This window comes from Gastrolobium bilobum, unplaced genomic scaffold (assembly GCF_033153095.1).
Source record: "Gastrolobium bilobum isolate Gb01-03AN ecotype WA unplaced genomic scaffold, APGP_CSIRO_Gbil_v1 utg32284, whole genome shotgun sequence".
Taxonomy (NCBI): Eukaryota; Viridiplantae; Streptophyta; class Magnoliopsida; order Fabales; family Fabaceae; genus Gastrolobium; species Gastrolobium bilobum.
In genome coordinates, this window is record NW_026895147.1 from 1 (window position 1) to 72,089 (window position 72,089).

The 72,089-nt window shown below is 37.8% G+C and overlaps 4 protein-coding genes across 8 annotated transcripts; all 4 read left to right on the forward strand.

The window, feature by feature from the left end:
* Nucleotides 1-7,639: 7,639 nt before the first annotated feature.
* LOC133295771 (zinc finger protein CONSTANS-LIKE 12-like) lies at nt 7,640-10,838 on the forward strand. The gene is made up of 8 exons (XM_061494627.1): nt 7,640-7,714; nt 7,860-8,467; nt 8,750-8,968; nt 9,085-9,434; nt 9,511-9,661; nt 9,900-9,995; nt 10,387-10,544; nt 10,656-10,838. The coding sequence occupies exons 2-5, from the start codon at nt 7,910-7,912 to the stop codon at nt 9,635-9,637; spliced, it is 1,254 nt and encodes a 417-aa protein (XP_061350611.1). The 5' UTR covers nt 7,640-7,714; nt 7,860-7,909; the 3' UTR covers nt 9,638-9,661; nt 9,900-9,995; nt 10,387-10,544; nt 10,656-10,838.
* A 1,384-nt stretch (nt 10,839-12,222) lies between these two features.
* Nucleotides 12,223-18,197, forward strand: LOC133295717 (uncharacterized). Of its 4 annotated transcripts, none has more exons than XM_061494590.1 (4): nt 12,223-13,195; nt 15,169-15,696; nt 15,822-16,017; nt 18,131-18,197. In XM_061494590.1, exons 1-3 carry the CDS (start codon nt 12,338-12,340, stop codon nt 15,930-15,932), a joined length of 1,497 nt encoding a protein of 498 aa, XP_061350574.1. In that variant the 5' UTR covers nt 12,223-12,337; the 3' UTR covers nt 15,933-16,017; nt 18,131-18,197. The 4 variants fall into 4 exon arrangements, with proteins under 4 accessions (XP_061350574.1, XP_061350559.1, XP_061350568.1 ...); XM_061494575.1 differs by lacking the exon at nt 18,131-18,197 and adding an exon at nt 16,469-16,971 and having other exon boundaries at nt 15,822-16,027; XM_061494584.1 differs by lacking the exon at nt 18,131-18,197 and adding an exon at nt 16,472-16,971 and having other exon boundaries at nt 15,822-16,027.
* LOC133295744 (uncharacterized) lies at nt 17,540-19,943 on the forward strand. 2 transcript variants are annotated; one of them, XM_061494601.1, is made up of 3 exons: nt 17,540-18,810; nt 19,005-19,535; nt 19,633-19,943. In XM_061494601.1, the coding sequence occupies exons 1-3, from the start codon at nt 18,028-18,030 to the stop codon at nt 19,741-19,743; spliced, it is 1,425 nt and encodes a 474-aa protein (XP_061350585.1). In that variant the 5' UTR covers nt 17,540-18,027; the 3' UTR covers nt 19,744-19,943. The 2 variants fall into 2 exon arrangements, with proteins under 2 accessions (XP_061350585.1, XP_061350588.1); XM_061494604.1 differs by having other exon boundaries at nt 19,639-19,943.
* A 398-nt stretch (nt 19,944-20,341) lies between these two features.
* LOC133295709 (cysteine-rich repeat secretory protein 38-like) lies at nt 20,342-21,130 on the forward strand. Its single transcript, XM_061494565.1, has one exon. It carries the CDS (start codon nt 20,342-20,344, stop codon nt 21,128-21,130), a length of 789 nt encoding a protein of 262 aa, XP_061350549.1.
* Nucleotides 21,131-72,089: the final 50,959 nt, after the last annotated feature.

Here is a 72,089-nt window from a genome sequence, read left to right on the forward strand (position 1 = left end):
TTTTCTTAGGATAGTTTAATTTTTAAAAAGTCAAGTAAATGGTGAATTAGTGACCATATGAAAAAAAATTTAAATCTGGGAATTGGCGCTGTCAGCGCCAATTTGGCGCTAGTAGCGCCACAAGACCAAAAGAGACAGTGAGTTCCACGCTCACAGCGTGGTAACCACGCCATCAGCGTGGAAATCACGAAGTACTCGCGCCAATAGCGTGAAACCCACGCTGTGAGCGCCAGTTCACTTCACCATGACATTTACTTTGGCATTTTATTTTGCTGTTTTGAGTACTTTGTTGGTTTATATGGTTGGATTATTTCTCCTTATGCAGTACATTTTCATGATTATTCTGTGTTTACTGTTTAACAAGTGTATGTGTGTTCCATCTGGCAGAATTAGCCCTTCGACTAGTATACTTTGTTGCTGAAGACATCAACATTCTAAATCTGGGAATTGTCGCATGCTGTATGCGAGACTTGCTAAATACTGCAGAACTACACCACGGAAAGGACGTCTAAACAAAAAATTTTCTGAAAAAAGGGAGATATTTTAACCTTCAATTTTTTTGCTGTTTTAGTTAGATTCAATTTTTAAAGAAAAAGAGAATTTTTTTAGAGAATTCCTAAACAAGCAGTCTCAGAGTGTTCTAAGCTTACGCAGTAAGTAATTAGATTGAGTTAGATGAAGCATGATATCTGTGAGAAATTAATTGTTTTAATATGCGAATGATGACTGCTCATTTTTATAACTGTTTTGGTGAAATTTTTTATAATGCTTGATGTGAAACTATGAATTGAGATTCTAGTTTGAATTATAACTGTGAGGATTTGAGCCTAAACAGAAAATTTTCTTTTTGAGAGGCCTCACTGTGGTAGTTTCTAGAACTTGAACTGTTTCTCTGGCTTGCATGCATGACTGAAATGATAAGGGCATTTTTTTTGATAACTTAGAGCCAAACAGCCTACCCATAAGAATTTCCATTGTTAAGCCCCTTTGAGCCTTAAATCAGTTCATTCAAACCTGATGAAAATTACTTAATCCTGTTCCTCTTGACACACCTTGAGAGATTGAATGCTGATTAAAGAAGAAAAGTCAAATTACTTCTCAGAAAGGAAAAGTTCAGTAGCTGAACAAGGAAAAGAAGAAGAAAAATTTTAATTATAGCTCAAAAGAGAAAAGAAAGAAAACATCTGCAAACAAGGAAAGAAAAAGGTAGTGAAAAAAGGGAAAGAATCCCAAGTTTGAAAAATAAGGCAAAGCCTCGAAGAGAAGGAAGTATTGTTAAAATCAGTATTTCAATCTCTCCAATCAGCTTCTGACCAAAAGATTCTCACCCCCAAAACCAGGCCAAGTTACAACCTATCAAAGACCTTTTGATCAGTCTATGCATGTCAAATGGATTCCTCATTCTTAGGAATTGAGAATAAGTTCAAGCCTATGGAATTCCTACTACACCGATGGATAAGTGTGAAACCCTTAAACATTGAGTGTGATGAGAGTACATTTAAACTATTGAGGAATATTCAAGCTGGAGTCTAAATTCTTGATATAACTGAAAAGCATTGTTGGAAATTTTAAACAGAGAGTTATACATGCATAGCAGTCTGAGTTCTTAAGTTGTTGTGTTTCATATTTTCACTGAATTATTCTTTGCTGATAACTTGAATCTATTACATTGTTGAGGACAGCAAAGTTCAAATCTGGGAATTGTTTGATATGCACTCAGCATATAAGGAAATCTAAGCCAGAAAAGAGAAAGAATGTGATTAAATCTTAAGCAAAAAAGGCAATAATCACTGTTGATCTGTCAAATTCTTAATCAGAGATTGCATACTGATTTTATGTTGATTTCGTAGGAAAAATAGACAAATTGGAGCTAAAAAGGAAAAAGCTAAACTGAAGGCCCACGCTCACAGCGTAGGTACGACGCTCAAAGCATGAAAGGAGCTTTTCAGCCAGAGGCATCCACGCTACTAGCGTGGGACTCACGCTAATGGCGCAAGAGGTCCAAAAACAGGCAGAAGCTACCACGCTACTAGCGTGGGATTGACGCTAGTAGCGCCAGACTTTTCACAAACCCACGCTTGAAGCGTGGCAACCACGCTAGTTGCGTGGAGCTCCAGGATTCTTCACAAAAACTCCCACGCTCACAGCGTGGGAACCACGCTAGTGGCGTGGGAGGTGCGTCAATCAACATTAAATCTGTTTTAAATCAGAGACAGATCACACTGAGATTACGACAAGGATTCAATCAAGATTCTCCACTAGGTCAAAGACTCTATAAATAGAGACTCAGACCTCAAGAGAAAAAGACACTTTTGCACAGAAGAAATTGCGAGCGACAGGAATCGGAGCAAGCTTTCAGTGACTGAAGATCAAGATTTCTTCTTCCATTCTTTCCGGTTATTTCTAGTTTTTATGAATTCTTTTGAATATTTTGTTTTGTCAGACATGAATATGTCTGGCTAGTCTTTTATATTGTGGTAAGGGTCACAACCCTTGATGTGAACCCCTTGTATTTTGATTAAGTTTATGGTAAATTATTCAATTGAATTTATTTTACTCTGTTCTTCATCCCATAATTCTTTTAGAATTCGCGACTCTATTAGGATTGCGAGGGTTAGGGTTCGCAATAGGGATATTGGGATTCTAATTCCTGACAAAGGGTAAAATAACAGTTCATGTATGCACTAGGGATAGGCTATATGAACTGCAAATGTGAAAATTCACTGGGCTTAAAGATTAACTTGAAAAAGGATTTCTAAGGGATTAGGATTCTAATAGGGTTAATAAGGTTAAGATCACTAAGGGATTAGGGCTTAACTAATTAATTATAGATGGTGAATTGTTTGATCAATTGGGTAATTAAACACAAATATTAATCATTATTACAAGGTGGGGATCGGAAAGGTGTTGGCATCCTTTACTGCAATAGTTTTCTTACAATATTTTCTCAAATCTCAACCCCTTTTGCTTTAAGTTTTCAACTTCTCTTGAAATTTTCATAAATTATTGAATAACTCATAATTGTTACAAACACCATTACTTTCAAATCAACTCTTGTTCTTCCATTCTTACAAGGAACAATTAATTGATATTCGACCCAATCCCTGTGGAGACGATACTTTTCTTATCACTTTATTACTTGGAACGATCAGTGCACTTGCCGATTTTTCGCAACACTTGGTCCCTTTCATGGGAACATACGGTCATGGAGAACAAAATGAAGACAAGGACAGAAGAAGATTTCGTGGGACACTACAAGAAACAAAGTGATCGATTTTGGCGATATAAAAATAACTATAGTCACTTTCAACTATCCTAGTTAATTCACTTAATTGTCAAACTATCAGCCAATGAAATTTATCCAACTCCAAGTGTCCTAGAAGCTTCAGCCAACTTGTAAGAAATCCATTGGTACCAGTATTTCTGGTTGGGTTTCACTTTAGAGAGAGATCTTCTTCCTCTAAGATTTTGGATTTCATGGAAAATGGGGATTTTGCTGGAGTTTAAAGCCATGAGAGCTTGAAGTAAGCTTTCCCCTCTGTTCTAGGTAAGTTTATGTTAAGAAATCCTAGTTTTCTTTGAGTTTTAAGGAAGATTGAATTTAGTTTTCCACTTTGAAAATTTGGATTGATTGAGCATGTTAAAGCTTGATTGAGGCTCAGCTCATGTTGAGAAAATTGTTTAGATAAGGATTTTAACGGTGAAAATGTATTCGAAAAAATTAAAGATACCGTATTTTTGAATAGTTTCGTATACATGAATAATGACGTATACATGAATAGTACTGTAGAGATGAACAGTACAGTATATATGAATTGATAATAGATAATGATGTAAATGTGTTCCTTGGTTATAGTGAGAGACCAAGTGGATTTGTGGAGCAAGAGCATGGAGATTGAGCAAGGCTCTTGATTACTTGAGATTGAGGTAAGTATCAAACAATGGTTTGATGTGAAACTTATATGAAATTGATATATGTTTAATTGTGATAACTTCACCATGGATAGGTGTGTTGGTCATTTGTTGAGTATTTTGTTGGCTTGTGGACCTTTGCTTGGAAGAGGCTAGAAAAAGAGCTATTCCAGGTAAGCTTTTGGTCTTTGGGGTTAATCCCCCGTTTGTTCCACCAAACTCCAAGGGAGGGTGGTAGTTTGATATGGTATGTGAAAATGATGTTATATGTTGCATGTATATGTATGTATGTTTGTGTGCCACACAAGACGATGTTTCCTTGTGTGAGGCATAAGACGATGTTTCCTTATGCATAGTATGAGACAATGTTTCCTCATACGGTATGTTGCAAGACGGTGTTTCCTTGCACAATGCATACTTGTTATATTCTCTGGCCAGTAGGATTACATTATTGCACACTGCATTGTCATATATATTCTGATGCATGCATGGATTTTTATACTGTGTTTATACCAGAAGTGAGCTTAAGGGTGGAGGAGCCCTCCAAGGGTCCCTAGCTTACTGAGGTAATTATATTATCTCACCCCGCGTTATGAGGATTATCATTTCAGGTACAGGAGCTGATGGTGCTAAGGCATCGCGTGGCGAGAGGCCAGAGGAGAGATACTATCTGACATGATAGTATGATTTGATTGATATGGTGATGAGTATTTGGCATGAATTTATTTTGGATATGTATCTATATGCCATGTCATTATTTTGAGAGCATAGGAGATGTCTCTGTCATGTTGATAGTTTATTTATTTTGTTAGTTATGTCTGTATATGTCTAGGTTACTTATTTGATTACATCTCTTTTGGTTGGTTGATGTAATCATGTAAGTAACTCTATGGATATTATTTTGAGACTTGTTATGTATGGGATAGCCTATGCCATGGATGACTGGGTAATATGTTGTATGCTTGGATTATATTAAACTGTCAATCAGGTTGAAGTTATTTTGGTGGGAATTATCCCTAGTGGTCCAAAATACAGAGAAAATATTGTCCGTTTTATTTTGGCCACGGAAGTGAAAATGTTTGCAATACATAAGGAAAAAGAGAAAATTTATTCAGTTAGCTTCCGCATTAATTAAGTTGAGCATGTTGCGCTTACTATCATATAAATGTTAATTAACCGGCTACAGACGGGCCATTACATGAAATGACTCATAAAATAAAATCTATCATCTTAAGGTTTTGAGTTGAGTTGAGATGTGATGCTGAATCCACTTACTATGGTTTGTCGCTTAATCTATTGATACATAAATGATAGTTTTCCCCATTTTTTAGGTTCTCTGGATATATAACAACATTATCAGAGCCGATGGCTGATTGGCATGTGCCAGCTAAGTAACTGGTTAGGCTGAGTATTTGGATACAATGATTGGTGTTTGAGTTTATCATTCTGATCTCATATTCTAGAACCAAGACTTGTCCACTATTGATATATGGATTCTAGTCTCCTTTATTTTGGGTTCCCCTGGCTGGATAACAGTGTTATCAAAATTAATGGTTGATTGAATATGTCAACCAAGTAATTGGTTTGTCTGAATATTTGGATATGATGGGTGGTATTTGAGTTTGTGTCATCTTGGACCCATTCTGAAATCTAGATTTGCCCATTCTTAATTAGTAACCCATGAATACTCGAAGAAGCCCTCATTTGAGGGCAATTGACAGTTATATGACCCTTACTTCAGGGGAAGATTGTTGGAAATTCAACTGTTAATAATAAAGTCCCATATTAAAAAGAAATATATTAAATAAAAATCATATAAATGAAAATACTATAAACCCAATGCCTTATTTTTAAAGGTGCAATTAATATTATTTTAAAAATATATTTAGCTAATTGTAACTCTCATGTACAATGGGTAAATGTTGTACAATATGCCTTTAGATTAAATTTTAAATATTATTTAATGAATTACAAAATAAAATTTCTTCTTTTCAAGCATGGGTGATGAGCGGTTGTGGAGTTGAGCTAGGTTTGTATTCCTTTGAGGGTAAAGTATCTCACTATACAAGCGCTCAAGGAGGCAATTATATGAAACAAAACTCTAGAGGAGTTACCGTACTTGTTATCTCAAGTATGACTAAGAGCCTATTTGACGCCTCTCTTTTTTTAACTTAAAAGCTACTTTCAAACTAAAGTTAAAAAAAAGAAGCTAAAAGCGGTTTAGTAATTATATAAAGTTGTTCTGATGGTTTTGAATGATAGAAGATAAAATAATTTCTCATTAGGATGCATTATTAGGGAAGGATAGAATTTATAAATATAAATTTAGAATAAATGTAAAATTATAAAATAAATATGATGAGTCAAAAAAGTTGATATATATTTAAAAAAAGAGCTCCTTTTAGGATCTTTTAGTTTTTTTCTTCATTATTAAAAAAATTCTTTTTATAATAAATGTTTTTATAAAAATATATTTGGCTAAATTTATGCTTTTAAGGATAAGAGAAGCCAAAAAGAAGACATACCAAATAGCTCACAAAAAACAAAAAAAAGACATACCAAATAGACAATAAAAGAGATAATGTGTAAGGATTATGAATGTAAGATGTTTGTTTTGAAAGAGAAAAAGCCTAATTGTACCAAATGGTGGTAGTTCAGTTGGCGCATAGAAGCTAAGTAGGTGGAAGTGAGAGCATGTGTTCGAATCTTCCCAGTATCACTTTTGGGAGGGGTTTAAAGCCTTAATTCTGGACCCGCTCCGAATCGGATTAGTTCCGAAGCAATGAACCGATTGGAATATTTTCAAAAAAGAAAAAGCCTAATTGTTTTATTCACTACCTCACTCATGTATACGAGGAATTGCATCACTATCGTGTATCAAGAATGAGTTGTGTAAGGGAATAAGAGATCTAAGAAAATAATTCCTTAATTAGCTCTTATGAGCTTTTTTTTTTTCAGAAGTTACTTTTAAGAAAAAAAAGTATTTCTCGAAAAAAATCTGTTTGAATGCATGCTTTTAAAAAAAGCAGAAGTCATAAAAAAAGTCAAAAATTTACTTTTTTCGAAAGCTAAAAATTTTAGCTTCTAAAAAAAGCATAAGTTAAAATCTAAATAATTATAACTTTTATAAAAAGTACTTTTAAAATAAAGAAGTCATAAAAAGAATTTTTTTTATAAGTCAGTGCAAACGGACACTAAGTGAATCCGTATACAATTAGGTTATGAAGGCCGTTGCAGAACTAATCATGAGTTTAGTTTTGCTTTACATGGGTCGTCAGCTAGGCTTTTTTTTTTTTCCAAGACTAAGTAGATAATTAAAGTTATTTCAACTCATATGACATATTTCAACTCATAGCATAATTAAATTTATATTACAGTGAGTTCAAGTTTGACAACTCAGCATTATCTGTGACCCTTGTTTTCGGCTAAAAGAAAGTAACACGTTGGTATGGTACTGAACCACAATGAGAGAAGTGTTGGCTCAAAATCCCACGTGTGTTCTCCATTCAGAATGAACACGCATAAAAATCTGCTTCCACTTAATTTAGCAGATACAGTTTCCGAGTTGAAAGGCTGAACTCTTCCACCATCATACTCTCCACGTCACCACACCCATCTATTTCCTTAGCTCAATTTTCGCCACGTGTCTGACACCTGTCTAACCTAAGATCATGTATAAATAACAACAAATGTAACTGTCTAAGTTCTCTCTCATTCTCAACCATTCCCCAACAGAACCTTTCATTTGTGTTCCCTGATCTTTCATTTTTTTTGCTCCATCCATTACTGGGAGAGGATTATGGTAAATTTTTATAACAAATTATTCTAATGTTTGGATTAAATTTTGATTTAATTTATGCTTTTTATTTAAAAGGGGTGTTTTGTTTTGTTATTTTCTTCTAATGGTGATTTGATTTCTTCTTTGTTTGCTTGAAATGGTGAAAAAGGTTTGGAGCTACGTTGACAAAGCTGAATTTTTGAGTGATATTAGAGGATCATGGAACCTCTATGTGAGTTTTGTGGGGTTGTAAGAGCTGTGGTTTATTGCAAGGCAGATTCTGCACGTTTGTGCTTGGATTGTGATGCGTGTGTGCATGCTGCAAATGCTTTGTCTCGCAGGCATTCACGTTCTCTGCTGTGTGATAAATGCAATTCTCTGCCAGCAATTGTCCACTGCATGGATGATAAATTGTCTCTGTGTCAAGGTTGTGATTGGGACCAAAATGGTTGTTCAATGCAGGGACATAGGCGTCAGGCTTTGAATTGTTACACGGGTTGTCCCTCTTTTACTGAGTTTCCTAGGTTCATGTCCTTTGTGCTTGATGCACCTACTTCCTTAGGTGGTTCAGATCATGGTTGGGGATCACTTATTAATACTACATTGCCTGAAAATGACTGCTGCACTAGCAAGTGTTTGGAGCAACAAGATAACGATGGTTCCCTTGGTTTGGTGAGTGGCAAGTTGAATGAAATAGAATCATCTGTTGAATATGAACCTTGGATGGATCAATCTTCCATTATTCCACCAAATCCAAATTACCAGAACTTGCCAAAGGTATAACGTTCTACTGGTTTTCTTTTTGGTCATTAGTAACATATGTGTATTAGTTTTAATTATAACTCCCTCAGTTGATTGACATGTAAATAGTGTATTTCATTATTTCACAGGGTAACGTACTATAATAATGACAGAAGTGGTTAGAACTTGCACTGTCAGAAGTAGTAACGTACTTTGTATGTTTGACCAGTCCTCCTAGCAATACTCTGTAGTTATCCTTCTTAACCGAAATTTGATCCAAGTTTTTTCTTATAATTATCTTTTTTTTCAAATCTTTAGCTGCAGGAATGTCCGAATTTCAATGATCTAGTAATCCATGATGGCGATGTTTTCAACATGGATAATGTTGAATTTAACTTTGAAAATAGTGCTGAAATATTTGACTCTTCTCAAATTGCCACAAGATACTCCCTTGATAATGGAGGAATGGACTGTCAATTAATGGAAAACAACATATCAGTTACAGAATCTAATGCTCTTATTGAGAGTGCCATGGAGGTTACTTGCAAATTTATCTTCTTTTATTATTCTGCTCTGAAAAAGTTCTTATCCGTACATGGTTTACTTGTGATGCAATTGCACAAAACTAATTGTAACCCATGTGATTGTTTTAGGCTTCATTATCATCAGTTCAACAAGATTCTATGGCTTTTCAGTCTTCCAGAGCTGATAGCTCAACTATTGTGATGCAGGGAATCAACAGTAATCCAAATTATGCACTTATGCATCCTAGCTTCAATGAAAACATCAACCTAGGATTTCCTCAGGGCCAAGTTCATTCAAGCATGTCACTTTCACTAGCCAACATCACTGGTGAAAGTAGTACTACTGATTATCAAGATTGTGGATTATCACGAGTGTTTCTGACTGGTGAATCCTCGTGGGAACCAAATTTCGAGGTTTCATGCCCACAAGCCAGGGAGAAAGCTAAAATGAGATACAATGAGAAAAAGAAAACTAGAAGGTATGTATCTTCAGCTCTTAGCAAAGTATTTCATGGTGCAAATTCCTAATGTAGTATGCTCATTTCTTATGTGTAGGTTCGGTAAGCAAATAAGATATGCTTCTCGCAAAGCAAGGGCTGATACAAGAAAACGTGTGAAAGGTAGATTTGTGAAAGCTGGTGAAGCATATGATTATGATCCTCAAGGAGCAAGGAACTTCTAAGCAGATATGGTCCTGACTGGTAAGGTAATCACTGGACCTTTGTGAATACATTGTTTTGTTCCCAAATTTTTAGTCAACAGATTTGTTTATCTTATGAATGCGTGAGAGAATTTTAATGCAGCTAGATAGATAGTTATTCCAAACCTTACTACTTAGTTGATTGATACCAATCTATTAGAGCTTTTAACAAGTTGCACAGTCAAGGCATTATTTGCCTTTAGATCAAAACAAATAAATGAAAATGGTTTTACATTATATGTAGGAAGTGTAAGAGGTAACAGGCATGAGATATAAAGGAGCAGGAAGTTTGAACAGATTCGAGTGGCATCAGAGTCAGTTTCAATTCAGCATACAGAGGGTAAGATAAATACCTCTTTATTATAAAACATTTTTTTTTTTCAAATCAATTGATCTGAATACCTCTACTCGATGTCAATCCTACTTTTATCACCTGAATAATATCCAAATGGTTATCAAACAAGTATATATTAATTCAGTGCCTCCTGCCAGATGCCTGTAGTTCCTCATTTTTTTACCATTTTCTTCTGCTAAATGGCAAATAAGATAAGACCCTTTGTTGCATAAATAATAAAGCTGGATCTATATAGCATTCCCCCCCCCCCCCCCCCCCTCTTCTGTGGTAAATTTCAAGGTAATGTTTTTTTAAAGAATCTTTTCTCTTTCATGTTGAAATTTGGATTTTGCTGTTTCTATTATTTACAAGTCTACATTCTTTTTCTTGTTTTCAGAGGAGATGTGCATGGTGAACCCCTTTTTTTTACAGTTGAGGGTCAACGTACTATGTCTCGTATATGAAAACCATCTAGTAAGGAATAAAAGGGAAACTGGTGTTTGGCAAGCAACTACCACCACCTCATATTTTCTGCCTTCTATTTCTTCATCCCTTGTAAGAATAGACAGTAATAGTTAACTCTACCTTGCTCCATTCTTTTAAGATATTGTACAAAGGCAGAAGAATTATATTTTGTTAATTCTTGATTTCATCTATTTTCATCAGAATAATAGTGATCATGATCAACTGTTGATTGAAAGACTATTGCTGTTGACTTGCTGAAAGCCAATTTCACCTGGAGCAATCACATTTACCTTTGACATCTCAACCTCTGAACTCCCTTAATAATCGTTGTGTTCAGTATTCCTCCATAGTTTCTTGGAGGAATGGTCACTTCATTTTTTAATAATTGTACAAACATTGTTGCTTTTCTTTCAAGGAAGTTTTGTTTCCTTACTGACAGTGGATATTTTTATGACTATTTGCTCATCGCTCATAAACATGAAACACAGAAAAGGACTCATCATAAATTTTCTAAAACTATTATACAAATTAAAGGGGAGAATCAGAACAGTGGTAAAATTGTTCTTTCATAACTGAAAGATCATGGTTTCGAATCCAGGAAACAATCTCTTTGTAATTATGTAAGGGTAAGGCTGCATACAATGATGGCCTCCTAACAGAGAGATTTTTTTTTTTATTCTTATACAAATCAAAGAAGGAAGATTATTATCAGAAAGAAACTGCTGCCCTTACTGTGTTCAGATGAGTTGTTTGATATGAAGCCTAACCTAACAATTAATAAGCTCTCGTTGTGGTCCGCATGAGGAGTATCTATTCAGCCAGTTCACAATGAACTTCTGTCAGAATGCAACATTTGATCTCTGAATATTAAATCAAACACGAGCAGTTCATTACGAAGTGGAAGGCTGAATACTTGAAAGGATATAGAATTTAACTTGAAAACCCTCTTTACAGTGTTAAGGAACCACTGCAAACATATATTCATTGTTCAAGAAACCAAATATCCCAAGGTGTTTGATATTCCGATATTTTAGCATCATGATGCTTGATAAAAAAAAAAAATCCTCAAATTATTCATATGGATATTTTGAATGATGTTTTGTTATCATACTATACTTGAAAGTTATTTTATAACTCCTATATAAAATTGCAGTGAACCAAAAACTTCAAATGTGCTAGTGCGTGTCCTTGTGGATTCCTCGATACTCTAAGATGGAAATACTGCAAGAATCCCCGTCAGATAAAGAGAAAAGGAACTAGTAACAAATCTAAGTTGATGTTTAACTTTGCCTTGCATTTATTTTTCGCTCAAACGCAACATGGCATAGCTATTCTATAATCATATCTGTTCCCATAGTATAAACTAACCATAGATATCATATTATATATTTGACAAAAACTATATGTCAAACAAGCTTAAAGAAATGTAAAACATCGTACATGCTCAAACTAGCATCATTCTTTAGACTACGTAAAAAAAAATCATATAAGAAAATCCATGAAGTAATAAATATTTTTTAATCATTCCATGAAAATTTAAAAAACTCATATCAAGAAACCCATCCGGTAGCATGACTAGTACTAATAATCGAAACAGGTAGTGTTGTGGCTATGAGCACTGTACTAATTTGGGTTATCTATGGGTTTAGCCCAATGGGCCCATTTAAGAAACACACCCTTCATTTTCTCACAGTGGCTATTCCACCAAGGACACTTTTATAACTGTAGAAAGAGGGTCTGTCTCTGACAGGAACAACAATAAACACTTTCTTCTATGGAAACTGGAAAGTTTATTAGAGTAACCGTAACTTGGCGGTTGATTAGGTTTGTCTGCGTTTCCGTGTTCCTCACTCACTCTTTAACGTTAATTTAAAATAGTAAAGATGTTCCATCGAAGAAAAAAAGAACCTAGTACCTTGCCTGTCTCAAACACAGACACAACAATGCCTACTTCTAGTTCTAGTTCCAGCTTCCTTAGAACACCAACAACATCATCGTTCTCATTCTCATTCTCTGTCTCCTTCAAATCATTCCTCTTCTTCCTCTCTTTACTCCTCAACCTCTATCTCCTTTTCATCCTGTGGGCCCCATCCTCTGCCACGTTTCACCCCACCAATCTCACAATCGCCTCACGCGTCTCCCCCACCACGCGCCGCCACATTCTCTTCGCCATCGCTTCCTCCTCCGTGTCCTGGCCACGCCGCCAACCCTACCTCCGACTCTGGTATTCCCCTAACTCAACGCGCGCATTCGCCTTCCTCGACTCCCCCTCTTTCAACTCCTCTTCTTCTTCTTCGTTGCCGCCGGTGGTGATCTCCGGCGATACCTCCGGCTTCCCCTACACCTTCCGGGGAGGGCTCCGGTCGGCAATCCGCGTCGCCCGGGTTGTGAAGGAGGTGGTTGATCGGAACGAGACGGATGTCCGGTGGTTCGTATTCGGCGACGACGACACCGTTTTCTTGGTGGAGAATGTGGTGAGGACTCTGTCGAAGTACGATCACGATCGGTGGTTTTACATTGGTGGCAATTCGGAGAGTTACGATCAGAATGTTAAGTATTCGTTTGAGATGGCGTTTGGGGGTGGTGGTTTCGCGATCAGCCACTCGCTTGGTAGGGTTTTAGCTAGGGTTTTGGATTCGTGTTTGAGGAGGTACGGTCATTTGTATGGCAGTGATTCCAGGATTTATTCTTGTCTCGCTGAGCTTGGTGTAGGTTTAACCCATGAACCTGGGTTTCATCAGGTAAAATACATACATATATATATATATATATATATATATATATATATATTAAATCCTCATTTTGGTGATTTTGTTATTTTAACTTGCTTCTGATCCTTGTGCATGTGTTGAATTCATTGGCTATGATTTTTTATTAGTTACTCCCATTTTTTTTTGGGTAGATATAAACAAGTATCCTTTCCTAACTAATCCAGCTTCGGGTTTTAGCCTCTCTGTCCAGAAGTTGTTATTCTTAGGAATCGAAACCACTACTCTTTGGACAAGTCGAATTCTGGGATTTAGGAGGATCGCCACTAGACCAACAACTCTTGAATAATTACTCCCATTTTCAAAATGAGGAACAATGAACTCAATATCTATTCCCTTTTATAGATTGATTAGGTGCCGGACTAATTGACAGAAACTAGTTGATATGGGTTGTTTTCCACTCTCTTAGGCTATGCTTGTTTGAGTAGGTGGAAAAGGGGAAAATTGAATTGGAAAATGAGGAGGGGAGTGAAAATAGTGTGTGGGAAGCATGTCATTAAGTTGTTCTTTGGGATTTTTCTTTCTGTTTTAGTGTTAAAATGTTTGATAACAGCAAAACATGTTCCTCAAACATATATTATGAAAATAGTGTGTCCCACAGATTATTACTTTGCGGATGTTGGAGAATTATATTGATAAGAGCAGTTATGAATTATGAAAATGATAATGTACAACATGTTCAATTTTGTTTGTCTACATAATATTTACTTACCACAACTTTTAAATTGTTCGTTTGTCTCCCATGCACATTTGAGGTATGCAAGGCACAAGATTTCTATTGATTTGGTTTGAGATTTTATCCTTTTAATTCGTTAGCAATTAGCATTTTAAACAAATATTGTATGTAGTGCCTGAGTCTATGAAGTGTGAGTTTTCTCTGGTAAGAGATGTAGACCAAGATCTCGTGCATCTACTTGGTCAAGAGGTACCCAAGAAAGATGCTTTTAGATACCTGGGATCCATTTTGCAAAAAAGTTGAGATTGATGAGGATGTAAATCATAGAATGCTAATTGCTATCAGGGTGGATGAAATGGCATAGTGCATCTGAGTTTTTGTGTGATCGTAAAATTCCCTTTAAGTGAAAAGGAAAATTCTATAGAACAGCAGTAAAGCCTGCAATGTTATATGGAGCTGAATGTTGGCCAGCATATAGGCAACATGAACATAAATGAGAGTAGCAGAGATGAGGATGTTAAAGTGGATATGTGGTTGTACGAGGATGGATAAGATAAGAAATGAAGATATTCAACGAAAGGTAGAAGTACTACCGGTGGCTGAAAAGATGAGAGAACATAAATTGAGGTGGTTTGGGCACGTAATGAGAAAGCTCCTGGATGCTCCCGTAAGACAAAAGTTTGTTATTAAGAGCTCGACACAAAGGTAGAGGTAGACTGAAACTTATTTGGGGGAAGGTAGTAAAACAAGACTTAATGAAGTGAGATATAGATTGGCGGACGGTGTGCCTTAAGACAAAATGGAGAAAAGCAATAAGCATGGTGGAAGGTTAGATCAGTTGTTATTTCTATGTTCCAGATGGTCCCTTTTTAGTCCTTTTCCTCTTCATCCCCCCCCTTCTTCTTTTACCCTTCCCCATCTTTTTTCTCTTACTTATTTATTTTTACACCCCTTTTATTTTTACTTATATATATATATATATATTTTATATATTTATTTTTATGTTTTATCCCTTCGTATTTTTCATTTGGGTTCATCTACTACCGACTCTAATTATTTACAGATAAAGGTGTTGTTGTTGATGATCGTATGTAGTGCTTGAGTATGTTGCCGTGGTCTTAATTTTCATTACCTTTTGCTGGATCTCATTTAGGCTGCTTGACTTCTATATTTGGAGCATTCTTTATTTTTTCAATTCAAGCCTATAACTTATGCAAGTAAAATGATAGACTTTGGAAATAATTATTTGTTCATTTATTTTTTACGCCAGTTAGATATGCGGGGGAATTTGTTTGGGATGCTGGCTGCACATCCATTATCTCCTTTGTTGTCCCTTCATCACTTGGAGGCGTTGGAGCCTCTCTTTCCTAACATGAACAGAACACAAGCTTTGGAACATCTTATTGTGGCTGCAAACATTGATCCTGCCAGGATCCTGCAGCAAACTGTCTGCTATGATCGATCAAATTCTTTGACTTTCTCGGTTTCTTGGGGTTTTGGTATCCAGGTTTTTCAGGGAAATGAGCTTCTACCTGATCTCCTTTCACTGCAAAGAACTTTCATGCCATGGAAGAGGGGTAGTAAAGTTGATGCCAAATTTATGTTTAACACCAGAGACTATCCAAAAGATCCTTGTGAAAGGCCTTCTGTATTTTTCTTGAAAAGTGTTACATCTGATGAAAGGGGCATTTGGAGCTATTACTCTAGGCATGTTGTAGGGAACTGTTATGAATTAAATGCTACACAGTTGATGGAGATCATAGTTTTTTCAAGGAAGCTGGAGCTTGATATGGAACAGGTATTGCTAAATTAATTTTAGAAATGGTTGATTTGAAATTTGTAATTATTTTTTGTTTCTCATGTCTGTCTGCATTCTTATTCTAGTTCTTTAACTTTATGTTGCCTTATTGGGTTTTGTCACAGATGAAAGCCCCCCGTCGTCAGTGCTGCAACGTCTTGCCATCTTCTAATGAATCAATCAGTATTCATATTAGACCATGTGAAATCAATGAACTGATCTCCATGCAATCATAGCATTATTTCAGGGAGTTGCTTCCCTTGAAAGTTTTGAAATTTTCACGAGGACGAATCTTTGGAGGAGTTTGATCCCATGTTGAAGGTGATATGAGGTGGATGCTTATTTTTTTAGGTTGATCTTAGAACTTTGTTTTAATAGGATAGTTTCATGTTGAATTTGAATAATCTTCTTAGTTTCAAAGTTGAATAGAAGGTAAATAGATTTTTTTAATTCTTTAATTCTTGATTATTTTTATTATATCATTCAACAAGGATATAATAAGAGGACGAGCCTGGAGCAGTAATAAAGTTGTTCTTTTGTGATTGAAAGGTCATGGGTTTGAATCTAGGAAATAATATCTTTCCAAATATGCAAGGTTAAAGTTGTGTACAAGAATTGTCCTCACTCCATCTTTGCTAGTCAGGGTTTTATGGGCAGTGATTTTATTCAACAAGGAATGCCTCCATAGGACAGCAAGTAGTGTGTTATGTTTCTGAAAATATTCTTATTAGGCTTTCCTTTCCTGATTTCTATTTCCCCATCCTCTTTGCAGTAGAGAGATCCTTGTCCTCTTTGTAGAAGAAAAATATGCACGTGAAGATAACTAAAAGATCTTGTTGGTGATCTACCTCTCACAGGCTGGTTTTACTTTGACTGACAATTGATCAACCTCTAACTTGCTTCTGTTGCACGGCTTTTTTTTTTTTTTTTGCTGAGTAGCTGTGCCTTTCAAATGGCTTATATCCCTGCAGTTGTACATGTTATTACATGCATTCCTATGCATTTCTGGTGCTAAAATTTTCAGGGAAGCTCCATGTTTGGAGTGATGTAAGAGACCAATTTTAATCTGGGGAGTGTGATCCTAATGAGCACCATGTCTTAATGCACTCTATATGATAACTAGTGATTTGTCTGAAAATTATGTAAATATTTGCTGGCTGCATAGTTGTAGTGCTTCTATAAGCATTAACCAGACTGTTAGAAATACTTTCACCGCTAATGATGAATTTATTTTGATGCATTTGAGATATGAAACCGATTTACATTTGCGTGTGAAACCGGGCATCTCCTATTACTAAGCTCTATAATATTTTATTTCCAAGTTATGTGGTAATATATCATTCTTGTCGCAAGTCCTTGTCCTAGGGGCTTGAATCCTTTCACACTCGGTGACTGGCATAGCATTAAGCTTCCAAAGTTCTACGCCGTAACATACGCATCTTGCAAGTTTCGACTCAAGCAGTCCAATTACTTCTGTCCTTTTTCTCGATTTTGTTAAGTAGAAATTATTGCTTCACTCAGGTTTTTTTTTTAATCCCAAGAGACAGTAAGTTGAAGACAAATAAGCATGTGACACCAGTATTAATATTATTTTTGTGCATTATCTTAATTCAATGCTCTAGAATGCGAACTAAATACCTAGTCAAAGAAATAAGCATGTGGGTAGATATATTTGAACAGTTCATTCTGGGAATGGCTGAGGAGACAGTGATATTAGCACATCTTGTGAGTTAAACCTGTCATTTTTTTTTGATAACATAAACCTGTCATTTTAAAGGGGGAAAAGAGGAGAAGGAAAACTTATAAACATACAATATGATAGAAAAAGCTAAAAGCATACGTGTAAAAATAATAGCAGAATAGTGCTTTCAGACCTGAATTGTTTAACCAACATTACACGTGGACCATGTTATTGTTTTATGCCCACCTATTTCTTGTGACTGATAAATGCATTGGCCAAACCTAAGAACTTAAGTTGTTGCGTAGAACAGGACACCCATTACTTGAAAGGTGGCCAACCTCTTTCTGTAGTCAATGCATACTTATTCCAAATATTTGACTTGTATCCAATAACCAACAAACCTCACTAACCAGCCGTGCAAATCTAATTGGAAAAGGGGCATGAGTTTTCTTCTTGCAAACCAACCCTAGTTATTAACATGGAAGATTAACAAACTTGAAGCGTTAAAATTAGCAGCTTTCTTACGCCGTGGATTGCGGTAGATCTTTGTTTTAATTATATAGTCTCACACACAGGACATGAACCCTGTTAAGGTATAACACCAATAATAATCTTCTGCATCTGCAGAACAAGATCCATTTTTTTTCCCCATGTTAAATATGCAGTTATTTCACAAACCTGCCAAAGCCCAGTCTCTGATTAACTTCATCTTAATCTCTTCTTCATTTATTGTTCTTTATGTCCTTGTGTCAGTGCTACTCTTGGGGACATCAAAGCTAGTGCATGTGCATTCTTCTTCATCACAAGATGTGTCCACACCTACCACTCTTGATCATCTTGTGTTTGGAATTGCTTCAAGCAAGAGTTCCTGGCCTAAGAGGAAGGAGTATGTGAAACTGTGGTGGCAAAGAAACAATGCAACGAAGGGATGTGTGTTTGTGGATAGCCTCCCAGATGAAGATCATGATGCTAGGAATGATACTTCTCTTCCTCCTCTCTGTGTCTCTGAAGACACTTCAAGGTTTCGCTACACTTGCAAAGGTGGACTAAGGTCAGCAATACGCGTGGCACGTGTTGTTGCTGAGACTATAGCAATGAATAATCATTCAGATGTTAGATGGTATGTGTTTGGAGATGATGACACGGTTTTCTTCCCAGAGAATGTGGTTAAGACTCTTTCCAAATATGATCATGGGCTTTGGTACTATATTGGTGCGCACTCTGAGGTTTATGAGCAGAACAGGTTGTTTGGTTTTGGAATGGCTTTTGGTGGTGCTGGCTTTGCTATCAGTTCCTCTCTGGCAAAAGTCTTGGTCAAGGTTTTTGATTCGTGTATAGAAAGGTACCCACATCTCTATGGAAGTGATGGCAGGGTTTACACTTGTTTAGCAGAACTTGGTGTAGGATTAACACATGAACCCGGTTTTCACCAGGTAAAACAAATAGTTTGAAATGCTGACATTTTTTGGTTATTTGATTTTCTTCCTTTAGTTGATAGCCTTATTGTTAGAGAGATATAATATAAAATCATTGAAAGCCCATCATTTATAGGCTTGAGTTGCTAGGTTGAGATGGTTCTTTTTAACTTATTAATCTTCTATTATTTGTGTTTATGAAATTGGGTCAGGTTGATTTGCGGGGAGATACCTTTGGCCTGTTGGCTGCACATCCATTAACTCCCTTGTTGTCCTTGCATCACTTGGATTACACAGATCCAATCTTTCCAAACATGACAACAACACAAGCTCTGAAACACTTGTTTGAAGCGGTAAATGTTGATTCCCAAAGGATGCTACAACAAGCAATTTGCTATGACAGATGGTTTTCATGGACAATTTCAGTGTCATGGGGCTATGCTGTTCAGATATTCCCCAACCATATGTTTTTACCGGAAGTTCTGAATGTGCGAGAGACATTCAAGCAGTGGAAGAAAGGAAATATGTTGGCAAAAGCATATACTTTCAACACAAGAGGACTCCACCCTGACCCATGTAAAAGATCCACTGTTTTCTATCTGGACAATGTGTCTTCTGGTAAGGATGGCATCATAAGCAGTTATAAGAAATCTTTTCAGAATTGCTCAGATAACATGGTATCACCGAAGAAACTGGAAGTGATCAAAGTGCTCACAAATAAGCTAGACCTTGACATCAAACGGGTAACTATATCGGACACTGGTATTCCTTGAGGGCTATTAGGACAATGCCTTAACATTGTTCATAATACTTAATAATTTTTTTTTTTTTTGTATTCAGTTGCAGGCTCCAAGAAGACACTGTTGTGATGTATTGCCATCTAGTGCTCGTGACCAACTGGAAGTTGCTGTCAGAGAATGCAAAGATGAAGAATTGACTTACATGCACTGACATAAGTATTGCCTGTGACCAAGTGTTGGTTCTTTCTATCTAATATAGTGTACCAAGGGTCATATAGTTGCTGAGAATGTAATTACGTGAAATTACAAAAGTAGATTAATTGGTAGTTGTTAGCCCTGACTTTTTGTTTATCTGAGAGTGTAAAATTAGTGCGAAAAGTAAACTAAATAAAATTAGTCTATGATTAAGTATTTTTCAGTACATTGCCGGCTGAATAATTTATTCATCTTAAAACCATGTTCCTCATCAAAAGGTAGAAGAACCAAAGGAAATTAATAAGTTATAACTAACATTGTTAAACAAAACTCAAATACTCACAGGATTGGTTGTGTAATAATACAACAAAGAAAAATAGAAACTATTCAAGAAATAGTAATACAATTGTGTCCCCTGAAATGTGCCTCTTAGAGCTAAAGCAATCCAACTCATATGGCTATATATTAGCACTACTTTCTGCAACAGTTGCAACCTTTGATTGAAAACCATACTCACAAAGATGGATTTCTGCAAGTTCTTTATACTCCTTTTTTCAACCTTCACCCTCTTTCACAATACTGTTTTAGGACAAGAGCTCATGCATATTTGTTCAATGTCTGAAAACTATTCCTGCAAAGACCCTTATGAAACGAGCCTAAATGCTCTTCTGAGTTATCTTAAGAACGAAGCTCCATCTACTGGCTTCGCTGTTGGTTCGAAGGGTGAAGGCGAAAACCGAACTCATGGTCTGGCTTTATGCCGTGGTGATCTCTCTCCCATGGATTGTAGCAACTGTGTTGAACAAGCAATCAATGACATGCTCAAAGACTGTCCATATAACAAAGTAGCCATGATTTTGCATGAAGATTGCACAGTAGAGTACTCAAACGAGGACTACTTTGGCCAAACCATGCATAATTCTATGTTATGCTTGACGTCCACAAATAATGTGAGTGATCCTAGTCCTGAGTGGTTTGATCAAAAGACACAAGAGTTTCTAAGCATAATCTCTCAGGAAGCTGTTTTGGACCCAAATTTGTATGCAACTGGAAAATCAGAGATTGATGAGTATAGCACAATTTATGGGTATGCACAGTGCAATAGAGACCTCTCTAGAATGGATTGCAATGAATGCCTTAATGATTCACTTGCTTATCTTAAAGCATGTGATGAGAAAAAAGAGGGAGTGAGAGTATATAGCGGGATATGCAGAGTAAGATATGAGATTTACCCCTTTCTTCATGATGAACACTCTTCTACACCTCCTCCTACTTCTTCTCCCACTCCTGATGCAAACTCTCCATATCCTGCACCTGAAGATGGTTCAGCACATGGCTTGGAGACTGGGATATTCATTTTCATTGGGTTACTGTCACTCTTTTCAACCCATTGTGTTATATGATATGTACAAGGCAGTGATCAATTTTAACATGGATTTCTTGTTCTCTTTTAAGAGTGTTATAATTAGAGCATATTTCGATATTTTTTTTTTTAAGCCAGAAGCCATGTATAAGGTAAAGTTAAAAAAAAAAAAAACTTAATAAAAAAAGTTAAAAGCTGTTTGATGATTACATAAAAATTTTAGCTTAAAAGCACATATGTCAAGAAAATTCTCTTTCTCTATTTCTATAGTTCTTCATTTAAAAAAAATAACACACAATTCAAGAAAAACTGATAAAAGCTTAAAAAAAAGCTCCTCCTAGGAGCTTTTGATTTTTGACTTTTTTCTTCATTATAAAAAAAGAGTTTTTTATTATAAGAGTTTTTTTTAAAACCTGTCTGCTCTAGCTTATAAAAAGAAAATCCAAATAAGCACTTAAATACTAGGATAACATATTGGCTATAGTTTTTACCTTTCATTTGGAGGATTGCTATTTACTTAGTGTGATGTTTTATTTTTTACCAATTCAGAACAAATTTGGTTGGCACTAATGAAATAAATGCCCATGAAAATCATTCATGAGAAAAAAGCGAAAAGTAATTGAGATGGAAGGAAATTACCGAATCCAAATCTTTTATCCAACACTCAAGAATTCGTTTGCTTGCAAAATAACAATAATTTTCCTTTGTTATTGACCAGTTCTTTTTTTTTTTTTTTTTTTTTTTGGAGATATTCTAATAGGTTCATCGCTTCGAGAGAGCAAGTCCCAGGATTAAGATTTTGAATCCCTTCCAAAGATAATACTGAAGAAGATCAAATACATACTCTTATCTCCGCTTGCTTTATTTCCCGGCACCAACCGAGCGGTTGAACATTTCATTCTATCGAGATGAAAGTAATTGATCGTTTATTTCATGACTAGAGGTTTTATTGGTGATATTTTTCAAACTTTGGGTCAGTAACCTGTATTAGTTAAAGTACCTAAAACAGTTGACGACCAATAGAACAATGGCATTTTTTGTGACACTATGTAAGGGTTCAGATCTGAAAAGAGAGAGAAAGAGAGGGAATGAGAGGAAGGGGAAATTCAGAAGAGAGAGAGAGTTGTCCAACTATTTCATATTTTCTCATTCACGCCCTTCGTGGGCTATATACTCACTGATCACATGCTGATTACAATCAGTTGGGAAGTATTCCCGTCACCGACCACACAAATGCATCCTTAGAGAGTAGGTCCGGGAAAGGGGCTGCCACCGAAGCATATCCCTTTATAAATTTGCGGTAGTAGCCTGATAAACCCAAAAAGGCCCGCAGTTGGGTGACAGAATGAGGAATAGGCCAATCCCTAACAGCCTGTATTTTGGAGGGGTCAGGGGAAACTCCCAAGGCTGAAATAATATGCCCCAAAAACTGAATTTCCTGCACAGCAAAAGAACACTTAGTTAACTTAGAAAAAAATTGATGCTGGCGCAGTGTCTGGAGTACTTGTTCCAAATAATCCGCATGGGTCTGTAAAGAGGGACTGTACACCAATATGTCATCGAAGAAGATGACAACAAATCTCCGTAAAAATCTAGTAAAGACATGATTCATGGTGGCCTGGAAGGTTGAGGGCGCATTAGACAAGCCAAAAGGCATCACCAAAAATTCGAAGTGCCCACTATGAGTTCTAAAGGCAGTTTTAGGAATATCACTGGGTGCCATTTTAATCTGATGATAGCCCGAGCGCAAGTCAAGCTTGGAAAAAATTTGAGCCCCATGTAATTCATCCAACAGTTCGTCCGCCGTAGGGATGGGAAACTTATCAGGAACAGTTATGGCATTGAGGGCACGATAATCTACACAGAATCGCCAAGTGCCATCTTTCTTTTTAACCAACAAGACGGGTGAACTGAAAAGGGACTGGCTGGGACGAATGATGCCAATATCCAACATCTCACGTACCATTCTCCTAATCTCCATTTTTTGGAAGTGCGGGTATCGGTAAGGGCGAACCTGTACAGGTTTAGAATTGGGTAGGAGACTAATGGTGTGGTTGGAAGATCTATCCGGTGGTAAGGCAATGATGTTTCCAAGGACATCACAAAATTGATTCAATAGGAGTTGAATTTGTGGAGGTGTAGTGGGAGGGGAAATGGGGAGGTTGTCGGGAGGAAGGTTGCTGGCGAGGCTCATAAAACAGGAGGAAACGAAATTTTGGGACACAAGCTTATGCAATTGGGCCTTGGAAATTTGGGAGGGAGAAAGGTTGTTATCACCGTGAAGGAGTATGGAAGTGCCATTGTGAGTAAACGACATGGTCAGTAAAGAATAGTCTGTGACTGTTGGCCCAAGTGTAGAGAGCCACTGAATGCCCAGAACGACATCAGCACCTTTAAGGTCCAACACAAACAAGTCCACCAAAATTGTAGAGGTCCGTAGAGTCAAAGAAACCGCAGCACAAGAAGTTGTGCAATGAAGTGTATGGCCATTACCAACCTGAACTTGAAACGGCTTAACCTGCTGCATAGTTAGGTTAATAAAAGTGGCCATTCAAGCAGTAATGAAGTTATAGGTACTACCCCCATCAATTAAAATCTGAACTGGCTTACCCTTAATAGAACTAGTTAAGCGAAAGGACCTGGAATTTCGATGCCCAAAGAGAGCATTGAAGCTAATTTCTGGTGTGACTGCGTGAGGGCTAAATAGCTCCTGATTTTCCAAATTAACAGGGTCAGGGTCATGATCCAAATCCTCCTTAGTACCTTCCAAATGCAAGAGGACAGCGCGTCCTTTACATTTGTGACCAAAGGAATATTTCTTATCGCAATTGTAACAAAATTTTTGTCCTTTTTTTCTTGCCTCTCTGCAGGGGATAAACGACGTATGGGTATGGCTGGGATAGGGTTATTAGGTGTAGTGGTTGTCGTTAAGGACATGGGTGCAGAGGATACAATATTGAGAGGTTTGTGGGAATTATGCCAGGGGCGGTTGGAGCGTGGTTCATTAAACTGGTCCTCATATACACGGGCTAGAGAGAACGCCTCGTGATAATCGACGGGCCTGAGAGGCAGAACCGAGCGACGAATGTATGTTTTCAAACCAGAGATGAAAATACTACGCAGCAGCGTGGCAGAAAGTCCTGGAACCTTACTCACAAGTTTTTCAAAGGAAGACTGGTATTCAAGGACTGAAGCCGTTTGTTGAATTTTAGCCAAAGAACCAGCAGGGTCCTCAAATTCAAAAGGCCTAAATCGTCTATGTAAAGCCGTACAAAAAGTACGCCAATCAGGTAGTAACCCATTTTGGTCAGATCCATAAAACCAGCTAGCTGTTGGCTCATCTAAATGAAAGGCAGCTAGGTTCAAACGATCGGGAATTGGAACTTGGTAGAAGGTAAAATACCTATCAACAGCTATGATCCAAGTAGTAGGGTCACCAGAAGCAAAATGGGGAAAATCAAGCTTAACTTGACGGGATCTGAAATTGTCAGAACTAGAAGAAGTGCTCCCGCTGGGACTGGAGCCTAAAATTCCTCGATTGATGGATGATGTTTGCTGGAGTTCAATCAGGCGAGTGAGGTCGTGATGGCAACGATTCTGAGATTCCTGAATCTGTTGCTGAGAAGCATGTAACTGAGTTTGAGATTCTTGGAGAGCCGCGTGCTATTGTTTGTGCACAAGCTCAGCAGCTTGAAATTGTTGCTCAAGGGTCTCCAAACGTTGATGCAATTCGCGCATCCTAGTGTTGTCAGCCATGGCAGGAAGGAAAAGATCGAATGAAAGCACCAATTGTAAGGGTTCAGATCTGAAAAGAGAGAGAAGGAGAGGGAATGAGAGGAAGGGGAAATTCAGAAGAGAGAAAGTTGTCCATCTATTTCATATTTTCTCATTCACGCCCTTCATGGGCTATATACTCACTAATCACATGCTGATTACAATCACTTGGGAAGTATTCCCATCATCTTCTTACATTGAATAAAGACTAAAGATTAACTGACTATTGCAAATAATCCATTAAGTAATTGGGTTTCACCCTTATCCGCGTGGGCCTCTTGATCTGTAGTCCAACGGTGTGAGGTGCAACACACTAATGTTATTATTGTATAGAGGTTTAGTGTCATCAAACTTTATAGATGAGCATGGACGAATTTATAAGTTAACTACTGAATTTTGTAAGTATAAAAGTTAAAGTAAACATAGATTTAGGTCATCTAAAAATATATTTGACAAGGCATTGGATTTTTTTTTATTATTATTATAGGTTGCATTAAGTTAGTCCTAAATAATATTAGAAATGAAAATTTTCAACACGACTCGCTGACACGACATGAAAACGACACTAAAATTTTGTATTTGGGTACCCGTTTTTAAATTTGTGTTGTGTTCATATTGGTAAAATCTGACACGAAAAAAAAATCATATCATGTCGCGCGTCAATTCACAAATATAAAATTGATTCACATTAATCTTTTTACATGTTATTCTTGTTATGTCGTATCAACCCGCACAATAAACTACACACTTTGAGATTAACATGCTATTCATGTTGTGTCATGTGACTCATGTCAACTGACATAATAAGCGACACACTTTGAGGTTGGCGGATTATTCATGTTTTGTAGTGTCAACCTACAAAATAGATCGATCATATTCTTGTGAAAGTTTTGACCTCTTTATAAATTTATGTTTGTTCGTATTGAGTATATTCGTGTTCGTGCCAAATTTGTGTTGTATTGTGTAAACCCAAATTATTACCCTTAATAATAACAACAATATTTCTCCAATATATGATTAATTTAGAGGAAGTTGAAAATCCAATTTGATGGTATTTATTAACATTAAAGCCCCACTTTGTAAGAATATATGATATGCGGCTTGCATATAAGAAAAGATTTTCGTGTTTATCTCTATTATTGCTAAGAATACGATTAGAGCGAAACCGTTTTCTTCTTTTACTAGTTAGAATGAAGCTTTCTTTTTACTAAAAGAAAAAAAAAAAAAAAAAGAAGAAGAAGAAGGAAGCTTTCTATTCACCGTATAAGTGACTATTGCCTCTGACCTAGTGTCAGTTCTTTCTTTGCATGTAATACTGTGTACCAAGGGTCATAATTTTATTTAGGGCATTATAGTTACGTGAAAATAGAAGAGGAGGAGCTTTCAGTCCAGACACGTGACATTTTGGGCCTGCTTGTTAACTATTTTGTAAAATAGTTTTTTGTTTTTAAAAACAAAAAAATAAAAGAACTTGATTGAAGAGACTGTTTTCACTCATCGTGTTTTAAAAATCGTTTTTGTTTTTTGATTTTAGAAACATAAAAAGCAAAACAACTTCAGGGTGTTTTCCAAGGTTGTTTTCTGGTTTTTTTTTTATAAAGTGCGGTGGCATTTTCGTAAATAAGGAGATTCATTAATGGCATTTTTGTAATTAGATCGATTTTTATTTTATTTTACATTATTTTGCAGTGGCAATTTTGTAAATACGAGGATTCATTAATGACATTTTTGTAAATAACTACATCTTCCATATAACTTTAAAACTAACCATATTCAAACAAGTTTTATTGTTTTTTTACTCTCAAAATTAGTTTTCAAACTTCATTCTCAAAACAGATTTTAAAAACAAAAAAACAAAAACACATTCAAACACACCCTTTGTTTATCCAAAAGGGCAAAAATAGAGCAAAAAATAAACAAAAATAAGTTAATCTTATAGTCTATGATCAAATATTTTTCCGCCACCAAATCGTGGTAACTCAGTTGGTAACAAATGAGCTGAATAAGTGGAAAAGAAAGTGTCTTGGTCCGATCCCTACATATCACCTTTGGGAGGAATTTAAATACCTTTATCAGTGACTCGCCCCGCTCTTCAAATTAGTCTAATAGCTGACTTAAAGAAACGAAGCTTGTGGCAATACCACCGGGTACCAAATAATTATGATTGAGTTAATTCCAAACAAAAAAAAAATTCGGTCGGTTGCTGGCTAATTAAATAATTTCTCTTAATAAAACCATGTTGCTCGTCTAAAGGTAGAAAATTAGGAAGTTACAAATGCACATTAATAAAGAAAACACAACATAGTCGCAGGATCGGTTGCTAATTTTTGATGCTAGATAGTAACACCAAAAAGAAGAAACTGCGCAAGACAAAAAAAATTCTTGACGATTGGAACAATCCCTAAGTTACGCTAACCACTGCCCTTGGAGCATCCTCAATTTTTTTTAAAAAAATTTCAAAACAGAATTCATCAAATAAAATTTTTAAGAATGTTTGAAGGCCCATCAAGAGACTTGGATTCTATGACATTTCTAGAAAGTAGCAATTTAGATTGTTGTCAAAATTGAAATTTCTATAATTTCCAAAAAAAAAAAAAAATTGAAATTTCTATTGAGTATAGGTTTCAATATTTCATAGATGGATCACGGAAGTTAATTATCGTCGAGTATGAATATTGTCAAATTAATTTTGTTTTGGGTTTTGGAGATGAGTGCTTCGGATCATCTTCTATTTGGATTTTACTTCATACCAATTGATGAAGCGGTACCAGCAAGAAAGCCTCAACGATGCGTCGGGTTAGAATTCGGCATGGGTTGACTGTTGACGCCACAAGTGGTTAATGGGTTAATCTTGCAACTGATTACACTACTATTGATTATTGAACGTCTTCTAGTCAAAGCCCAAAATTTTCAAAAGGGCGACGTTTTGTGCATTACTTTTCTTTAAACGTTACTTATGTAATTTACTTCCTTTTTTTTTTAATAAACCTGAGTATTCCTCATCGGAGTAAATTTTATTCGTGTTTAGAACATCCACATCATGGTTGGGCTAGCTCTTCTAAAAAAAAATTGTATTAATAAAAAATATAAAAGTACTTATTAATACTTACTTGTTAGAAAAATATAAAATCATTAATGTAATTTCACTCGGGTGAATCATGGTATCAGAAATTAGACGACCGAGTGATTATGAGTTCGATCCCCATTGCTCTCGTTCTATTTGATAAAAATAATTAAATATTATAGAATTTTTTAGTACAGGTAGGCTGATGAATCTAATCATTCACTCTTCAAGTCTAATGGACTCTTATGTGTAAGGTATGATAGAAAAATATGAAATCACTAATATAACATCACCCAACAATTTAAGTTTTCCGATGAATTGATTGTTTACCTTACTTTTTTTTTTCTTTGTTTCCAATCAAATAAATATAAAGAAAAGGTGTAAAAAAAAATCGCCTCAAAGTGACAATTAGGGGTGTTAAACAAACTAGGGACCTTTGGCTCGGCTCGCAAAGGCCTAGGCTTACATGTCTAAAATTGATTGTTGGAACCAGGCTTGAGCTTATATAAAAGCTCGTTTAATAAAAAGGTCTCATACTTCAATTCAAAAGATCGGCCTTAGAGCCTCTCAGGCTTGCCTGATATACTAATTTTTATTTTTTATATATATTTTATACTATTCATAATAGCGATCTCTCTCCTCAACTCATTTCATCACATTTTATTGGTTAAACAGACTTTTTGAATGATTTTGTTATATATTATTTTTTTGGATATACATTAAATTTATGAATCTTTGTGAAATTATTAGTTGTGGATCATATATTTTGTTCGAATAAATTTTTGTTGTTTTATTTTTTTTAAACAGGTTAAACCAGGCTTTTATTTTTCACAAATAAGTCAGGTCATAGGCCGATAATTATATTCATAACAAGTAACAGACTATATCAAGCTAAGACATTTAAACACAAACTTAACCTTTTAAAACTAAAGCTCGGCTCGACTTGGTCTATTAACACCCCTAGTGACAATATGAATCCAAAAGAGACGAATTGCTAAAAGCGTATGAGTTCGAATCCTATTTGACTAAGGGAGGTAGAAATTTTTAAAAAACATTAAAGTAAGGTTTTAATATTTCCCCAACAAATTTACACGAGAATGGATTGGGTCTTGCGAGGAAAAGAGAAAATCCTGTAAATTATTACATACAAGGATATATAATTTACTTTAAGTGTGTATTAAAAAACTAAATTTAAGAAAATAAATCATAAAAAATGAGACAAATATAAAATAAATAAATTTCACTTGAAAAAGTTAATAATTTTTCTTTTACAGAGATAGAACAAAAATAATTTCTTTTATAGAGAAAGAACAAAAATAATAACGTAAACAGTAGAAAAATTTATAATAACGTACTAATTCGAGAGTAATTTATTATAGAGTACTTTCGGAAGTATATAATGTAATCTAATGTACTTTTGAAGTATATAATATAATTTATAAGAGTTTATATAAAAAAATTAGTATAAATATAACTCTCCCAATTTATTATATAACAAGTTAAAACCTTGTACGTCTTTTGGCATTTCTTTTGCTAGGAGCCTTTTCTAAAATCATTATAATATGGAAAAAAATATTTTTGCAGTTACTACAGATAAGTTATTTGTATTTTTTCTCAAAATGACGTCGTTTTGAGATTGAAAAAATAAAAATTTATAATTATAAAGACTATAATAACCCTGAAATAAATTAAAATTACAAAAATACTATGATTTTTGCCTCAAAACAACATTGTATTAGACTTACTGCGGATAATTTATCTGCAGTGACTGCAGAAAAATCAAACCCTTATAATATATTCTGCGTTTTTTTTTGGGTTAATATTCCTCTTTTATTTTCCAAAACTGCAGCAAAAGTGTCATCATTAGACACTTTATATTATGCGCATTAATACCAACCCTATGGCGACGCACAAATAAGTTTTTGCTCTCACTCAACCAAATGAGACGAAGCTATCAACAGAATGTTCATAAACCGAACCGATTCAAATTCAAAAATTGAAAAAAAAAAACTGAAAAAAAAAACTCATTAATTTTTGGTTTGGTTAGTGAAAATCGATCTAAATACTATATATTTATTATTTTGAAAGATGATGACTTAAAATCTTATTGTTTTATATACTTGGAATTTTAGATGTTATTGATAACAAACCATCTTATTTTAGTTTTTTATTGTATATTAATTTATTTTAACCTCTATGAATTTTATGACTTGTTTTAGTTTAAAGACTTGAATTTTTCAATGGTTTGTAACTTTGAATGACTTTATTTTGATATAGCTAGTAATTGTATAATTGAAATTTTAGATTTTTTGAAAAATTGAAAATTGATACCATCCATACCGAATAAAATTGGATTGAATTGAATTTAAAAAAAAAAATTCAAACCAAATGAATGATTAAATAATCAAATAGAAAGAATTGGATAGAATATTTTTTGCTTTAAAACCAATCCAATTCAAACCACAAATATAGAAAAAAGGGTGGCATTGAATTGAGCATGTAATTAGTGTAGGAAATCTTAGATTTATGCGGAAGCGGTTTAGGACCTAGTACATTGGTATGCTTACCGAATCATCCTTGTTTCACAATTACCTCTCGGTGCGCAGGTCTCGTGTAGAATCTTCCCTTGTAGGATTTCTCTTCACGAACAGCTCACCTCAGCGTCGCAGCACGAACAATCTCCTTGAAGCTGGACTGTGGCAGATCTTCCAAACTATCTCTCGAGGAGGAAGGGGAAGTGTGTGGGCACTCGTTCAGATGATGAACGTCTGCCTCTTTGATTTGTTTCTGATGATCTGTTCACCTTGGAGGCACAAGAGGAGAAAACTATGAATATATACGCTTAGGTCTTAGACATAACTCAACCCTAAGCCTCATGGGCTCAAGTGTCACTGAAGCCCAATAGGACTTTAGTGACCAAAAGAGCATATATCCAACAATCTCCCACTTGCTCTTTAAGATACAAACTTGAGTTCGTAAACCCAAGGCCATGTAGCCCATAAGCTATCATCATATGATAATATACCCTATCCCTTGTCTCGAGCTAGCCTGGGGACCTACCATTTGTCATTGATCAAGGCTCCTGATAATCTTTGAAAGATTATCTAATTCGGCGCTACTCCACTAAAAGCCCGAACGTGAACTCCAAGATTAATGACCTTTATAACATGAATATGCATCGCCCCTTTGTAGAATGTCTATAATTGATTGACAAGTTTTCTGTAACTCAATCAATTATTTATTCCCTTGACTATGATAGTTTCTCTAATGGATTACATGCACTGGCCAGTGTCTTTAATATCCAAGTACCAAAACATATCAAGGGGACATATCCTACAAATTCCATGTTGTTTATCTCATAAATACCGATAATCAAATAATCTCACTCCCAAAATACCGAGTTATTGGCCGTCAATAGATCGAACCTCACCCGTTGGTAAATCAAAGAATGAAAACTATTTGATTACCTATTTATAATAAACTCAGGATTAAGAGCAATCACATAACTATAGTTAACTGGAGATTTGATACCTTATGACAGAAAAACAACCTTAATCAAATCTCTCCTTGATCCTTTCAATGTGAATGTTAATTCACACCAATATTTTACAATGATTTGGACAAAATCATTTCATAAAATATTGCAGCCTGAATAAAGTGCCCAACTTTATTTAACGGTTGTGACTTCATTCATCAATTGTGAAAACCTATGATCATGTCCTCCATGAACGTATCCATATGATCATATACTCCACAATTTGATCCGGACCTTTATGTTTGTAAATAGTGCGCAAAATAAATAAATAAAACCTTATTTATGAAATTCAGAAAATTATTTTATTGTTTCATCGTCTTACTCCAAGAGCACAATGAAACCAATAACTCTCACTTGCTTAATGCAAGTCTGGGATCCTCCTAAGACCCAAAGAAGTAACATGCCTCTCAAACACAAGTTCAGGCAAACTCTTAGTAACTGGGTCTGCAAGATCCACCTCTAATGCTATCTGAGTTTAGTGAAAAACTCATAGCACGAGGTTGATTTTCTTGAGTCAATATCCACTTGAAATAACTGAATTTTTGAAAACTCAGCTTTTCAAGACTCCCACTAGAATATACCAGCATATAATCTCTCGTTCTCCAAAGATACTTGAGTACATGCTTAACAATAATCTAGTATTCCTCTAGGTTCAAAATGGTACTATCTCACTACTCCCACTGCGTGACAGATGTCTGGTTTAACGCCCAACATGATATGCGTGAGTTTACCTTTGCCAAATCATACGATATCTTGCTCATGCATTCTTCCTTCTTAGAAGTCTTTGGTCACTCCTTAGGAAGATGAATTCCACATCTGAGAATTATAATTCTTCTCTTAGAATTCTCATGTTGAATTTTGGCAAGAGTTTTGTCAATGTAAGTAGCCTGAGGTGATGTCAACAACTTATTTTTCCGGCCTCATAAGAGTTTTATACCAAGAATATAATTGGCTTCCCCAGTACTTCCATACCAAAACACTAACTTAGCCAACTCTTTATGCTTGATATTACCTCCACATTGTTTCTAATAAGGAGCATATCATCTACATAAAGTACCAGAAAAACTACTGTCTTCCGTTGGATGCTTTACATACAAATACACATCATTCATCAAGGTTCTCTCAAAATCAAAATTTTGATAACCTGATCAAAACTGATGTTTCAAGACCTAGATGCTTGCTTAAGTCTATGAAATAGACTTTCACAACTTGCATACCGTGTGTTCCTACCCATTTGCTATAAACCCTTTTGGTTGTTGTATGTAGATATCCTGACATCCAACTCCCAAAATGAAATCTCATAATTGAGACTTATAGCAACTAAGAGAATCTGGATAGACTCAAGCGTGGCGTCTGGAAAAAATTGCCTCCAAGCTAGCTTTGAAGGTTTTCACCTTCCTGTCCATCCTCTCTTTGCCTTTTATGTCCACATGCACCTTGTGGGTTTTACCCCTCATAGTGTCTTTACTAGGACCGAACGGAGTTGAAATACAAGTATTTCATCTCATTGTTCATAGCCTGAGCAACACTTGATCAACAACATCTTCTAGTGCATTATCATAACTAGTAGGATCAATGTCACTCAACAAGAAACAACTTGAGAGTTAACAAGGTTTTCTCCCACTACGAATGTACTGCACTAGATCTTGTGTATTTATAGGTAAAACAAAGAGTGGGTCAAATGATGGATCTTCAATTTCTTGAGGATCTGCTTATCCTTGATATTGTTCCTTTCCATGTGATACTAATATTTCTACTAGTTTCACTTATATATTATCATGTTGAATTTCCAATCATGGTTCTCTTGTTTGTTCACTTAGAGATATATCTATCCCCTCTTGAACAATCAAGGGTACAGTGGATGAAGCTTCTAGAGATTCTGGAAATTCTTGATCTGAGATAAATCTCATCAAGAATAACCTAACTTCAGAGCTTATAATTTCTTATCTAGTCCTCCTTTAAGAAAATCATGTGAGTGCTCACTTAGATTATCTTGTCCTTAAGACTAAATAAGAAATCATCCCTAGTTCTCTTAGGGTAGCCAAAAGATATGCACTCTTCCATACAAGATTCCATCTCATTTGACTGCTATTGTAGAACGTGTGCCATAGCACCCTAAATCCGAATATGGTTTGATCTGGGCTTGCACCCTTTCCATAATTCTTTAGGTGTCTTTACAACAAACTTTGACGGAATCAAGTTAAGAAGGTACATTTCCTTCTCTTAGGCATCTCCCTTGAACAACATTGGCAAAGATGAATAACTGAACATGATCTTCACCAAGTCTAGAAATGTTTGATTTTTGCATACTGCAACTTCATTCAACTAACGCGTTCTTAGAGTTCACAGTTACAAAAACTATCCCCTCTTAAATCAGGTAAGACCTGAACTTACCAGACAGGTAGCCAAATACTTTAGTAGACCAAAGTGTTTTGATTTGAACACCTACATGTTTTTCTGCCTCAGTCTTAAACCTCTTGGAAATTTCCAAAAGCTTTAGACGTATAGCGCATTTGGTTCATCTGTCCAAATCCAGAGTAAACATTCATATAATGAAGTACTCATCACCTCTTCTGGTCTGAACGCTAAGTGGTCCACATACTTTAGTATGTACCAGTTCCAGTTGAATAGTTGCGCAAACCTTTTTGGCCCTTGTAGGATTGCTTGGCCATTTTACCTTCCAAATAGGACTAACATGTAGCTGTTAGTTAAAAGATTCTTGAACTTTCAGTCCCTCTTTTAACTAAAACATATTTTCTACTTGAGATAATGTGACTCAATCACAAAGGCCAAAGTTGTTTCATTTGAAACTTTTATTTCTTTGGTGAAAATTCTTGTTCATCATCCTTTCCATTCAACATAACAAATTTAAAAAAAAAAAGGTATAGGACATAGGTAATAAAAACTATTTAAACAATGTACCAGAACAAAACAAGATGAAGATGAACTTCGAAATGTAACTGAGGAATCAATTGCATTGTCAACCCATGTTTTAATCAAAACAACTAACAATAATTGAATTTCTCTTGAAATCTGGAACAAACAAACAGTCACCCAAAACCATAGTCTTATAAATAACTTGTCCTACTGCAAATGCAGACACAAGTTCCCATTTTCAAGCTTAAAATATCTATGTCCATTGCTGACAGGCATGCCATGTTTGAACTACTACAAAGAGTAACAAACATAATCAGTGATTCCTGAATCAATAATTCATTCACTGATCAGGCCTTGATATGCCCATGTCAGGTTCTTTTCATCTCTTTTGGGCAATTTTTCTTTCAGTCTGCACTTGAAGAACTTGCCTTGCGGCTTCTTCATAGCAACTGGTTTGACAACTGATAACCAAGTTATTTTGTTCTTGTTACCACCCTTGGGTTTCCCTTTGGATTTAACAAGACTCTTAGCAAAACCTGCACCGACTGCATTCTGTCTAGCAGAGCTGCTAGACGCAGCTAACATGTCATTAAGAGTCTGAAGCATTTCTACTCCACTCTTAATCATGTACACTTGCTTCTGCAAGTATTTGGAAAGACTGACAATAATATAGCAGCGAACTACCATATCTGCCCTTTCCCAATATGAGAAATGCATCTTAGTTTCCTTAGACGCATTCTCTGCAGGTTGCTATGGCCCTCGCATTGTCAGGACAAATTTTAGCTTCCATGTTTTAGAATAATATCAAAAATTTGCTTTTCACTTATTCATAGTTGGTACCATCTAGAGGTTTTCGACTCAAAATCATTTCTAAGATATTTTCTGAAAAACATATAAAGCACACAATTACAAACAAATAATGCAATAAACAAACGAAGTGCAAGTAGATTCTCATAACTACTCTTGTTTATTGTTAACAATCCTTCAGTTTATCTTTACAAGGCTTACGATGGGCAAGTCACTTGTAAAAATCAAAATTGTTATTTGGGCCTTCAGTGCCATTGCCAGAGCCTCGATGGGAGGGTTAACAATTTTACCAAAGTTGAACGTAATTAACCATTGTTTAATTTCAAAATTATCCTTAGAGTCTAAGCATTGCCAACGATGGGCCGTACAATACTTTACTAAAATTTTGAAATTATTAAGATTTAATCTAGTGAAATCTGATTATCCTTATCCGATGGGGCTTCAGCGATAACCATTTCACTAATAAACCCACAAATGGAGCCCGCAGGTTTTAAAATTAATTAATTTTTAAAACCTTCACCCATTCAACATTTTTGTTTGAGAATTTTCATAAGCCCAGTCGAATTCATTGTTTAATTTCAAAATTATCTTTAATAACTTAGTATTATCGACGATGAGCCGTACAATACTTTATTAAAATTTTAAAATTATTAAGGCTCAATAAAATCCAATCATGCTTATCCGTTGGGGCCTCACATGATTATTTTATTGATAGGCCCACAATGCGCCTGGAGGTTAAATTAATTTCTTAATTTAAATCTCCTCCCATAGATATTTAAGTCCAATCTAATAAAATCCAATCATGCTTATTCGATGGGACTTTACATGATTATTTTATTAATGGTCCTATAATGCGCTTGAAGGTTAAATTAATCTCTTAATTTAAATCTCCTTCCATTCAACATAAGCAACATTTTCTAATTTCCAAGAATTATTTAATTGAGAGTATCCTTTGTTTGATTTCAAAAACTATATAAGTAAGAGCGTCGATAAACGTGCACTAAGCTTAACATAATTTTGAAAGCATTAAGGTCCTGAAATCCGGTCACTTTACGTCAGCGTGTGCTCCAAACAATCATGATACATGAAGGTTATATGCAGCGTGTGTTATTCCATGACAATTTCAGAAAACCCACAAATTACTTGCAAAATAAAAGAATTCTCTTAGGAAATTTTCTCTAATTATTTTTCTAGATTTAAATCATCCAAATAGCTGACTTAATTATTAATCTAGATTGCAACAATCATAATAATTATCATTTATGAGGATAATTTGAAATCAAAATAATTTCCATAACGATTATTTGTCTTGATGTTAATTATCCAAAATTAATTAATTCAATTATTAATCTAGATTTTTAATAAAAATCATAATAATTATTAATTACTTTCTTAGGATGATTTAAAATCAAAATAATCTCATAATAACTATCATACTAGTCGCTGAAGACATAATAGCTATTATGCTCATGCAATCATACAAGTTATGCAACAATATGGCACCACCTATTCTATATGGCATGTTATCGCAATAAAGCATGTTATCAATCATATAATTTATACCAATCAATAAAAGCATTAAATAATAAATCATAATTACTTTAATCCATGACATTCCTATTTTAAAGAAAATAAAAAAAATGTTACAACTTTGGAATTCAAATTTCGCCTAGCCCATAGTATTTGTCACAAGCCCCTTTAGGGTTTCCATGGGCCCAAAGCCTAAAGACCCAATCCTTTGGCGAGAAACCCTAGGACGCGAAAGAGGAACTCTAGCCGTCAGGTCTGCCGTGCCGTCACCCGAAGTCAAATCAGACTGAAACTCCAGGGGAAGGACCGCCACGTACAGACGAGTGCACCGCCGCCGGTACCACCCAAAAAGATGGCCGGACGCTCCCTCACTCTCCCATTCTTTGCCGGAGAGTGGAGGCCACTCTCAAACGCTTGTGGAGGAGCGTGGTGGAGTGTGGAACCTCCGATGGCGGTGATCCACCCGCCGCTGCGTTCGTCTTTCCGTCCTCTTTCCAACCATATATAGATCGCCCCATTCCGAGATCGTTAAGTCCTCGAAAAGTCTCCAACAGTGCTGACTGCGCATCTTCCTCGCGATTTCTCGATCTTGAACTTTTACAAAATATTGAAAAAATACAGAGAAATTCCAAAAATAAACAAAAACAGCAAGGATGAAACCTAATCATATGGGATTAGCCTCCTTGTTACAAATCGAGAAATACACGAGAGACCCTAATCATGGATTAAAGCATTTTTACCTATTAAAATTTAAACTTTTATGAAAATGAATTATAAAATACACATGCTAGATTCATACCATAATCCTAGAACCCTAGGTGCCACATTTCAAGAAGCAAAACTAATTACATGAATAGTGAAACTAGATTCACATACCAATGTACAACCAAGGCTCTGATACCAATTATAGGAAATCTTATATTTATGCGGAAGCGGTTTAGGACCTAGTACATTGGTATGCTTACCGAATCATCCTTGTTTCACAATTACCTCTCGGTGCGCAGGTCTCGTGTAGAATCTTCCCTTGTAGGATTTCTCTTCACGAACAGCTCACCTCAGCGCCGCAGCACGAACAACCTCCTTGAAGCTGGACTGTGGCAGATCTTCCAAACTATCTCTCGAGGAGGAAGGGGAAGTGTGTGGGCACTCGTTCAGATGATGAACGTCTGGCTCTTTGATTTGTTTCTGATGATCTGTTCACCTTGGAGGCACAAGAGGAGAAAACTATGAATATATATGCTTAGGTCTTAGACATAACTCAACCCTAAGCCTCATGGGCTCAAGTGTCACTGAAGCCCAATAGGACTTTAGTGACCAAAAGAGCATATATCCAACTAGGACTTAGAGATTAAGAGTTTGTTTAGTACACAAAATTTCTTTCTATGGAATCATAATAGAGTATGAATAGGAAAAGCATTCCTAAGATGGAATAATCGTTCCAGATTTAATGTTTGATTCGCTAAATAAAGTTATTATATTCCAGTCCATTATACTTGAATGTTTGCTTCATGAATGTAAAAATGATCCTTAGCCTAAATAAGATAGGATACCCTTATATAGGGATATGATATTATTACCAACATTACTACCGATCAATTATTTGATTGATTATGTTGATCCAATGATTATATTTATTTTCACCTTTGTATGTTATATTTTTTATATTTAATTTCGCATTAAATATGGAAAATCATAATTATATAAAGGTAAAAATAAATATTAAATATGGAGAATCATAATCATACAAAGATGAAAATAAATAAAACCGTTGGATCAACATAGTTGATCTAACGGTGAAATTAATTGATATAACCTTAATTAGTTATTAAGGTATCCTTCTTATATTTGTGTAAGAATATAAAAGTCTTATACTGAATTTTTATCTTTGATTTGCTTGTATTTAATTACTCAAATATATAATAAATCAGAAATGTTAACTATAAATAGAATTAATGATTAAAATTTAGAATATAATTTATACTGGTATAAAATTATTTGAACCAGATAAAATATATATGAAGAAACAATATAGGACTAAATCATTTCATTCTACAAGGAATGATAATTTTCACCTCTGTAAAAATGAATAATTCTTTTCAGTTTCTATGGAATCAAGAATTCTTGGAATGATATTACCATTACATTTTTTTTCCCAAACCGAAAGTAATTTGTCCTTTGATTATACAGTCTCCTTTTCTTTTTAGAGTTTTACAAAATCTATAATAAAAAAAGAAGAAGCTATCATTGCCTAAGAAAATTAGATTAATCTTAAATCATTGATTTTCGTTGCAAAGTATCAAAAGGTGAACATATCTCTAGTGTTACTCCATTATTTTCTCTTTTATGGTAAAGTAACAATTATTCCTTCTCAATTAAGCAGAAAAGGGAAAGTCATTATCAAAATGGTACTCGTACCAATTATCTAGTAATAAGAAAATTCGGATGTGAAACAATCTTAATAGTTAAGGTTACAACTTCAAAAGTTTTAAAAAAAAATTCACATCGATGACCGGATGACCTTAAAATAGTCTAAGTAGCCTAAACATGTTTGGTTTTGCAATATATGTTTTTGAGGACTCCCCTAGATGGCAGGGCTTTTAAAGTTTTGGGTTCCAAAACCATTATTAGCTTTCCCTCATTAACTTTTGCAAATTATTATTTACATTTGGCGACCCTATTGTATGGGAATCTAAGCTCAATTATATGAGCATAAAATATATTCTCTTTGGTACTTTCTTTTTTCTTTTTCCCGTTTTCCTTTTCTAACAATTTGCATTTGAAAAGAGTGGCATCATGGTATTCCCAGCCTCACGTTACATGGGCCATTTTACCATTACCTCTAACTTAAACACCACTACTTAATTGCACTAGAAGATTTTTTATTTTATTTTTGAGTTACCTAACTCTAATTACCTCTTTGAGAGGAGTTGGCTCCCTCTGGTATCTCCACAAGCTTCGACTCTTTGAGCCTGTTGGGAACTCGGTTCCCTCAAGCTCGGCTAAGCAGCCTTTGTGCGGAAGTCAATCAACAAGATCCTGATCTCGGATCTCGGCAATACCTCGGTCTGAACTTCACCAGGTCAGACAGCGCAACGGAAAAATCAAAACAAAAACATGAGAGAGAGAGAGAGAGAGAAGAAGAAGAAGAAGAACACAACCAGATTTAACGTGGGAAAACCTTCTTGAATGAAGAAGTAAAAACCCACGGGACCTAGTCCAGATCAAAAAATCCACTATGAAATTAATGGTTACAAATAATCAAATACACCAATGTGGTGGTTAACTCAACCTCTCCAACAATGATGATAATCAAATTACCCTAGAGATGTTTCACTCAAACTCTCTCTAGAGATCTCTCAAATGCAAAGCATAAAGCTTTACTCAAACAATCAAATAATTTTTCTCTCAAATTTGTTCTCTCAAAACTGACCTAGCCTCCACCCACAACTAATGAGTATATATATAGAAGAGGTGGAAATTAGGGTTAGGGTTTTTAGGAAACCCCTCAAATGGGCTTGGGCTTAGCATTGAAGGAGGAAGCCCAACAAATCTCCCCCTCCGACTTTAATGCGTCGGCTTCAGCATCAACCCGGCTCCTTCACAGCAGTCTTCAAATTTTCTTCCTGGAACCGGCTTCGTCATCATGTCGGACCAATTTTGGTCAGTGTGCACCTTGACGAGTTCGAGCTCTCCACCTTCCACCACATCCCGGATCCAGTGATACCTCACATCAATATGCTTAGTGCGGGAGTGATAGGTTGAATTCTTCGCAAGATGGATTGCGCTTTGATTGTCACAACCCAGCTCGTACTTGTCTTGATCATGGCCGAGTTCCATGAGGAACTTCTTCATCCACAACATTTCTTTGCTTGCCTCAGTAGTGGCAATGTACTCAGCCTCAGTTGTAGATAGTGCAACACATTTCTGAAGTCTTGATTGCCAAGAGACAGCTCCTCCGGCAAATCTCATCAAATATCCTGTAGTCGACTTCCTCGAGTCGGCGTCTCCCCCTAAATCAGAATCCGAGTAGCCTTGCAACTCGGCTTTGCCTTCTCCAAAACGGAGACATAAGTCGGTTGTACCTCGGAGGTACTTGAAGATCCACTTCACTGCTTCCCAGTACACTTTGTCGGGGTTTGACAAATACCGGCTTACCATTCCAACAGCATACGCCAAGTCGGGTCTAGTGCAAACCATTGCATACATCAAGCTTCCGACAGCGGATTGGTAAGGGACCTTTATCATCTCATCTTTATCTTCATCAGATTTCGGACATTGCTTCTGGTTCAGCTTTATGTGTCCGGCTAGGGGGGTGCTCACTGTTTTGGCTTTGTCCATGCTGAATCTCTTCAGAATCTTCTCAATATATTCTCTTGACTCAGCCATAGTAGCTTCTTCTGTCTATCTCGGATAATATTTATTCCGAGAATCTGCTTTGCAGGGCCAAGGTCCTTCATTGCGAAGGACGAGCTTAATGCCTTTTTCAGGGCGGCTATCCTCGATTTATCTTTCCCTACAATAAGCATGTCGTCAACATATAACAACAAAATCAAAAAATCTCCGGCCTCATACCTCTTCACAAATACGCAGTGGTCGGCTTCAGTCTTCTCAAACTTATGATCAGTCATGAATGATTCAAATTTCTTGTACCACTGTCGAGGTGCTTGCTTCAAGTCATAGAGGCTCTTCTTCAACCGACATACCAAGTCTTCTTGGTCTGGAGCTTGGAACCCTTCTGGTTGCTCCATATATATCTCTTCTTCCAAATCACCGTGAAGAAATGTCGTCTTCACGTCCATTTGTTCTACCTCGAGGTCCATTGAAGTCGCCATGGCTAGCACGGTTCGGACCGAGGTCATTTTCACCACAGGAGAAAAAATCTCCTCAAAATCAACTCCTTTATTCTGATTGCAGCCTTTCACTACAATTCGGGCTTTGTATCTCGGCTTTTGCCCGTTCTCTTCATTCTTAATCTTGTAGACCCATTTGTTTTTCAGAGCTCGTCTTCCTTTAGGCAACTCGGTCAGCTCATAAGTCTGATTCTCGTGCAGAGACTTCATCTCGTCTTGCATTGCCTTTTCCCATTCTTCTTTCTCTGACCTCGTCACAGCCTCATCATAACTCTGAGGCTCACCGTCTTTAGCAACAACGGTGTATTCATCAGATGGGTATCTCGTAGAGGGTCTTCTTTCTCGAGTTGGATATCTCGGCTGTTCTTCAGCTTGAGAACCCGGTTCATCAATTTCATCCCTGATCTCATCATCAACTCGGACCTCAGTGTCTTGGTCATCTTCAGCTTGTTGCTGATCATCATTTTCTTCATTTTCTTGATTTTCTCCCCCTACTTCAGCTCGGACAGGAGGGATGGGTTCTTCATGTCTGACAGTAACCCGGACTTTGGGCTTCGAGATGTCATGAATGTTCTCATGCTCATGAAAGATCACATCTCGGCTTCTCACGATCTTCTTATTAATTGGATCCCAAAGTCAGAACCCGAACTCACATCTCGGCGAACTAAGATAGATGCATTCTTTTGTCGTCGCATCGAGTTTGACCCTTTCATCTTTAGGGATATGAACGAAAGCTCGGCATCCAAACACCTTCAATTGATTGTAGGCCGCTTTCCGACCTGTCCAGACTTCTTCTGGAATTTCTCCTTCAAGTGGCCGTGATGGTGAGAGGTTGATCAATTCAACAGCTGTTTTGACTGCTTCTCCCCAGAATGATTTCGGCAATCCGGCATTGGATAACATGCTTCAGACCTTCTCTTCAATAGTTCTGTTCATCCTCTCAGCCAGTCCATTCAGCTGAGGTGTCTTGGGGGGCGTCTTCTCAAGTCGAATCCCGGCCGTTCTGCAGTATGCATCAAATGGGCCGCAATACTCACCACCATTATTAGATCGGACCACCTTCAATTTCTTGCCAGTCTCCCTTTCAACCATAGCATGGAATTCTTTAAAGGATTGGAGTACCTGGTCTTTAAACTTCAACAAATATACCCACACTTTGCGGGAATGGTCATCAATAAATGAAACAAAGTACTGAGCTCCTCCAAGGGATCTTCCTAAATGGAGCAGGCATCAGTATGGACGAGGTCAAGAATATACCTGCGTCGTCTAGGTTGATCCGGTCTCACAAAAGAAACCTAGTGCTGCTTTCCAGCTAGGCAATTCGTGCAACTCTCCAACGCTTGGCCTTTCAACCCAGTCAGTAGTCCTTTCTTGTTCAGGATCTGTAGCCCTTTCTCGCTCATGTGGCCGAGGCGCTTGTGCCATAGCTCCAAGCTAGGTTCATCTCAGACAGAATTGGCTTCTCCGCCATTGATCTTTCCTTGCATCACGTACAAGGAGCTTTCCTTCTTACCTCGGGCCACGACCAAGTTTCCCTTGGCCAGCTTCCATCTAACACTACCGAAGTAGTTTACTAACCCGGCATCATCAAGTTTGCCTACCGAGATTAGGTTCAAACGCATGTCAGGAACATGCCTTACATCTTTCAACACAAGTCGGCATCCGACATCTGTGGTCAGAGTTACATCACCAACACCAACAATCTTGCTGGTCACTTGATTTCCCATCTTCACGACTCCAAAATCACCACCTCGATAAGAGGAGAAAAAACCTTTGTGTGGAGTAACGTGGAAGGAGGCACCGAAGTCAACAATCCAGGTGCAGTCATCATATGCAACATTCAAATAATTATCCTCACCTAGGAGGAATATATCGGCATCAGGGTTTGCAGCCACCGCAGTGGTGCTCTTGTCTTCCCTTTTCTTGGGAATAATCTGATCCGGCTTCACAGAGCCGTTCTTCTCATCATTTTGCAGGGTCCAACAGTCTGGCTTCTTGTGACCTGTCTTTCCACAGTAAAAGCACTTCAACTCATATTCCGGCTTTGACCGACCTCTGGACTTATCTCGTCTGTCACGACCTCTACCCCGACTCTTACTTCTACCACGGGAGTCAGATTTTCCTTTGTTCTCAGCAACGTCGGCCTCAGACGTACTCGAAGTACCTCGTTCTCTTCTCTTGGATTCTTCGCCCAGAAGGCTGTCTGTCACGACATCCATCTTCAATTTTCCATCTGGAGTCGAGTTATTCAGGGTCACCACCAGAGTATCCCAGCTTTCTGGCAGCGAGCTCAACAGCAGCAATGCCTGCAATTCTTCATCAATTTTCATATCAGCCTTTGACAGCTGATTCACAATACCTTTGTAGGTGTTCAAGTGTTCAATCATGCTCATGTCATCCTTGTATTCAAGCTTAACAAGTCGGCGAACCAGGTGTGTTTTGTTCGTGGGAGTCTTCTTCTGAATCATGGACACCAGCTTCGTCCACAACTCATACGCGTTCGTGAATTCGGACACGTGCTCAAAGAGGCTTTTATCAATATATTTCCTGATCGTGGCTACCGCCTTCCGACTCAGGATCTCCCACTCCTTATCAGTTTTGCCTGCCGGTCTCTCATCAAGGATAATGGGCTCATGTAAATCTTTGTTGTAGAGATGATCTTCCATCATCGGTCTCCAATAAGTGAAGTTGTCTGCAGTCAACTTGAACATATCTCCATCATGAGTCCATCTCGTCTCCCTCAGAACCCGTCGAACTCGGGCTCTGATACCACTGTTGGGAACTCGGTTCCCTCAAGCTCGACTAAGCAGCCTTTGTGCGGAAGTCAATCAACAAGATCCTGATCTCGGATCTCGGCAATACCTCGGCCTGAACTTCACCAGGTCAGGCAGCGCAACGGAAAAATCAAAACAAAAACATGAGAGAGAGAGAGAAGAAGAAGAAGAACACAACCAGATTTAACGTGGGAAAACCTTCTTGAATGAAGAAGTAAAAACCCACGGGACTTAGTCCAGATCAAAAAATCCACTATGAAATTAATGGTTACAAATAATCAAATACACCAATGTGGTGGTTAACTCAACCTCTCCAACAATGGTGATAATCAAACTACCCTAGAGATGTTTCACTCAAACTCTCTCTAGAGATCTCTCAAATGCAAAGCATAAAGCTTTACTCAAACAATCAAATAATTTTTCTCTCAAATTTGTTCTCTCAAAACTGACCTAGCCTCCACCCACAACTAATGAGTATATTTATAGAAGAGGTGGAAATTAGGGTTAGGATTTTTAGGAAACCCCTCAAATGGGCTTGGGCTTAGCATTGAAGGAGGAAGCCCAACAGAGCCGGCTATGATACTAATCCGGAGTGCGGGGGTCAGTGATGGCTAAAGGTTCAGCCCCCTCTCCAAGAATGCATTTGGCAGGAATCGAACACATATCCAACCCTATTAACTCAGCGCCAAAGAACCAACTGAGTTACACCCATTGGGTCTAGAAGAAGTATTTTAGTTCAATAGTTTATAGTGTGTCCACGTTTGCTGTGGAAAACAGCACCTAATATTAGTAAAGTACATTATGGCCACCCCAAAAAAGAATAACTTGAAAAAGGGTTATGAAATATTATTGATTTTTTTTATTTGAATCTGTACATAGGGGTCTCTATTTATAGAGACTTCTTGACCTAATTTTGACCTAATTGGCTTAGCCCAATATACAAGTAACGGACTAAATAAATACAAATAAATGACTACATAATTACTAATAAATGACTACATAATTACTAATAAATGACTACATAATCACTATTTACAACACTCCCCCTCAAGCTGAGGAATATATATTTATCATTCCCAGCTTGCTAGCAAGTTCTTGAAATCTATCTGAAGGAAGCCCCTTTGTCAATAGATCAGCTAATTGACGCCCAGTGGGAATGTATGGAGTGATAATCAACCCGCTATCAAGTTTCTCTTTGATGAAATGGCGGTCGACCTCAATATGTTTAGTCCGATCATGTTGAACTGGATTATGAGCTATACAAATAGCGGACTTATTATCACATAGCAGCTTCATAGGTCCCTCACATTTTATTTTTAGATCATCAAGTACAATTTTCAGCCACGGTAACTCACAAATGCCTTGGGCCATAGCTCGAAATTCAGCTTCTGCACTTGATCTGGCGACCACATATTGTTTCTTATTTCTCCATGTCACCAAGTTACCACAAAGAAACATGCAATAACCAGTGGTAGAACGACGGTCAGTCACGGATCCAGCATAATCAACATCTGTGTAGACTTCTAAAGATAGATTGCCATCACGTCGAAATAACAACCCTTTACCAGGAGTACCTTTCAGATACTGAAGAATTCTCTCTCCTTTGGATCGTGCATAAAATGACTGACAACACTAACAGCATAAGCTAAGTCTGGTCTAGTATGGGCCAAATATATCAATTTCCCAACTAGCCGTTGATATTGTCCTTTATCAACTGGAGGACTCTCCTCTTCATAGCACATCTTGTGATTCTGCTCAATAGGAGTATTAGAGGGTTTACACCCGAGCTTTCCTGCTTCTTTGAGAAGATCAAGAACATATTTCCTCTGGCTGATAAAGATTCCTTTGCTCGAATGAGCTACTTCTATCCCTAAGAAATATCTCAGTCTCCCAAGGTCTTTGACTTCAAACTCAGAGGCAAGCCGTGTTTGCAGAATCTGTCTCTCCATAAAATCATCACCTGTGATAATAATATCATCAACACATACAAGGAGCACAGTAAGCTTCCCATTTTGGGAGTGCTTGAAAAAAAGAGTGTGATCTCCTTGACTTTGTTTATATTCTAAGGTTATCATAACCTTAGTAAACTTTCCAAACCAGGCACGAGGTGACTGCTTCAATCCATACAAGGCCTTTTTTAATTTACAAAATTTATTTTCTCCCTTCACAGAATCAAAACCAGGCGGAATTTCCATGTAGACTTCTTCTTCTAACTCACCATTGAGGAAAGCATTCTTCACATCAAATTGGTTTATATCCCAATTGTAATGGGCAGCAAGGGATAACAAAACTCTCACCGTATTCATCTTTGCAACTGGAGCAAATGTTTCTTCATAATCAATGCCATAGGTTTGAGAGTAACCTTTGGCAACTAATCGAGCTTTGTATCTCTCGAGAGTTCCATCAGAATTATATTTCAGGGCATAAACCCATCTGCACCCTACTGCTTTCTTTCCAGTAGGTCTATCAATAACCTCCCATGTTTTATTTTTCTCCAATGCATTCATCTCATCTTGCATGGCTTGAGCCCAATTCCCATCTTTCAAGGCTTCATGTACTGATTTTGGGATTGCAATAGAGTCTAGTGCTGAAACAAAGCTTTTGTGCTGCACAGACAGATTAGCAGAGGAAACAAAATGGGAGATAGGGTATTGAGTACAAGAGGAACAAGATTTCTTGGGACATGATCTTTTTCCTTTTTCTAAGAGCAATGGGTAAATCATCAGAATCAGTAGTAATGGGTAAGTCATCAGAAGTATCATGATCAGAAATATGAGATTCAGGACTTACCAGTGGTTCAGACGATTGAGGTTGTTGCTGAGGCAATGTGGGTTGTGTATCAGTCATAAGAGGATTAGTTACAGGAGGATCAGACATAGACACATTGGGAACAGGAACAAGAGGAAGAGACACTGACTCAGGTGAAGGAGTAGACACTGAAGATTCAAATTCAAAGAAGGAAGGTGATGAGTCTTCTAATGAATTATTCTCCCCCTGAAGACGAGGACCTTGGAAAAAGGACTCAGATTCCTGAAATGTAACATCCATAGAAACAAAAAATTTCCGACTACCAGAGTGATAACACTTGTAGCCCTTCTTATCAGGAACATATCCAAGGAAGACACATTTAAGAGCCCTAGGATCCAACTTACTGCGATGCTGTTTATGAATATGAACAAAGACAATACACCCAAACACTCGAGGAGGATGACTTTGCAAAGTTGGAACAGAAGGAAAAAAAGAAGTCATGGAGTGAATAGGACTTACATGATCGAGAACCCGAGTGGGTAGACGGTTGATCAAGAACTCTGCGGTAAGAATGGCATCTCCCCAATAGCATTTGGGTACATGTGTTTGAAACAGTAAGGCACGAGCAACTTCAAGAAGGTGACGATTTTTTCTTTCAGCAACCCCATTTTGTTGAGGGGTGTCTACACAAGTAAGTTCATGAATCATACCTTGATTTCGTATAAATTGGGAAAAACTGTGATTAACATATTCAGTACCATTATCTATTCTTAGTCTCTTGATTTTTCTACCAAATTGGGTCTCAACCATTTTATAAAATTGAAAGAACAGATGTGGTACCTCAGACTTTTCATGCATTAAGTAAACCCAAGTTACACGAGTGCAATCATCAATAAAAGAAACAAACCATCTATTTCCAGAAGCATGAGGGACTTTAGAAGGACCCCAAACATCAGAATGAATAAGATCAAAAGGTTCAACACTCTTAGTACTACTAAAAGGAAAAGACACACGATGATGCTTAGTAAACTCACAAACATCACAATAAAAAGACTCAACAGGCTTAGATAAAAACAATGACGAAAATAAAGACTTGAGTGAACCAAATGGAGGATGTCCCAAGCGCTTATGATGAAGCCAAATCAAAGAATCAGCAATTGATTGACCATGAGACATCAAGATGTGATCTGTTACTTTATTTGCGGGAGATTGTGACACCAGATAGTACAGCCCACCTTGCTCTTTAGCACTACTAATCGTCTTCCCCGTGGCGAGATCCTGAAAAACACAATGGGTAGGGAAGAAGGTTACAGTACAATTCAGATCTTTTGTAATTTTATGAATAGAAAGAAGATTCGTGGAGAGTTTAGGAACATGAAGAGCATCTTTAAGATATAAGGACTGCTGTAAGTTTATGTCACCAGAACCCGCAACTGATGTATGTGAGCCATCAGCTATGGCTATTGTAACACCCCGTATATATCCGGTAATGTTATCACAATATCGTATTAAGCTGCGCTTAATTAAAATGCGGAATTACTTTTTCTTTTCAATTATGATGCCATTAACATTACCAATTTGCTTAATAATCAATTAATAAAACATCGCATGTATGTAATTGTAATAAAACAGCTAACTGAAATACCTCATAACATAGATAATATAATTGTGGCTCTAGTCACGGAACTACAACAATGTAGACCAGACCATCTAACCGTTTATACAACTCCAAACTACAAGTACTAACAGAAAGTGTCATGGACAATCCCCATGCTCACTCAAATAAGGCAACATGCCCAACATCAGTCTCAACAACATCATATCATAAATAGCGGAAAACATAAACAGCATCCAAATCCAGTCATGCTAACAAATAAGCAGAAACAATAAAATCAGCTAAGCTCCGGCCTCCCGCCGCCTGAGGCATCAGTACCCATACTACCTGATCCTAAAATAAGCATTCCCCAAACGTGGGGTAAGATCTCTAATCTAGAAATCTCAGTAAGTCAGTGAGTCCTCAAGGATCTTCAACCCCAAGCTCACTTACATGTGCAATATAAGTTCAAAAGCAGTTTATCATTTATCGTTTCAAAAACAATGCAATGCAGCAGATAATCATGCCATGTGTGTCAATACTAATCTACTGGCCAGAGACAGTGCAGGTATACGTCTATCACCTACACACCATGCAAGTACCACTTGCATTCACCCCGGTACACCATCTTGTATGGCGCTACATACTCAGGCTTCCCGTCAAGATGAAACAACACATGCATATTAAAAGCCATTACATGTAAAGTTCAATCAACATATCAAATATTCAAAAGCATGTACACAACATGCATAAACCATACCCCCATGGGACATGGTGGAACCACAACATGGCTAAACCGAGGACATGAAAGCTTACCTTGCAAGCTAACTCCAAAAGCCAAGAGTCCACAGCTCAAAGTCCAAACACAGCAGATTCACAATCTGTTATGGACCAATACTATATCAATAATAATGCAACACAAGCATATAACTTAAAGACAACGTCTTTCCTTACGTTTTACGTCTTAAGGCTCCATACCAAGCCATAAGTCCTTAATCACAACGATTCTGACTTAGTTCATAAATTACAGAAGTTCTACTTCATCAATCTAGGGTCCACAGACCCCCAATAGCCTACTGTACATACAGCACAGCTACTGTTCCACGAAATCCCAGAATATCCGGATATTCCTCGGGACCATATTCGGATATGCAATATCCGGATATCTCATTGGACATATCCAGATATTCAATATCCTGATATCCATAATCCCATATCCGGATATCTATTATCCGGATACTCAAAACCCATATCCGGATATCACATATCCGAATATCCATCGGGCACATATCCGGATATTTCACGACAGAATGCAGAAAATGCATTTCGTGAAGATATCCTTCCAAGGTTGGGTTTTTACCGATTTAAAGCACCTAAACATGCATTTCTAGGTGTGTTCAACATTACCCCAACAACAAGTTATCATCTTTAAGCCTTAACATGCATCAAGCTTTCATTTTTAAGCATTAAACTCAAGATCAAAGGTGACAAGGCTTACCCAAGCTCAAACTCATAAAAAGGGTGCTCTTGGAGCTCACACAAGAGCTCCAAGATTCTGTCTCTCTCTGCACACGAAAATGTAAGTTGAAGGTTGGTCCTTTCTCCACAAAGAACACACCTTGAAGCTTAACAAGCCAACTCCAAGGTTCCCACCACTCAACTCTACAACTCAGCCCTCAAAGCTGACTCCCAGCAGCCTCCCAACTCAGAACACCAGCTCTCTACACACTCACAAGGCCACTCACACAAGGCTCAAGTGTTTGGAGGTGAAGAAGATCAAGAAAGGAAGTGTCTTGGGCACAAGCTGATCAGCCACCCTCACACACTCACGTAGAGAAGGTAATATGGCCTAGGGTTTAGTGCCCACTAAGGCTTAAATAGCTCACTTAAAGATTAACACACAGTATTAACTTTAATTGCTATGCTTAGCATTTTAATCCCAAACTTTGGATTATGAAACTACATAATTTTTTAAGATTATCATATTTTTCTTATAATTTTCTGAGCACTTTTCCGGTACGCGCTTTTACCAGCCAGTACCGGTTTCCAGCACCAGTTCTCATTATCTGGACTTGAAACTCGTTTTACAAGTCCTACATATTATTCTAGTAATTATCATGCACCTACATTAATTTTCCGGGATACTTTTTCGGCACGCATTTATACCGACTAGCAGAACCGGTATCTGCACTTTTCTTCCGAAAGACGACTTTCAGCATTCTTAATCACTTATTACGATTATTAAGCCTCATAAATAATTATTAGGGTCAATTATGGAATCATTTCCTATTTTCTCGTAATTAATTAATTAAATACCTTAATTAACGGTGCGGGTTCTTACAGCTATAGTATGAGTTCCAATGGTAGGATGATAAGAAGCAAAGGAGTCAGCACAACAAGCCATATGATCAGTAGCACCAGAATCAACAACCCAGGAATGTTTAAAATCATTACATGAAGAAAGGAAAGGATGAGTTTTGGGGCTCATACCAGTCAAAGCCAAAGCACTAGTATCAGATGGCTTACTCATATAATCAAGGATGGTTCGGAGCCGTTCTAACTCATCTAGACGAAATGCAGGTTGGGTCTCATTAGGTGCAGGAGTTATTCCAAAGGAAGTAAAATGCGCTTGACCACGCATCCTTGCCATCTTTTCTAAGACAGTTTGCTTTCCATGGAGGCGAAAGCATAAATCCTTGATATGACCTGTTCTTTTACAATAAGAACACCATCGATCATCTCTCTTAGGTTTAGAAGATGCACCATCGTAAAACTTTGTAAAGGAACTCCTTTGAGAAGAGGCCATACTGCACAAAAAACAGTCAACGAAAAAGGCTCTAAGAAGCCAAAAAATTCGGAAAAAAATACCAAACGATGTTCGATCTGAGAAAACAACACAGATCCAGAAAGAGAACAAGGAGACGAGAAGAATGGTGGTGGTCCGGTCCAGAAACACCGTCGGACGCGCCTCCACGCGCCAGAGAAAGCAGCTGCGCGTGGGCTTCACTCTCAGACAAAGAGGCGGCGCGTGAGAGCGCGTGGCAAGGCTTCTCCGGCTGAAATTTTTCCGGTGTGGTCGTCCGGTGAGCGCGCACCTGTCTGTGGGTGATTGCGGTTGAAAAGTCACCGAAAAGGGTTCTAAACGGTGAAGACAGAACTGGTTGAAGGCGGTCGGAGGTGTTTGGGTCGTTTGTGGCGGAGGAACGTTGCGTAGAATGATAGAACGAAAAAAAAAAAGGTCAACAGTGGTCCCCTTGATCCAAAAGGTCTCCGGAAAAAATTTTCCGGTGGCGGCTGATGGCAGCAAGAAGCAAAGAAATTAGGGTTTTGTAAAAAAAAAAGACAATAGGCGCGGAAGCAGAGCCCTCAGGATCGAGAGCTCTGATACCAACTTGAAAAAGGGTTATGAAATATTATTGATTTTTTTTATTTAAATCTGTACATAGGGGTCTCTATTTATAGAGACTTCTTGACCTAATTTTGACCTAATGGGCTTGGCCCAATATACAAGTAACGGACTAAATAAATACAAATAAATAACTACATAATTACTAATAAATGACTACATAATTACTATTTACAACAGAATATTAGCATATAATTATGGGAGAAATAAATTTTATGTTGTAGGAGAATTCTAATCTCATATCATAGATACATCAAATGTGGGATCTACTTATTAAAAAAAATAAAAAAAATAAGTGACACATCTTTTTATGATGTGTAAAAATGACTTGTTTTCTCGTGCAAGACAAATCCTTATAATTATATGTTTAGCAATCCCTATAAGTTAACCTCAAATGACAAAGTGGGACATCCAGCATTGATTATCCATCGTGTGGGGGTCATATGTCCATTTCAATTGATTACTCCCTCCGGTGGCTCTCTTCCCAACATCCTTTGAAACTTTTTTTTTTTTTTTAACATTTAGCAATCCCTATAATTATTTGGGTCTTGATACTTGTTTTTGGACTTAATGGCACAAAGTCGAGTCATAAAATACGTCGGTGGCTATGATCCCTAGGTCTTCAAATCAGTGCACAATCTTTTTTCTCTTCAGTTTAACACATTTTATTCTTTCTCAAGTTTCAAGTGATGGTCCTTAGCTTTAAGGATGAGCCTTGGGGGCGTTTGGTCGAGGAGAAATTTTTTGAATATTAGGTAAATGTAATTGATAGGGAAATGGTTGGAAAGTGAGTTTGGTGGGAAACTGTAAAAAAAGTTGTTTGGTTGGAAAAAAATTTACCAGGAAAATTGAGTGAAATTCATGAATGTGTGTTTGGTTGAATATAAAATATTGATGAGAAAATTTATTGAAATTACAAAATTATCCTTTTAAAAATAACCCTTTAGCTTTTACAAAATTTATTGTGCAAACTTTGCTCACCTGTGAGGGATAATATTGTCAATGTTTTGTATCACTATATTAACTTATCTGATTTTTATAGAAATACCATGTTCAAAGTAGCATTCAGGAACAGTATTTTTCTTCTTTTTTAACGTGTAACTGTGGATAGCTAGCTAACTGATATTCATAGATAAAAATTGAGAATCCGTGAAACAAACGCAGACAATTGACAAACTTAGAATCACTTGCCTGAGAAAATTGACAAACTTAGAATCACTTGCCTGGGGAAATCGACAGAATTCTTGAAACAAACACTGCCTTAATATTTCTCTAGGCAAGGCAGATAAGGAACATTGCCGACAACAGATTATTAAGTGGCGGACACCTAAGGAATGAAAGGGATGCTCCCTCATTTAACAGGGATTTCACTACTCATGAATAATAGATGCAATTAATGTCGAGAAAATAGTGTTATTTTAGGGGTCAATATTCCTTGACAGGGAGAGGCTTCTTTGTGCAAAAGCCATTGCAACTCCACTACAAAATGGGTTACAGTGAAATATATGCTAAGGATTCTTATGTAGATAAAAAAATGTAGTCCAGATGAATGCACTTGTATATCTTTCAGTGTTTCTTCTTTCAAAGAAATTTTCTATTTTTATATACCTATACAAACGATTCACTTGTGATAATAAAATATATGCTACGTATCCATATATACAAGAGGATATTGTGCAATTGTGTTCCTTCTTTCTTGAATTAATTTAATTTCTATGTTTATAAACTAACATAAAGTAATTAAAAACTGAACTATTTAACAAATAAACAATATCATCCTTGATAAATATATAAATATATAAGTTATGCGAAATTGATTATGAATAAGGCTCTTTTTTAAAAAATAATTACGGCGCAGAAATTTGTACCTACGAGCGACTACTATCAAACCCTCTCACGACTAATCCATTAACAGTGGCTTAAATTAAATTACATCTCATTGTGCATTTTCATTATCCAGTTTATTCAACACCTCATACGCAAAATAACCTTTCCCCGATTCCGAAAAAATCCAACGGTAACTTTACCAAAATGATGGCATTACCTTGTAATGCTGAAGTTCATTTAAATAAAAAATAGACCAATTTAAATTGCTTCAGCCATGCAGTAGAATATAATTTTTAAGGGTTTTATAAGAGTTATGTTGTAAGAAAAGTGATTGTGTAATATTATAGAGATTCGTTTTGCGTGTCGTAGTTTCTTTTTTTCTTCTTTCTTCAAAAAGTGTAGGTCCCACAAAATGTTGTGTGTAGAAAAATTTGTTGTAACATGTTAAATGACAAATGCAAATCTCAATTTTTAAAGCTAGATTCTTTGCCCGGTATCTAGGGGTGTAAATGGGTTACGTTAGGCTAAGCTTTGACTTAAATAGATTAGACCTATGTAAAAAAATATTGGGTATGGCCTGACCTATTAACCTGTGTAGGCTCAAAATTACAAGTCTGACTTGACCTATATTTAAAAAATAAAAGTCTTGACCTAGACTTATTAGCATGTTTAAGTCCATTAAACATTAAACAATTAAATGAATAACTAAAATAATATTATTTTATTATTCAAAATTATTAAAATAATAATTTTATTTATTAGATTTTAAATAAGTAATATGATACAGGCTGGCCTGTAGACTTATAGGTCTGTCATGTACAAAAAAAACCTATGACTTATTTTCTAAATAGGTTTTTTTAAAAGTCTAGGCCTGTTCTATTTACTATTTATAATAGGTTAAGCTTGGCCTAATATAGGCTAGGTCGTAGGCCCCTGTAGGCCGGCCTAGCCCATTTACACCCCTACTTGTATCGCCATCACAAAAATCAGAGAATATGAGGAAATTGACGATAGGGTTTTTTGGTTGTTGTTTATCTTTATTGGCAGCTTTTGCGATAGGAACACAGACGACATACAGAGTCAAACTCTATGCTGAATAGCCTAAAAAGATAACCTAGCCAGAAACCTTTAATAAGAATAGTATGTGTTCGGTTCTATTAAATCGTATAATGATACCTCAAGGGTATGCGCTCAGAGATATCCTATGGATAGGTATCTTGGTTGGCTTATAGTCAATATCCTCATCACTGCGCACAAGCAATAGGCTTATAGCCGAGACGTGGGTGTGTGCATAGTGTGGGCAGAAGTAGTAAATGAGTTCAGCGTATGTAACTGGGGTCTTTAACCTCTTATTTATAAGGGTTACCTCTTGGGCTTGTGTAGATCTCCCAGTTGTAGTAGGATTTAACTTCCTTTCTGTTGGGATATGGACTCTATCCTTAGCAGCCTTACTGTTTTATATTATTAGGATAATTGGATAGTTATACTTTAAGGGATCCTTGGGTAGGTGGTTAGGATATAGAAATATTCCATAACAGTTGCCCCCAGCCCGGCAGTTCGGAAGCTCGGACTGCTGGGGTGCCTAAGTTTGATTGATAGGTCGACCCTACCGAGGTACTATGATCCTGCCTTGGGTATGGTGCGACTACCTCTTCTTGGTTTAGCTTTTTATATTGGCTTCTTTTCTCTTGAAGTCTCTGAGTGGTGAGGCGGTGTTTTCCTTTTTTTGACTTTGAGCTTTGCTTCTTATACCATAGCTTTCTTTAAATTGACTTGGCTTTTGCCTTGCCTACACTTTTGAAGGCAGTATATTTGCCTTTCTGATTTTAGCCCGGCTCAACGTACCGTGGCTTTTCTAGACTTTTTGCCATATTTTGTTTGAGCCCGGCTTCGCATACCGTCTCGATTTGTCTTTTATCTTAAATTGGGGTATGATCCTTTTCTAGGATCACGATCTCTCCAAATTTGTCTTCTCAGATTGGGGTGTTGTAACACCCCGTATATATCCGGTAATGTTATCATACTATCATATTAAGCTGCACTTAGTTAAAAATGCAGAATATCTTTTTCTTTTCAACTATGATGTCATTATCATTACCAACTTGCTTATTAATCAATTAATAAAACATCGCTTGTATGCAATTGCAATAAAACAGCTAACTGAAATACCTCATTAATTAAAACAACAAAAAGTATGTCTCTAGTCACGGAACTACAACACGTAGACCGGACAAACTAGCAGTTTATACAACTCAACTCAAAAGTACTAACAACATAGTGGCATGGACAACTCTAATGCTCACTCAAATAAGGCAACAAAGCCCAACATAAGTCTCAACGTCAACAACATAATAATAATGCGGAAAACATAACAGCATCCAATCCAGTCATGTCAGCAATACAACATAAATATCATAATCAGCTGGGAATCAGTCACCATACTACCTAAACCTATAATAAGCATTCCCCAAACGTGGGGTGAGATCTCTAAACAAGAAATCTCAGTAAGACAAGGGGTCCTCAAGGATCTTCCACCCCAAGCTCACTTACATGTGCAATATAAGTTTAAAAGCAGTTTATCATCGTCAGTTCTAAAATAGTGCAATGCAGCAGATAATCATGTCATGTGTGTCAATACTATTCTACTGATTAGAGAAATGCAGGAATACACCTATTACCCAAACAATATGCAAGACGCTACTTGCACCCACCCACGGACTCACCATCATGTATGACGCCACATACTCAGGCTTACCGACTAAGTGGAAACAACACATACATATTATAAGCCATTGCACATATCAGCTCAAGCATTTCAAAATATCCAAAGCATGTAACACAGCATGCATATAACCATACCCCCATGGGACATGATGGAACCACAACATGGCTAAACCGAGGACACGAAAGCTTACCTTGCAAGCTAACACCCAAAGCCAAGAGTCCACAGCTCAAAGTCCAAACACAGCAGATTCACAATCTCTTATGGACCAATAATACATCAACAATCATACTCTACAAGTATACAACATAAAAACAACGATTTTTCATTACGTTTTACGTCTTAAGGCTTCTCACCAAGCCATAAGCCCTTAATCACATGATTATGACTTACATTAATTAATTACAGAAGTTCAACTTCCTCAAACTAGGGTCCACAAACCCATAGATCAGTTCTGGATGAACAATATGCTATTGTTCCTCGCAAACCCAGAATATCCGGATATTCCTTGGGGACATATCCGGATATGCAATATCCGGATATCTAACAGGCAATATCCGGATATCCAATATCTGAATATCACTCTGGAAATATCCGGATATCAATATCCGGATATCAATATCCGGATATTCCACGGCAAATATCCGGATATTTCGCGACAGAATGCAGTTTCTGCATTTCACGAAGATATGCTTCCAAGGTTCCATTTTTAACACTTCCAGAAGCTTAAACATGCATCTTAAGGTTCATATGACAGTTGGTTACTTGTTTAATTCATTAAACATGCCAAGACTTCATCTTTAAGCAACAAAACTCAAGACCAAGGTTGGTACAACTTACCACAGCTTAAACTCAGCAAAACGGGGTGTCCTTGGAGCTCACTACCAACTCCAAAGGTTCTGACTTCAAGGGTGCACGAAAATGCACAACAAGGTGGGTCTTTTCTTCACAAAGGTGACCACTTGGAGCTCCCACCAACAAGACAAAGCTCCAACCACCCCAAACAAGGAACTCAGCCCCGAAACTCCTCCCCAAACAGTACCTTAACTCAGCAAAACTGAACCTCACCCCCACAAGACACTCACTCAAGTATTCACAAGGTGAAAGAGGAGAAGAATCAAGTGAAAAGGTGACAACTTGGCCTCCAAATGGTGAAGAGAAGGCAAGGAAGCACCAAGTCAGCAAGGTGGCTCAATATTCAGAGGGAGACTCACGTAGAGGCAGCAATTAAAGACCTAGGATCATGTGCACTAAGCTTATATAGTCACGTAACCAATTAACACACGATATTAACTTTAATTGCTACACTTAGCATTTTAATCCCAAACTTTGGATTCTTAACCTACTCAATTTTACAAGAATTATCATAGTTTTCTTATAATTTTTGGAGCACCTTTCTGGTACGCGTTTTTCATAGCCAGTACCAGTTTCTGGCACCAGTTCTCATTATTTTGACTTGAAACTCGTTTTACAAGTCCTACATATTATTCTAGTAATTATCATGCACTTATTATAATTTTTCGGGATACGTTTTTGGTACGCATTTATACCGACTAGCAGAACCGGTATCTGCACTTTTCTTCCGAAAAGCGACTTTCAGCATTCTTACTCACTTACTATAATTATTAGAGCCTCATAATAATTATTAGGGTCAATTATGAAATTATTTCCTAATTTCACATAATTAATTAATTAACTTCATTAATTAACGGTGCGGGTTCTTACATTCACCCCACCTTTTTAGGATTTTGTCCTCAAAATCAGAATATACCTGTCTCGGAAGTCGGGATACTGCCGGAGAAGCTCGTCCTCTCGCTCTCAGGTACACTCCTCAGGAGTTCTTCCTGACCATTGCACTTTGACCATCGGAATGATCTTGCTCCTCAGCTATTTCTCGCCACGATCGAGAATCTTGAGTGGTCCGACGAGCGTTTTCAAGTTCTCCCGAACCTCCACATCATCCAGTTGCACCACGTGCGAAGGATCCGCTACATACTTGCGAAGTTGAGACACGTGAAACACGTCGTGGATGTTGGCTAGGTTCGGAGGCAAGGCAAACCGGTAGGCAACAGGTCCTACTCTACCAAGAATCTGGTAGGGCCCAATAAACCGCGGACTCAGCTTCCTCACTCCGAGTGTCTGTCCAACACCGGTGACAGGTGAAAGTCTCACAAACACGTGCTCACCCTCACTAAACTGCAGTGGACGATGCTTGACATCGTAGTAGCTCTTCAGGCGATTCTGCGTCTGCTTCAGCTTTTCCCTGATCATCTGGATCTGCAGGGTGGTATCTTGGACAAAGTCCAAGCCAAACAACTCACGATCCCCAACCTCAGACCAGCAGGTAGGTGTACGACACCTCCTACCGTAGAGCGCCTCTTAGGGTGCCATTCCCAGGCTAGCATGGAAACTGTTGTTATACGAAAACTCAACCAACGGAAGGTACCTATCTCATGCCGAGCCCTGCTCCAACGTTCAAGCCCGCAACATGTCCTCCAAGGTCTGGATAGTCCGCTCAGTCTGTCCATTAGTCTGAGGATGATAGGTTGTACTCAATCTCAACTGAGTACCAAAAGCTCCCTGCAATGCCTCCCAGAACCGAGATGAGAACTTCGGGTCCCCATCTCTGATGATACTCTCGGGCACCCCGTGAAGCCTCACGATCTCGCGAACATACAGTTTGGCCAACTGCTCAGTAGTGAAGCTCACCTTCACTGGAAGAAAATGGGCAGACTTCGTTAGTCTGTCCACAATGACTCATATTGAGTCACAGCCAACCTGAGTCTTCGGCAAACCCACAACGAAGTCCATGGAAATGCTCTCCAATTTCCATTCCGGAATCTCAAGAGGTTGAAGTTTACCAGACGGCTTCTGGTGTTCAATCGTCACCTTCTGGCATATCAAACACTTGGACACATAAACAGCTATGTCCTTCTTCATTCCTGGCCACCATAAATTCCTTTTCAAGTTTTGGTACATCTTTGTAACACCAGGGTGAACAGTAAATTGTCCCTTATGGGCCTCCACCATAACCTCTTTGGTTAAAGGACCTCGAGGAATCACCACACGCTTCTGAAACAACAGAAGTCCATCCTCATTCCAAGACACACCGTCTTGGTTCTTCACGTAGTCGAGACACTCTCTATGCACTTGCGCCTCTTGGATCTTCTCCATAAGCTCATTCCTGACTCTCACAGTCTCCATCTCGAGAAGTGCACCCCCAAACAAGGTTGTCACCTTCAGATCTCGAAACTTCTCTCTGAGGTCGAAGTCAACCATCGTCAAACTGGATAGACTCGCGGATTTCTGACTCAAAGCATCAGCTACCACATTGGCTTTGCCAGGATGGTACTTCAACTCAAAGTCATAGTCCTTCAGAAACTCCATCCATCTCCTCTGCCTCATGTTCAGTTCCTTCTGATCAAACAGATACTTCAAGCTCTTGTGGTCACTGAACGCCGCAAACTGCATACCGAACAGGTAATGCCTCCAAATCTTGAAAGCAAACACAATCGCAGCCAACTCCAAATCATGAGTCGGGTAGTTCTCCTCATGAGGCTTCAACTGCCTCGAAGCATAAGCAACAGCTCTACCAGACTGCATCAACACACAGCCCAACCCCTTTCCAGAAGCATCACAGTAAAGCTCAAACTGCTCCTCAAGACCAGGAAGGATCAACACAGGTGAAGTAGTCAATCTCTCCTTCAACTCCTGAAAGCACGCCTCACACTCGTGAGTCCACACAAATGGAGACTCCTTTCGGGTAAGGCGAGTCAAAGGGAGAACCATCATGGAGAAACCCTTGATGAACCTCCGATAGTAACCTGCCAAACCTAAGAAGCTCCTCACCTCCGTGACTGTCTTGGGCCTCTCCTAATCCAGTACAGCCTCAATCTTGTTGGGATCCACTGCAACTCCATCCGCTGAAATCACATGCCCAAGGAAATTGACTGATTTGAGCCAAAACTCACACTTAGAAGGCTTAGCATAAAGCTTTTTCTCCTTCGGCACTTGTAGAACAATCCTCAGATGTTCCGCATGCTCCTCCTCAGTCTTGGAGTAAATCAGAATGTCATCAATAAAGACGATCAAAACTGATCCAGATAAGGCTGGAAAATCCTGTTCATGTAATCCATGAACACTGCCGGCGCATTGGTGAGTCCAAACGGGATCACCAAATACTCAAAGTGATCGTATCTCGAACCGAAACGCGGTCTTAGGGACATCCTCCGGCTTCACCCGAATCTGATGGTATCCGGACATGAGATCAATCTTTGAATACACGCAAGCACCCCTGAGCTGATCCAACAGATCATCAATCCGAGGAAGGGGATACTTGTTCTTAATCGTCACCTTGTTCAACTGCCTGTAGTCGGTGCACAATCGCATTGTCCCGTCCTTCTTCTTCACAAAGATGATCGGTGCTCCCCAAGGAGACACACTCGGCCGATTGAAATCTTTTGCTGAAAGATCCTCAATATGCTTCTTCAGCTCAGCCAACTCCGGTGGCGACATCCGATATGGAGCTAATGAAATCGGCCCTACACCAGGCAACAAATCAATGGAGAACTCTATCTCCCGCTGTGGCGGAAACTCAGGAAACACCTCGAGGAACTCCCCCACCACAGGAATGCCAGTGATATCCTCCTGTGTCCCACTCACCAAACCTCCCAACATGACATAACCAACTGCCCCTGCTCTCAAGGCCTTCCTAGCCCGCAGCAATGAAATATATGGCGAGGAACTAGCTGTGAAATCACACGGAGACATCACCACGCGCTTTGCACAAAAATCAATCAGTGCACAATTTCTCGACAACCAATCCATGCCCAGAATAATCTCCAAGTTGGCCATGGGCAATCCTATCAGATCTTCCAAGAACTCACGGCCATCCCACTGAAACGCTACATCGCGATGTACAGTGGTAGAATCACATATTTCTCCGGTGGCGGTAGTCACCCGCAACGGTGGAGAAAGCACAGACATGTGCAACTCAAGCCCCAAAGCAATCGGGGTAGCAACAAACGAATGCGTAGCCCTGAAATCAAACAATGCATCAACAGCAATACCACCAATAGACACAGTACCTCTAATAAGGTTCGGAGCACGGTCTGACTGCTGCCTATCCAATTTGTACACACGCCCAACAGACGGTGGCACCGCAGGTGCCGAAGTAGAAGCCATCGGAACCATCTACAAAGGAACTGCCTGAAAAGTTGTGGCTCTCGCCGTCGATGACAGACAGTCTCTAGAGAAGTGGCCCTCCTTGCCATACTGGAAACAGATCAGCTGACCCGAAGCACAACGACCAGCATGCTCCTTTCCGCACCCTGCACATCTCGGAGTGGAAAGAGGCCTAGCAAAACTCCCCTGCTGCGAAGCAGTCTTCTTGAACTGACCAGGCGCCTGCCTCGTCGCCAACTGTTCACATTTTCCCTTACCAGCAAACTTCCTGTCATTCCAAGAAGTAGGAGCAGGAGTGGAACTGACAGTCCCCTTGGTCTCGTCGACCTTGGCCCTCTTGGCCTTGCACATCCTCAATGTCCTTACACTGCTGAACCAGTGTACCAAAATCCCTCGAAGCAGCTCCAGCAATATGCTCAGCAATCACCTTACTAAGTCTTCTGCGGAACTTAGCAGCCAGAAACATCGGAGTAGGAGGAACCATCCGGAAGTGCACAAACTTCACAAGCTCATTGAACTTGGCCGGGTACTCGTCAACAGACAACGAGCCCTGAACCAATCTATCAAACTCCCCCTACTTCCTCTCCTGTGCATCAGGGGGAAAGTATCTGCCCAAGAAGCATTCCTCAAAGAATGGCCACGTCAAAACACGGCCATGCATCTCAAAAGCACGAGAGGTGTTCGTCCACCACTCATGGGCATCGCCCTCCAGCATGTAAGTTGAGAACATCAGCTTTTGTGGGTCTGTACACTGCATGACCCGAAATATCTTGTCCAGCGATTCCAGCCATCTCGCCGCAGAAATAGGATCCAAAGACCCTTCAAACACAGGTGGCTTATGCTTCCTGAAAGAATTCAGCCGGCGATCAATCACATCACGATCCTCAGCAGGCTCTACAAGAGTCTCCCTCGTCTCAGCGACATGAGCAGCACTGCCAATGTGACTCAGGCTCTCATCCTGAACACTAGGTGGAGGCAGCGGCGGTGGTGGCGGTAGTAACTGGCCTACAGCAGGACCAACCCTCATCTCCTCCAACATGACTCTCATCATCGTCATGTTCGCCTCGAGGACATCCTCAGTGGTCCTCCAGTTCGCTTCACGAACCTCTTCTGCGGCTATCCGGTTCGCCACGCGAACAGCGTCCATCATTGTCGCGTTGGTCAATCTAGTGGCCTCCTGATCGGCTAACATAGCCGCCTGCATCTCAGCCAATGCAGTCAAGATAGGATCGGATTGATCCTCAAAAGTCTCTCGTGTTCTCCCGGACCTTACCATGACTCTGCACAAGTTACACAAATTATGAGTTGATCAGGCCCACGCAATGTGATTACATATGCATTATCATAAAAAAATTCGACGAAGTAAACACACAAGACAGACACAACCAAACATCCTAGCTATTGCAATATATACAGGTTTTTCCCTCGAACCATTGCTCTGATACCATAAATGTAACACCTCGTATATATCCGGTAATGTTATCATACTATCGTATTAAGCTGCGCTTAATTAAAAATGCAGAATATCTTTTTCTTTTCAATTATGATGTCATTATCATTACCAACTTGCTTATTAATCAATTAATAAAACATCGCCTCTATGCAATTGCAAAAAAACAGCTAACTAAAATACCTCATTAATTAAAACAACAAAAAGTATGTCTCTAGTCACGGAACTACAACACGTAGACCGGACCAACTAGCAGTTTATACAACTCAACTCAAAAGTACTAACAACATAGTGGCATGGACAACTCTCATGCTCACCCAAATAAGGCAACAAAGCCCAAGATAAGTCTCAACGTCAACAACATAATAATAATGCGGAAAACATAACAGCATCCAATCCAGTCATGTCAACAATACAACATAAATATCATAATCAGCTAAGCTCTGGCCTCCTGCCGCCAGAGGCATTAGTCACCATACTACCTGAACCTGAAATAAGCATTCCCCAAACGTGGGGTGAGATCTCTAAAACAGAAATCTCAGTAAGGCAAGGGGTCCTCAATGATCTTCCACCCCAAACTCACTTACATGTGCAATATAAGTTTAAAAGCAGTTTATCATTGTCAGTTCTAAAATAGTGCAATGCAGCAGATAATCATGTCATATGTGTCAATACTATTCTACTGATTAGAGAAATGTAGGAATACGTCTATTACCCACACAATATGCAAGACGCTACTTGCACTCCCCCACGGACTCACCATCTTGTATGACGCCACATACTCAGGCTTACCGACTAAGTGGAAACAACACATACATATTATAAGCCATTGCACATATCAGCTCAAGCATTTCAAAATATCCAAAGCATGTAACACAACATGCATATAACCATACCCTCATGGGACATAGTGGAACCACAACATGGCTAAACCGAGGACACGAAAGCTTACCTTGCAAGCTAACACCCAAAGCCAAGAGTCCACAACTCAAAGTCCAAACACAGCAGATTCACAATCTGTTATGGACCAATAATACATCAACAATCATACTCTACAAGTATACAACATAAAGACAACGATTTTTCATTACGTTTTACGTCTTAAGGCTTCTCACCAAGCCATAAGCCCTTAATCACATGATTCTGACTTACATTAATTAATTACAGAAGTTCAACTTCCTCAAACTAGGGTCCACAAACCCATAGATCAGTTCTGGATGAACAATACGCTACTGTTCCTCGCAAACCCAGAATATCCGGATATTCCTCGGGGACATATCCGGATATGCAATATCCAGATATCTAACAGGCAATATCCGGATATCCAATATCCGAATATCACTCTGGAAATATCCGGATATCAATATCCGGATACCCATATCCGGATATCAATATCCGGATATTCCACGGCAAATATCCGGATATTTCGCGACAGAATGCAGTTTCTGCATTTCACGAAGATATCCTTCCAAGGTTCCATTTTTAACACTTCCAGAAGCTTAAACATGCATCTTAAGGTTCATTGAGGTTCATATGACAGTTGGTTACTTGTTTAATTCATTAAACATGCCAAGACTTCATCTTTAAGCAACAAAACTCAAGACCAAGGTTGGTACAACTTACCACAGCTTAAACTCAGCAAAACGGGGTGTCCTTGGAGCTCACTACCAACTCCAAAGGTTCTGACTTCAAGGGTGCACGAAAATGCACAACAAGGTGGGTCCTTTCTTCACAAAGGTGACCACTTGGAGCTCCCACCAACAAGACAAAGCTCCAACCACCCCAAACAAGGAACTCAGCCCCAAAACTCCTCCCCAAACAGTACCTTAACTCAGCAAAACTGAACCTCACCCCCACAAGACACTCACTCAAGTGTTTACAAGGTGAAAGAGGAGAAGAATCAAGTGAAAAGGTGACAACTTGGCCTCCAAATGGTGAAGAGAAGGCAAGGAAGCACCAAGTCAGCAAGGTGGCTCAATATTCAGAGGGAGACTCACGTAGAGGCAACAATTAAAGACCTAGGATCATGTGCACTAAGCTTATATAGTCACTTAACCAATTAACCACAGTATTAACTTTAATTGCTATGCTTAGCATTTTAATCCAAACTTTAGATTCTTAACCTACTCAATTTTACAAGAATTATCATAGTTTTCTTATAATTTTCGAAGCACCTTTCTGGTACGCGCTTTTCATAGCCAGTACCAGTTTCTGGCACCAGTTCTCATTATTTTGACTTGAAACTCGTTTTACAAGTCCTACATATTATTCTAGTAATTATCATGCACTTATTATAATTTTCCGGTATACTTTTGCGGTACACATTTATACCGATTAGCAGAACCGGTATCTGCACTTTTCTTCCGAAAAACGACTTTCAGCATTCTTACTCACTTACTATAATTATTAGAGCCTCATAATAATTATTAGGATCAATTATGGAATTATTTCCTAATTTCACATAATTAATTAATTAACTTCCTTAATTAATGGTGCGGGTTCTTACAGGTGTGATCATTTTTCGTAGAATCACATCTCTCCAATTCTATCTTTCTTCTTCTTCTTTTATCGGATCGGGGTGTAATCCTTTGGCTAGGATCATAACTCTCCAATTCCGTCTTCATTTTTATCTCAGATTGGGGTGTTATACTTTTCTTAAGACCACATCTCTCTTTTTCTGTCTTCATTTTGATCTCGGAGCCTGAAGCTATGGCTGAGGCTGAGTTGAAGCTCAAGGCTGAGGCCGAGCTTTAATCTTAAAGCCCTTAATTGGGCTGAATTAAAGCTCAAGGCTAAGGTCGAGCTTTTAAACTTGAAGCCCTTCGTTGAGCTGAGCTCAAGGCCGAGGCCGAGCTAATAATTCTGAAGCCCTTTGTTGGGCTGAGTTGAAGCTCAAGGCTGAGGCTGAGCTTTTAAACTTGAAGCCCTTTTTTGGGCTGAGCTCAAGGCCGAGGCCGAGCTAATAAATTTAAAGCCCTTAGTTGGGCTGAGTTGAAGCTCAAGGCTGATGCCGAGCTTTTAATCTTGAAGCCCTTCGTTGGGCTGAGCTCAAGGCCGAGGCCGAGCTCATAATTTTGAAGCCCTTTGTTGGGCTGAGTGAAGCTCAAGGCTGAGGCCGAGCTTTTGAACTTGAAGCCCTTCGTTGGGCTGACCTCAAGGCTGAGGCCGAGCTAATAAACTTGAAGCCCTTAGTTGGGCTGAGCTCATAGCCGAGGCCGAGCTAATAATTTTGAAGCCCTTTGTTGGGTTGAGTTGAAGCTCAAGGCTGAGGCCGAGCTTTTAAACTTGAAGCCCTTTGTTGGGCTGAGCTCGAGGCCGAGGCCGAGCTAATAATTTTGAAGCCCTTTATTGGGCTGAGTTGAAGCTCAAGGTTGAGGCTAAGCTTTTAAACTTGAAGCCCTTTGTTGGCCTTTTTTATCTGAACCTGGCTTTTTATGCCGTGGTCTTTTAATTTGTGCCCCGCTTCTTTCGCGGGGGCTTTTTAATCTAAACCCGGCTTTTTATGCCGTGGTCTTTTAATTTATAGCCCCGCTTCTTTCGCGAAGGCTTTTTTATCTGATCCCGGCTTTTTATGCCGTGGTTTTTTAATTTGAGCCCCGCTTCTTTCGCAAAGGCTTTTTTATCTGATCCCGGCTTTTTACGCCGTGATCTTTTAATTTGAGCCCCGCTTCTTTCGCGGAGGTTTTTTTAATCTGAACACGACTTTTTATGCCGTGGTCTTGTAGAGACGGAGATTCTCGTTGGCATTGGGGTTCTTGAGCTTCTTGCACGACGATCGCCCTTCATGCTTTTTTATTTCATGGTGAGCCCCATTGTATTAAGATTTGGTTGTGGCAGCGCTTCTCTTGTTACCGCGGTGATTATCTGTGGCTTTACGCTTGTGCTCTGCGTGCTCACTATAGTTGGGTGGGAATCGAACTTTACGGTTCCCCACAGACGGCGCCAATGTTCGGTTCTATTAAACCGTATAATGATACCTCAAGGGTATGCGCTCAGAGATATCCTATGGATAGGTATCTTGGTTGGCTTATAGCCAATATCCCCATCACTGCGCACAAGCAATAGGTTTATAGCCGAGACGTGGGTGTGTGCACAGTGTGGGCAGAAGTAGTAAATGAGTTCAGCATATGTACCTGGGGTCTTTAACATCTTATTTATAAGGGTTACCTCTTGGGCTTGTGTAGATCTCCCAGTTGTAGTAGGATTTAACTTCCTTTCTGTTGGGATAGAGACTTTATCCTTAGCAGCCGTACTGTTTTATATCGTTATGATAATTGGATAGTTATCCTTTAAGGATCCTTGGGTAAGTGGTTAAGATATGAAAATATTCCATAACAGTGTGTGTCTATTGAATTCATCGATCATGAAAATTAGGTCACACTAAAATCACATTATTGCCCAATTAGGCCCAATCAATTCCTCAGCGCAAAAACTCAAATATTTTAAAATATTAAAATATAATTAATTAATGAAGCCTACTTATTGAAAAAATTCTAAGATACTCTTCGTCACAAGTAGAAATTTCTCTTTTCAGGTGTTCAGTATACAAAAACAACTGAAGTATTGAACATGACCGGCATAGAAACACAGTCCTCAATTTTCTCACCCACAAAACTCATCAGCCATCATATCATTTAACCAAGTAGGGCCCTCAATTGAATAATTTGAGTTGAAAAAATGACCCGTTAACTTTTCTGTCATACTTCACTGAAGAAGGCCCATAACTATCCCTTTCAAATGGAAGAAACCATCATCACCTTTCGAGCTTTTACAATGAAAAATTTTGTGCTTTTACAAAATTGATATTGGTAATCTTATTTGGGGAAGAATATATTTATCGAAGAAAAAGTCTATTATCTTTATAATTAATATAATCATAATTGATTTTCATTAATTTAACGATTATAATTTATTAAAAATTAGTGGATCGTATTTATTAATTAATTATTAATTTTCAATAAATCCAATAAATTATAACCGTTAGATTGACGAAAATAAATGGTGATTAGATTGATTGTAAAGGTGATAAATTTTTTTGGTGATAAATATATTCTACCCTATCTTATTTATCCATATTTTATACAGAAATTCTGAAAAAATTTCTGAAAAAATCAAAGGAGAAGAATATTGTAATAACCAATTAGTGTTACTACCAATTAATTTTACTGTTAGATCGATTATGTTTCCAACAGTTATATTTATTTTCATCTTTATATGGTTATGATTTTTCTTATTTAATACTTTATATTTATTTTTACCTTTGTATGGTTGTGATTTATCATATTTAATGCTTTCACATTAGATATGGGAAATCATAACCATACAAAGACAAAAATAAATATAGTTGTTGGATCAACATAATCGATCTAACGGTGAAATTGATTGGTAGTAATATTAGTAGTAACACTAATTGATTGTTATAATATCCTACCCTTTTCAATAATACAATCAATCAAATATAAAATCAAGAATTTGAGCCAATATTTTTACCTTTTTGGTCATATTTCCAAAAAATATATTTTTTCAGCATATTTTCAATAATCATAATTTTTGGGTAAAATAAATTTTTCCTCTACTAAAAAGACAAACTTCAATTGTCCACACAAGCAAGGGCCCAGCCATTTTAACAACGAATTAATCTAATTATAATTATTGGGTCAACGTCAACCACACAAATTACCGCATAGTTTTCACATGTTTGTTGCCAAGTTGCACTATTCTAAAGATCATGATCATTATTTCCAAAAAAAAAAAAAAAATCATGATCAAATATAATTATCTCTATTTTTAACAACAAAAATAAAGGATTTGAAAATGATAATGATATGTTTAGTCAGAAAAATGTAAAATTTTACCGATTCTGCGAATTTCTACATAAAATAAAAAATGTCATGTATATAAATGTAAAATTTTACCGATTCTGCAAATTTCTACATAAAATAAAAAATGTCATGTATATAATTATTGAGTCTTTTTGTTCAATTTCAAACAAAAGATGGTTTTGAAAGTGATTATCAGATTTGATAAGTCCTTTTCTAAATGGTACTGTTAAAAATTCTGATACTCTGCCCTTGCTTTCAATTTGTTCATGCACCTGATTTTATCGCTCTTCTTTTGATCAATGAATCTGATTCTTGTATCTTCTCTCTGAAAAAAAAAAAAAAAACGATAAAACAGTCCATCAAGAAATTTTTCTCCCGGTTAGGTATTTTCAACTGCAAATTGCTGAGAATTCATTAAATGATCGTTAAGGCCAAAGAAAAATTATGTACATCGATATGAAAAACGTTACCCCACAAAGCTAAGTCCTCGATTCTTAAATTTTTTTGGCCCACAATTTTTGGTTTCATCTGTTTAATTATTTGCTAGCATGTCTCCATAGTAAGTATGGTACAAGCCTATCTCCATTCCCTACTCCTCTAATCAAACGTCCCGTGAGCTTGTGGTACCCAACTACCCATTGCCAAAAGTCGATGCCAATGTGGGGTGAGTGGGGGGGTCATCCCCACATAAATTAAAATATATTAAATAATTTTTTTTTATTATTTTAAAGAATTTATATTATTTTAAATAAATCTATTGTATTATTAGATGACTATTTAATAATTTTTTATATACTCTCTCCTTTATATAATCAAACAATAAGAGAAACTGAAAATTTTGTGAACAAGAAAGAAAATAAAAAACTATCAAAATTCTATAATTTCACTTAAAATGACAGTCCTTTCAATTGACAAATATTTTTTTCTAATTGACCTAATCTATTTTAGGCACTACCTAAACATTTCTCTATTAAACAGTTCTTAGGAAGAGGATATGTTGTAAATAATATTGATTATTTAGTTTTTATTTAGTCATTTATTGTTGTATTGGGCCAAGCCCTTTGTTGTATTGGGCCAACCCCATTAGGTTAAAAGTAGGTCAAATATTCTCTATAAATAGAGAACCCTTTGTACACATTATTTACAATTCTATAATATATTAGAATACCCTTTTTCAAGTTGGTATCAGAGCTCTCGATCTGAGGGCTTTGCTTCCGCATATATTATCTTCTTTTTTAACAAAACCCTAATTTCTTTGCCTCTTGCCGCCATCAGCCGCCACCGGAAAATTTTTCCGGGGACCTTTTGGACCAAGGGGACCATTGTTGACCTTATTTTTCCTCCGATCTATCATTCTACGCATTGTTCCTCCGCCACAAACGATCGAAACACCTCCGACCGCCTCCAATCAGATCTGTCTTCACTGTTTGGCCCACTTTCCGGCGACTTTTCAACAGCGACCACCCACAGACAGGTGCGCCCTCACTGGACGACCACACCAGAAAAATCTCAGCCGGCGAAGCCCTTCCACGCGCTCTCACGCGCCGCCCCTTTCCCGGCGAGTGAATCCCACGCGCAGCTCCTTTCTCCGCCACGTGGAGGCGCGTACGGCCGTGTTTTTGGACCGGACCACCACCATTCTTCTCGTCTTCTTGTCTTCTGTCTGGATCTGTAATTATTTTTCTGATCAGAGGTCATTTGATATTTTGTTTGGTTGATTTTATCGCTGGTTGTTAACTTTTTTTGTTAAAGAATGGCCGAGCATGATAGTTCTTCGATCTTATCTGGTAAGAGCACACGTTCTATATCTCTTCTTGCTTCTTGCACTGATTTTAAAACCTCATGGTTTTTGGATTCTGGTGCAACTGATCATATGGCTTGTCGTACTGAGTTGTTTTGTTCTTATCATCCTACTGTTGGTAGTCATACTATATCCGTAGCTGATGGATCCCATAAATCAGTTATTGGTTCTGGTAACATTCAAATTCAACCTTCCTTGTTTCTTAAAAATGTTCTTTATGTTCCTCAGCTTTCTACTAATCTTATCTCCACTCAAAAACTTACAACTGATTTGAATTGTTCTATCACATTTTTTCCTTCTCATTATCTTATTCAGGATCTTACCACGAAGAAGACAATTGGAGTTGCTAATGAACAGGATGGGTTGTATCATCTCCTTCCAGACCATGCTAGCAAAAATCAGTTATTAATGACACGTCATCCTTCTACTGCAGAGTCTATGATTTGGCTCCATCACAAGCGTCTGGGGCATCCACCATTTAGTCTTTTGAAGTCTATGTTCCCCTCTCTGTTTCTCAATAAGTCGGTTGAGACCTTTCATTGTGATGTTTGTGAATTTGCAAAACACCATCGAGTGTCATTTCCTTCTAGCACTATTAAAAGCAAGGAGCCTTTTTCTCTTATCCATTATGATGTTTGGGGCCCTTCTAAAGTGCACAGTGTTTCAGGTGCAAGGTGGTTTGTTTCTTTTATTGACGATTGTACTCGGATAACATGGATATACTTGATGAAAGACAAGTCTGAAGTACCAGAGATATTTATTCGGTTTCATCACATGGTTGAGACTCAGTTTGGTAAGGGTATTAAAAGACTCAGATCTGATAATGGTACTGAGTACGTCAATCGACGCCTGTCACAATTCATTTCAGACAAAGGTATGATTCATGAGCTCACATGTGTTGATACCCCTCAACAAAATGGGGTTGCTGAAAGGAAAAATTGTCATCTTCTTGAAGTTGCTAGAGCACTACTTTTTCAGACATCTGTTCCTAGTTCTTATTGGGGAGAAGCAGTATTAGCTGCAACTTTTTTGATCAACCGTTTACCTTCACGGGTCCTTAACAATATTAGTCCTATTCATTCCATGACTTCCTTCTTTCCTTCTGTTCCCATATTGCAGAGCCTTCCACCAAGAGTGTTTGGATGTGTTGCCTTTGTCCATGTTCATAAACAACATCGGAGTAAGTTGGGTCCTAGGGCTCTTAAGTGTGTCTTCCTTGGTTATAACCCTTATA

What these genes read in the sequence shown, in the direction of transcription:
- LOC133295771 (XM_061494627.1), top strand. Translation starts at nt 7,910, where the DNA reads ATGGAACCTCTATGTGAGTTTTGTGGGGTTGTAAGAGCTGTGGTTTAT. An exon ending in TTATTGAGAGTGCCATGGAG is followed by an intron (nt 8,969 to 9,084) that starts GTTACTTGCAAA and finishes TGATTGTTTTAG; the next exon opens with GCTTCATTATCATCAGTTCA. An exon ending in GAGAAAAAGAAAACTAGAAG is followed by an intron (nt 9,435 to 9,510) that starts GTATGTATCTTC and finishes TCTTATGTGTAG; the next exon opens with GTTCGGTAAGCAAATAAGAT.
- LOC133295744 (XM_061494601.1), top strand. Translation starts at nt 18,028, where the DNA reads ATGTTAAATATGCAGTTATTTCACAAACCTGCCAAAGCCCAGTCTCTG. An exon ending in ATGAACCCGGTTTTCACCAG is followed by an intron (nt 18,811 to 19,004) that starts GTAAAACAAATA and finishes AAATTGGGTCAG; the next exon opens with GTTGATTTGCGGGGAGATAC. An exon ending in TAGACCTTGACATCAAACGG is followed by an intron (nt 19,536 to 19,632) that starts GTAACTATATCG and finishes TTTTGTATTCAG; the next exon opens with TTGCAGGCTCCAAGAAGACA.
- LOC133295717 (XM_061494590.1), top strand. Translation starts at nt 12,338, where the DNA reads ATGTTCCATCGAAGAAAAAAAGAACCTAGTACCTTGCCTGTCTCAAAC. An exon ending in ATGAACCTGGGTTTCATCAG is followed by an intron (nt 13,196 to 15,168) that starts GTAAAATACATA and finishes TTTTTACGCCAG; the next exon opens with TTAGATATGCGGGGGAATTT. An exon ending in TGGAGCTTGATATGGAACAG is followed by an intron (nt 15,697 to 15,821) that starts GTATTGCTAAAT and finishes GTTTTGTCACAG; the next exon opens with ATGAAAGCCCCCCGTCGTCA.
- LOC133295709 (XM_061494565.1), top strand. Translation starts at nt 20,342, where the DNA reads ATGTCTGAAAACTATTCCTGCAAAGACCCTTATGAAACGAGCCTAAAT.